The sequence below is a fragment of the Macrosteles quadrilineatus genome, unplaced genomic scaffold, assembly GCF_028750875.1.
Source record: "Macrosteles quadrilineatus isolate MER2022 unplaced genomic scaffold, UCM_ALF_1.0 Scaffold_8__2_contigs__length_117827958, whole genome shotgun sequence".
Lineage (NCBI taxonomy): Eukaryota > Metazoa > Arthropoda > Insecta > Hemiptera > Cicadellidae > Macrosteles > Macrosteles quadrilineatus.
Window position 1 is genome coordinate 4094629 of NW_026542601.1, and position 72089 is coordinate 4166717.

The window sequence follows — 72089 nt, forward strand, 5'->3', positions numbered from 1 at the left end:
TACGAAAAAAATACTGTAAGAAGAATTGAAAACTGAAAACTCAAGAAGTGTTACTATCTATAATATAGTTAACGCAAACATAAAGTCAAAACTAACATTACAAATTGAGGAATTTCGTCACAAAGAAACCTTATTTAACCTCGTAGCTAAAACATATAAGTTTTTATCTATGTTAGTAAGTGTCACTTCGTATTTCTAAAATAATTTTTAACTGATTTTTGTGGACAACGTTATTAATTTCTTAATTTCATAACGCAATATATTGGCCTAATTTGTTATTCATTACGGACAAATTGAATACAAAAGTTAATGTTTTCTTAAAATATGAATAATTAATTTAAAATATTTTGCTAAAAGAAGTCCTACAAATATTTTTGGTTATAAATAGAAATGAAAACTAATTCAAATGGTGCTTAATGACTTACGTAAAAAAATTCTTGAGTTTATTACCTATTGTTTAAAAATCATATTTGACAATAGTATGAATGACTGCAACTTGATAACAGTAGTTTTTGACGTACATAGTATACATAAAATGTTATGACACAAATCTTTTTTCAAAAGAAAATATACATTATTTTTACCCTTTATGAACTGCCAAATGGTAAAATGTAGTTTGTAAACAAACTTTAAAAGTTTTCCTTCGTTCAAATCAGATTTTGTATTTATTATAAATTTATCTTTTTAATGCATTGAATATAAATTTTAGGAGTTTAGCACGATTCTTTTATCTAAATTAGTAAAAGGGTTTTCCTGACAATTCAGGTTTTGGAATCTGATTTTGTCTTTAGATGGAAAAGTACAGGGTGATTCAAAATGAATACCACAACTTTAGGAATTTAAAGCTGAGCATAGGAAAAAGAAGAGCTACACACTATCTGTTGGTGAATTAAGGAAGCTATAAAGTTTCATTTAGTTGCTAATTTGTCCGCTTGAGGCGCTGTTGACAAGGAGTCAGCCAGTTGGTGCTAAGATGGCGACAGCTCAACAAAAACTTTTTCGTCGTTGTGCACTTCATCACTGGTCTTCAAGAAGCTCTGGCCTTACACCTTGCGGTTTTTCTACTATGTTTTATGTTGTACTATAAACAAAACAAGATTCACTTGTAAAATGAGGACGCACCACACAAAGGACATGTCCTCAGATGATGGTGGGCCAAATCAAAATTGACTCACACTGTGATCTGAGATAGTGATTTTTTTCTTTGTCAGGTACAACATCATTTAACTTTACATTGAGATCTTACAAGATCTGTGAAATTCTACTAATATTCAAGAAAATACCTAGGAGTAACTGTGGAGCTCATTTGGACTAAATAGTTGTATTTACTACACGAAAAATAGAGTAAAAACGCTAGAAAAATCTTTTTTTAAACATAAGCACAGCCTGACTGAAGTGGATATTTTGAAATTGTAATCATTCGTTTCGCCCGTAACAAAATTTAATCTTATAAAGCCATACCCTCAATAAATTCACTCCCCTTCTAAAACATTACAATACAACCCCAACGTCTTAACGACTCTCTTAAGAAAAATGACCAAATCTCGTGTGATAAAAAAAACTTCAAACTGGGAATACACGGAAGTAGACGTTCAACAGAATCTAAAGAAGGCTGCTTTAAATGAAGAAGATGTCTACAAGGAGTTCTTTTTACAATGTTTTGAATAGCTTTTCAAGGAAATTCCTTTGTCCCGAGAGATGATAAAGGCCTTTAGAGGTATTGTAAGAGGAGATGTATCACTAAGTGTTGAATGTTGATACCACTACAAAGATGATCACTCAAAAGATAATTAGCTTGATGAAATGTTTTTTATTTATTAATGCATGTTTAACTCACATTTGTTTACAGGGTATTTCGAAACTCTCTCCCGAAACTCCTTCATTTAGAACCTTCCTTTATTTGTTTGTTCCTTAGGTCAAAAACAAACAAAAATATCATATAAAAATTTGCCCTATCTCGCTTCGGTTTCCTGTCGTTTATTCTGTATGTATTTTTTTTAAACAAAACTTCCTATAACTTTGGAATACTAGAGGTACCAACTTCAAACTTAGTACGTGTATGATGTCAAAGAGGACCTATTCCTTTGCAAAGCATTACATTTCTACTTTGTAGAATAAAAAAATGGCGGCTACTTATAAAAAGGTTGCAAATGACAACAAGAATGAAATTTTTATTATCTTTGCAGAAATCTAAAACTTTTATAGGGTCATAACACAAATTATGAAAAAATATTTTTTTCTGAATTTAGAGCTACAAATTTGGGCAAATTCTATAAGTTAGCAGGTATTACTTTTATAAAAATTAAAATTTCTCCATTATTTGTGTGATGGCCCTATTTGTTGTACTGTTGTTGACTGTTGTACATTTCTGTAAAGTGAATTAAATGTACATCCTACATTCCTTTTGTCATAATTTCCTTCTTTTTTGTCCTTTGTAACTTTTTTTATAAACTTATGATTTTTTAGTCACGAAGCTTTAAAAATAAAAAAATGACCACCATTTTGAAACTATACGAAATACAAACTTGAGGCTTTGCAAGAAGATAGTTCCTATGAATCATCATATATGTACCAATTTTGAAGTTGGTACCTATAATGGTTCCAAGGTAGGTTATGTAAAAAATACACACACAATGACAGACGAAAACTGAAGTGAGATAGGGCACAATGTTTATATGTTATTTTTTGTTTGTTTTGAGGTAAGGAAAATGCCCACGGAGTTTCGGGGGAGAGTTTCGAAACATCCTGTACAGTTTCAGTTTGTGCGCTAGTGTTTGTTACTAAGTTAAACAGTCAAAACCTCGTTAGATTCCATTACCAGCAAAAACATCCTACAGCAATGAAGACTGTATCCATTTAAACTTTATAACATTTTTTGATTCATAACAAATGAGCTAGAAGAATAGTATTGCCAATTTAATTATGATGGTATTAATAAAGTATTTAAAACAGAAATTATTATGCTATTCGCATCCATTAATATATGCTTGAGTATTTTTGAAGTATGCGTTAAATAATTTGTTGAATTGTGGATCATTGGTAAATAAAAAAAATATATTTTAAAATATAAGGTTTTATAAAGTCTTTCAAAATGTTGGGGTAAAACTTAAATGTAATATAGGATAATGGTTTTCATACATGATAAATATATTGTATCAAATTATGTTATTGCAGTTAAATAAATCTTCTAAATTTGAGTTTCAAAGATTGTGTCAAAGGCAGGAAATTATAAATTGATTAAACTTTATATATATTAGCTGATTAATGTCCTGCTCAACGAGAAATATACTTTCCATTTAACAAGAAATTGTTTTAAAAATACGCATTTCATCTCAAAGAAATTAAAATATATAATGTCTTTTGAGCTAGTATGTCAACCTAATTATTTTTCAATTTGAATCTACAATCTTTTAAATTGATAAGAGTGCAATTTACGCTCAGGCATTTGAAAAGATTCTTTTAAAAAGTACTTGTGTTTCGACAAGGACCTTTTCAGAAGGATTCTTGTAACTGAAAGAGTCAATTGAAGTTTTTTATTTCTTTGTGAGTAATTTCCTTCAAAAGAGTTTCCTTGTCTTTGTTATTTTATTAGGTTAATCGCATAAAAATACGAGGAAATAAATTATATATAATTGTATAAAGGATTGCAGCAAAAATGATCAATTTAAATCGCCAAAAAATGTTTCCATTTTTAATAATAATTAACATTTAAATCGGTAAATAATTCTCATTTACAGTTGAATTAGTTGCATTTCGGTTGATCTTCGTGCGTATTTATTGTACGGTTAATAACTTCAGAAGTATTCACTCTATTTTAAATCCTTTGTGACCTTAAGGATAATAAAACTGGCTCACTAAAGTTCTCTATCAAAATTAAAAGCTCAACAGTGTAGCACTAGGTATATTTTACAGTTTGTAGTAAGCATGAGTGCACAATTTTATACATAGTTCCCTTCTTCCTGTCTTTCTTTACCGATGAAGAGAATAGGCATAATATTCTAATTTTAAATGTCAAACTCTTGTTATATTATATCCACTATAACTTGGGTGAATAATCAGTAACACATACAAAATTTGTAACAATGATTTTATTAAGTTGACAACATAAATATACAACACCTTATCTAGAAAATTAATAACTGTATTTTTATAATACTGAACAAACATTTATGGAGTCCTTTTAAATGTACAACATTCTTGAAACGTTCAATGTCATTTATTAAATTTAGATTTGTTTTAGAATAAATTCTTATCATTTTCGAAGTATTTAATTTTCAATTAATTTTTAACATATTAAAAACAAACAAATACTGTTTTACTAAACTAGTATTGAAATATTTTAACATATTTTACAATAACATATAACCATTTAAAAATATCGTAAATATCTTTGCTTTACTGACCTTATGGACTTAATAAGTAATTTGGCATTAAAACGAGAAAAAGTGTTGGGACAAATTTTACTATAATTACAAATGTAACCCACGGACAGTTAAACCTAAAATTCGATTTCAGTTTCAAGTTAAATGAGTTTTAACGAAATAAAAACATCGCTAGTTAACTAAAAGATCGGTGTAAATTAAACAGTTTTATAAACGTTAAGTAAATAGAATTGAATTTTTTTAATTTGTTTCAATCAATTATATTTATCACGAATGTCTTTCTTTAAAGTCAAAATTCACAACCACACAACAAGACCGGAAATTAATGTTTGGAAGAAAAATACTCATATGAATTAAACTTACTACTCTCATACTATTTGAGTATTAAAAATGTATCTTGAACTACAATAAGGTGTCTTGACAACTCCAAAGACAAACATTCTAATAGGAACTTCTAAATTGGACCTTTCAATATGTCCACTCTTCTTGGAGGGCGGTTGTTCCTCTATTCTAGGAACTTGTACTCTCTTATCAGTAAATTCAACATCCACTCCAGCTTTGACTACTTCCTTAGTCCTCTCCCTGACCAGTCTTCGTCAGACAACCAGGTTGCTTGGTTTGTCAGTCTTCGCTGCCGCCGCCTCTCTCAGCATGACTAGGTCCATGGTGTGTTGGATCTCCGCGAAGGTCTGTCCCTTGGTCTCTGGAAGGTAGTGGTAGAGGAACACAGCTCCCAGGAGGCCGAAGCCGGCGTAGATCCAGAAGTTTAGGAAGACGCCTACACCATCTTGAACGTCCTGGAAAAGGATGACAATGCTCAGTGTATTTAGTCCGAAAGACTAATGAGAAATTTGGAAGCCGTGTCTTTGAGGAATGTTTTAGTAGAGCCCTTAGCTATAACGTTAGAGGTAAAACCATAACAAGTTTGCAATGTTTTTCAAGTAAATCTTCACTTGTGCAACTCGTGCACATGTGTTTTGTGTATATGTAGTCTTTGTAGAAAGATAACTAGGAATATTATTTTTAAAGTTTTTTCAATTCCAAATTACTTGATACATTACTATAGTGTAGATATTATTAGGCACACATTTTAGTAATGATTACTATCAGGAAATAAATATGATTTTAGAAATAAATTCGGTAGTTTCTAGAGAGAACGCAAAGTTAGAAAACATCTTTTTTACAAGAAATAAAATTTTGAAGATTATCTATAAACAATTATCATTTTAGAGAATATACTATATGGGTTACGTTATTATCCAAATTGATTTGATTTATGGATTTTTAGTCAGAAGTTAGTTAAAAAATAAAACTTACAATGTTGTTGTATGGAAAAATATAAAAAAAAACGTTGGTAATAATCACGTCAATTATTACTGTTATGAATGGAGACTAAGAAATTAAAGCAAATTTTCATTTCAATTAAGAGTTGAAAACTGTTGCCTGAGTTTAAAACCTCAATTATTGAAGTGAAGTGATTTTTTAACCCAAAGCTTTACCTCTCTAGTTCACAACCCCCACTCAAATTTAAAATAAGTTCACAGAAGAATTGCAATGTTGATTTTTAGCGAAACAGTCCATTAGGTTTTATAAGAATAGGTTACAAACCCGAGGACGGTAATATTTTATATTGGAAGGCAACGTGAGTAAGAATGTTAACATCTTACAAACGATAAGGGTACGCAGTAATCTGAGAAACCAAATAATTACTACAAAAATTAAAACAAATAAACTACAGTAGGTTAAAATAAAGATCATTGACTGGATACATCCTAAAACTATTCCAGTAGTTTACCCACCTGGTAAAGTTTTAGACTCATGAAGCATACCACGTTGTTGGTCATTGTAATGACTCCGTTGGCCAAACCTCGATTGTGGGTTGGAAACAGTTCACTCTCAATCGTGGTAGAGAGAGCCCCAACCCCTGTGGGCACATTCAAATTTGTCAACCTTTTGAGTAGTTAGATGGGGATGAAAGGTTAAACAATGTTAATACGCCCTTAAAGTTATCAAACAGATTAATACATTATTTAAAACATAACATTTGTATTTGACAGTTGCTTAGTATGATAGGGAGAAATAAAATTAACTTACACTGTTTTGCTAAAATCCTCAGTACGATAAAATAAAACTATGTGAAACTCAAGGCTTTAAGTACAGGATCAAACATTTGAATTTCAAGTAGGTTTAGGAATAGAAAAATCCCAAATGTTAACTCAAATTTGTGATTCTTTACTTAATATGTAAAAATAAAAATTACTAAGAGAATTAAACGAATAAGAAAACGCTTACCTTATAAACATGCATTTACAAATCAGAGCTCTCCTTAGTGAGAATCTCGTTTAACACTTGGAAGCATTTGTTACTCGTACATAATATGCAAGTCTCTCAAATAATTAAGGTCAACTTCGATAACTACTTACCACTGCTGAGGATGACTCCGTAACAACTGATGGCGAGAAGGACGGCCCACTGGTATCCAGCGACGTCGACAATGTGACGTTCGTGGAGATAGAAGTAGCCTCCGGAGATGAACAGACACACAGAGGCCCCTAGGCAAGAGGAGAGGATGATGGGACGACGCCCAAGGTGGTCTACGGTGGCTGCAGAGATCAGGGAAGATACTAGGATGGCAACGCCGAGGACCACCGTGTACTGGTCTGGCTGAAACATGGAGGATAAACGTTAGCTGAGATGGGTAGACGAAAGAGAAAGACAGGGACGAAAAGTAGGATAAAGGGGGACGAAAGGTTTCTATTATTTATCTTGTTGTTATTGAGATCGATGGTGTGGCCCAATAGTGCAAGGTGTCGAGACTGCTACAAAAAAGATCTAAACCCTAAACGAGATACAAAGGATATACGTTTTAATATTTATTAGGAGTTACTGGTGGTTTCACTAAAGGGGTTATTATACTTGGAATACTTAGGAGTCTTTGGAGACTAGACGTTCTAACCCATAAAACAATTAAAAAACTACAAAGCCAAATTCTAACCTCACAGTATACTGGTCATTTAAATTACAATCACTTTGGCATTTGAAATCATATTTTAATGTGGTAAATAACTCTTCAGCGGGTGCTTGAAAATAACAAAATTAACATCGCTCTTATGGCGGGCAAATCCAAGATGGCCGTTGGCTTACATGGACTCCCTTGGAAATACATTCAAATTAACAAACAACACTTGTAATCTCACAGTATACTAGATATTTATTTAGTCAACTCTCCAGCAGCTGTTTGAAATTATCCAAAATGGCCGCTAGCCTTCAAGGACTCTTAAGAAGGAACTAAAACTTTACGTGAGGACCTACTTGGAGATAAACTGAATATTTCAGGGAGGGGAAATGGAGAGGGTGAAGTAGAAAAGAGGGAAAAATGGAGTGATTGTTGGGAATTAAGAATATAGTAGTTTTAGTACAATGATTGTTAAATAATTACACGACTATATAAGTAAATTTAGGAAAATATGCTCTTTGATGAATATTGTATGTTGTTTGTATTAATATATTTTTTTTAATTGAAAGAAACCAATAAAAAAATTGGAAAATGAAGACTTCTTTGATAACAGTAGTTGAGAGAAGTAACGGTTTAACCGTCCTAGAGTAAAAGTAAGTTTTCCTTTAATAAACCTAATATTTAATTGTATTGATACATAAATTTAAATACGTTAGTTTAAATACGTATATTTTTAAATGCTATAAGGAGAAATGAAGTAAATGACGAACCTTAAGGAATGAGTCATCCTCCGTAGTTATCAGGGATTCTGTGACGTAGGACAGTATAGCAGGGATCCCCATGAGGACTTCTAGCAGGGCAACAACCTATAAAATCAAACATTTATAAGGGTTATATATATATATATTATGTAACCCTTTTTACAATTTAACTTAAATGAAATAGCTGAAATATGTTGGATAGAATAACTAAATATTATTTTACGGATGTTTTTAATCCTTTAGGCTTAAATTTATTTTGAGGGTTAAATGGGAAACCACATTTTTTAACAAATTTGACCAACATCAGTTAATTTTTACTATGGTTATCACGCTAACTGATACACACATACATGTAGATTAGAATTCAAACAGACAATGTCACTGATTGTTTTGGCTTTCACCGCTAAACAAAAAGTAAATCAGTCCCGGAGCTATGTCAAACTACGAGACCTATGTTTATAGATTCGTTCAAAGGAATATTTATTTTCGGTTTTATTTAAGCTAATACAACCTAAAACTTATTTTGGAAATTGATACTCCTTTGTTTTACTGTGTCCTTGGGCATGAATCCGCTAATCTCAATCATTGTCTAGTTTTCAAAATTTGTTTAACCAAAATAGACAATTTCACGAAACTTTACAGCCTTGAGGCAAATAGGCTCGCGTAATCGTATCAAATTATTAACCGCAGTTCATCCTTTCCTCTTGGCCTTGACGACGGCAGAGGATCGTCTTTAGATTGATATTTAGAATTTCCAGTGTTGTATAATGTTGACACGTGTGGCAGTGTAAACACAATCAAGGTCTTTTTTCTCTTTTTTCCAAATTTGTTCACATTATGTTTCAATTAAACTGCTTTAATAACTTTTTGTAAGAGTTCGAGTACCTCCTTTGAACAACAATGAAAACATGTTAAGAATATGTATCTGAAATAAATCGATAAAAGTCTCATTAGATTATTAGGATTTTGAATAGTAATAAAAAAAAAACTAAAGTAAAAATTTTTAGACAATTGATGTAAGTTTAAATAGTATATTGTGTTTTACACCCTGGGTTCATCATTGAAATTTGTATTTAATAATTCATTGTTTATTTAGTTAGTTAATAATTATTACATAGTTGAAAACTTTGGTTAATAAACACCTATCTACGCCCCTGTCTCAACGCAACTGAAGTGTTCATCTACATAATTATTACTTGAATAATTGTCATCACTTAACCTATAACGATGTTAATTCTACTTTTTAATTGCGTATAATCTCATTCTGTGTAAAAATGCATGCAACTCCTATGACGCCAGGATTTATCTGTGCTAAAGTGGTGTTTCAATAAAAAAGTTATTCTTTGTTTATTTGGACCACAAATCTGAGCAAATATTTAGAAAAAAATATACTAGTTCCCTTTATGCTCAGTTAAGCGTTAGTTTAAAGTTTTGGACCCAAATGTGACAACATGTAAACCACCTTGTTAGGCATTTTAACACACATACCTATATTCACTGGCAATCATATTTTAACTACTTCTAAACTTAACTAGACTTAAATATAGTACTTTAAATCTATTATATAAATTATAACTTTTATAATTTTAGGTAGGTGAAACACCAATTTTGAATGTTTCGACAGCTTAAACACTTAATTTTATGTAAACCTTGTCAGTATTATACCTAGTTCTTTCTAGAATATCGTTTTGCTGAGTGTTTTTATTGGGGACAAAATCGTAAATTACCTGAACTACAAGAAGGCATCTTCGGTTGGTTGCAGTAGCCACAAGGTCGAACCAAGAGCTGGATGACTTTTGAGCAAGATCCTCATCTACTGAAGCCTTCATTGCCTTCAGTTCTGCCTCTACCTCTCGACGGGACGTCTCCCCACCTAGAGAGAGCAAAGGGAAACCATTAATCTTACAAAAATTTAGATATAATAGTAAGGCATTTGATTTTCAAAAAATTATATTATATTTTATATTTTATTTATTTATTTACCAACGGCAATACACCAATTTACAAAGATAATCAGTAAATTGACAGCTTCAACAGTGAATGTTTGTGCTTATGACTAGATTAACAATAATAAAAACGAAATTGATAACAATAATAGACAATGAAATGCGTAACAATAATAAATAAAGAAATGAACAACAATAATAAATAATTAAATTAACAACAATACTAATGATTTGAGATAACATGCAATAATACAGTAACAATCTAGTAACAATAACAATCATATAGTAACAATCTACAAACAAACAAATGACAGGAGAGCATGAAGTGGTAAGTATAGAAAATTCAGGAGCCTTTTCATGGGGTGGAAGTAGACACAATAGCCCCTAGCAATTGGGGCTTTCATGAAATGGCTATGGCCAAAGATCCAGCTGGTCTTAATCAGGGACAAAGCTATAAAGATCATGGCTTCAATTCTGCTCTTCCCTACATCATCCTTTTGTAGCTAAAAACACACCAGTTAGTGGTGTGGATGTCTCAAACGTATGGATAATTTTATTAATGACTATGCATGTACTGCAGCGGCAAACTGAAGAGCCTCTACAGAAAGCAGGCTAAATATTTTAAATGGCTGTTTCATGAACATAATAAGATAAGGTTAATAAGCATTCACAAACAGCTTTTATACGAGCATTTTGTTGATTTTCAAAGCAAATTGTAAACTGAGCCTTAGCTAGAACTGTTACACATCTTTACAACGTTATTTTTACTTTGAAATGATCACCACCAAGCTTCCAACTGTCCCTAATTCAAATTCTATTTATGTCTTACTGATGGAAGTAAATCGAAACTTTTACCTCTGAGCCACAACAACACTTCTGCAGCTTTGGCTTCGTCTCCAGATAGCAGCAAGAAGTACGGAGTTTCCGGCATACCTAAGATGGCCAGGAAGTACACCACGGGGACGGTCAGGGAGATGATGGCCAACGTGTGGTAACTGACCATGGGGGCCACACAGTACTGCAGAAGGGAGCCTAGGTACCACATCACCTAGAACAATCAATTAGTGATGAGAAAGTGTTCAGTTACTTCAGTGGCAAGTAAGGATGAGGTGTGCATGATTTTTGTATCGAAAGAGAAAAATTGCTTGGAAGCAGAAGATGTTAGGCCATGGATTAAGAGAAATTCCTTTTCATTGTGAAGCTATGACCTTTTAATGATCATAAGACGCTAATCATCAAACTTCTTTTGGCTTACAATGAATAATGGAAATAACTCAGTTTTTCTGAAATACGCTGCCAAAAGTCTTCTCAAGAGAAATAACTGTTAATGGTGGTAATCAACCTAAAACATAACTAAAACTACGTGGTTTGTACTGTAAACAACAGTGAGTTTACTACTCTAGGAAACTCCTCCGGAATCACAAGAAGAATAGAGAATTTGGATTATTCTGAAATATCAAGTGACATTTCAAGTTGGGTTTCAAACAATCAGTTTTCTTTTTTGAGAATCCGTGTTTTCCCAAATACCTTCTGATTGAAAGAAGCCTAAATAACTCTTAATACAGAAATCTTAAATTTATATAATAAATGTCTTTAAACATTTTATTTACTTTAAAAATACAGTACATAATTCATACTGTAATTATCTCACCATTATAATTTTTCGTTAGCTATAATGCATACTTTATGCTACTTTATAAACACTTTAGAATGGTTTTGAAAATATCCATATTCTTGCCTACTTAAGTTTTGAATTGTTGAGTCATAGCCTCCTCTAATACAAGGCAGTGGCGAGAGAAAAGTGGCGACACTGCAGTCGCAGCCTACTGAAACAGCTGTTGCACTAAAGTCAGGACCACGAGAGTCTGCAGTTGAGGGAGGAGCCTATTTACCACGTGACTTTGAAGGAGCCAACGAGGACAGTGCGGTGTTGCTAAATCTAATAATATCAACTGATTTAAAAATATTGCTTAGTATTTTAATTAGAGTCGTCAACGGGCGATATGACAACGTCGCACTAGCCTTGTCTCGTGATTGGCTGCCGCCAACTGCAGACTCTTGTGGTCCCGACTGTAATTCATAATGAAGCGTATTTGCACTTTTTATCGTTACACGTTTGTCATTATTGTTATTACCATGGCAATATGCTAAACGGTGCGACTTTGCCACACACCGCCACGGCCTTGTATGGTGGAGCACTACCAATATAATACGTTTTTCTATAATAAAAAAATCTATTTACATAATTATATACATGATTATAAATCACCTGAGACAATATATTGAAAGTAAGTTGATATTTAACTATATAATCAAAACTCTCTGACTTTACCTCAAACATGGTACTTAAAGTTCCTCTATGACGAGGTTCTGCTATTTCTCCAAGGTAGAGAGGCAATACCACGTATACCACTCCCATCCCGATACCCTGGAAACGCAAACACGTTTAGTATTAACATTGACTTTGGATAGAGAAGTGAACACTCTATTATCAGATAAGTGTTTCTGTTGAGTAAGTTTCTCATCGTGCTTTATACCATCGATACTTTGTTTGATCTTAGACTGCCATACTGTTATTGTTCGCCTCAATATTTATGTTATTGTTTAGGATATGTTGCATTTTCAGTTTGTAAAGATCAAAACAATAGTGCATGAATAATAGTACTAGTTTCAGAAGCACATTTCATATTTGGCACCCTTGGAATTACTTCTGTTTAGTTATAAAACTAGCTACAACCATTGACCATATGACTGAAATGGGTATGATCAAAAAAGAGTAATAGAGAATTGGTTATGACTTGATTAACATTTCGTCAGTTAAATTACCTTTGTTTAATACCTAAGATGAATTGTTGGTGTAGGAATTAGGAGCTTAGGGGTAACATGTAGAAAAAAAAATGTTTACTACGTCAAAACATCAGAGCGGGATATAATCGACACAATTTAGATTAATTGTACACTCAAATTATAATTGATGGAAAATTCTACAAAACCAAAGTTTCAAAATGGCAATTCAATTAAAGATACTAATAATTAGTTATTAATCGTGTCCTTAGGTATGTCTGCATTAAGCTGGTATTTTCCTCCACGCCACTCTTGGTTCAAGTCATGATGGTCAGGTCACCTGCCTTATATTAGGTCACCACAAGCTTGCCTATGAGTCTTAACCGAAACGGTACTTTACAGCATTTAGAAATTCACATAAACCAGTGAAAATAATCTAAAAAAACCATTAAAAAGATATCTTTCATACTTTTTTTTAGCATTCGTTGCCTCGACGTTTAAAAACTCACCTGTATAAATCTGCTGATGTACAGGGTGTGAACATTCCTGGTGAAAATTACCAAGACCCAGCTGAGGATGTAGAGAGGAGCTGTCAACATCAGACAACGCCATCTGTTGGTGCAAATCTACAATAAATACATATTAAATACCAAAAATGGTAATGATTCCTAGCTGAAGGAAGAGATTAAGAAGTGTAAAATCAAAAATGTACACCTTCATTATTAATCCTGACGAAGATTATGCAAATACTTATTTAAGGAGCTTGTTATTCACTCGGATCAAATCTTACAACATCATACTGAAATTTACCATAGTTTAGGTTGTAGTAAGTAAATTTGTGATCGAATGTGAATGTTGATTTCGGTTTATGAGTAAATCAGCTGTGTAAGGGACTAAATAAGTTAATCATTCAAGGTGATTGGATTGACTTTCGTTTCAGACGAATTGGAAGAAACTGCTCTTGAAGATACGAGCAGGAATTTCCAAAGAAAATTCAAGATATTTGTTTATTAATCGAGTAACCAGTCGGGGTATGATGTCGGGGTATTATACCGGTATGAGTAGTATTTCGAAAAATGTGGAGCATCAGCTAAATCAGCTACGTTTGTAGAAACTCTCGTGAACGCATTCCTTGAGACTGCAAATTAAATAAATCATATCACGGTAAAAATTAAATATAATGTGTCGATTGTATTTACTTAACTTACCTTCCCCAGATATCCACTAAGAAGCCAGTAGGTAAGGGGGTTAAAAGGTTTCCAACTTCTATCATGGCAACCATCCATGAGCTCTGGTCCCTGGTCATCGGAACCTGATGGTGAAAAAGGAGCCCTTAGTCTTACTCAACTAGAGAATTTCAATTGTAAACGTATGTAAGTAATTTAGAAAACAGAAAGTTCTTAGACTTGAGTCTAGTGTAATGTAGTAAAATGTATCCGAAAAGCGGTAGGTTAAAGCATGTTTTTATTGCAATAAATTTAGGATAAAATCTACGACCTACCTCACTCTCAGGGCTTGTCAACGTCACGAGGATCTGAGTTACCCAGGCGAACGCTGAACCTGCCACCATCGCTGACAGCGCCGCTGTGAACAAAATAGTTAAATGTAGTTGTTTTTGTTTGATTATATCACTACACTATCAAATCATCCTTTCTTTCAGCCACTTATACCTTGAGGCATAGACAAATCAAATTAAATATAGACCGTCAGCCGTGCTGCGGTTAACATAAGTTCTGGCGTCCACCGCTGCGAGCACCGTGTAGTTACGTATCTAGTGCGCCGCAACTACACGGCGATCCCAGCGATGGACTCCAGAACTTATGCTAACCGCAGCACCGCTGACGGTCTATATTAATTCTATTTGTCTATGCTTGAGGTCATCCATTTATCTATACGTCCAACTACCTTACTTCGATAATCTATCCATTTTTGTAACTATACATTAAAGCGGAATTAAACAAAATTGAATAGATTGTGGTTCTGTCATCACAATGATATCTCGTTCAATTTTTTATTTGACTGCCCAACACTGAACTGCCCACAATTTTGAATTACAGCTTGGTTGAAAAATAAATGATGTTGCAAGTGGAACGAAACACTTCGAAAGTAGCTCCAAGGTCCAGAGGTTTCCAGTGGCGAGAAACGTGGCACCCTTTAAGATCATAATTAGACACTCCCTCTTAGAATCACTTGTGTCAAGTTTAGAACATACCGGTGCGGAAGAAAGGAAACTGAGTTGGATTCTGCGCTGCACAAAACAACTTTAGTAACCATGGAGAACTTATCTGAACTAATGCTTCTTCGGGAGCAGTATAACATTAGAAGGAACCCAACCTCCTAACCGAAGTAGTGAGCTGCACCAAGAACTTGTAGGGAAGGCCTAGCTCAATGTCAATCGTTCATTAAAAGACGCCCTCCCGAAGGTATATGACGGGGGTTTGGAAGAGACGGACTCGGACTATATTTATTGAGATTGTGAACCGGAACTAAGCCTGGAAGCTGATGGAAAGGGAGGCAACCGAAGAAGGTGGGTAAGGAACTCACCATCAAGTACCCCTGAGACGCCTAAGTCGTCCAATGTTGAAGACAACCCCACCCAGACGACGCCTCGTAGGCACAATAGTAGCCAAAAATATGATCGACATGCTAACTTGGCTACTACTCTCATACTTTTGGCTACTAGACGTCGGTTAGGTTAACATCTAGCCAACGTCTAGTAAAAACCCTGTATGCGAACTCAACAAACCGGCTAAAAGCTGTACTTTACATGTGCTGCAACCTAGTAATCACGTTTGTAACTCCCACGGTTGAACTTGACCATTGTGGTTAGGTCTAATGGCAGGTCAGAGACATTTTGAAATAGCTTGTATCCGTCTCTTTATGATAAAGAGTAATCGGTGCAGAAATATTCCAATTTAAATCAACCGTTGAGGTGAAAGAGTAAAATTATCCATTAAAACATAAATACGCAGGATTGTTAACTGAAAAGAATAAACAAAAAACTTAAAGGGTATCTATGTTATTGTGGTTGATAAGAGTAAGGAAGATCACTGACGCGAAATTCCTTCAAAGCATACAATGGCTTCATACATTATATAAAAGCCAGGAGTCTTATAATCGCAGTTTATTTTAGAGACCTTCTTTTGTAAAAGTTGTCTTTGAAGACCAAAGAGCTCGATAAAATGTAACAAATCTTAACTTTACCTTGTATCTGTTGCCACTAGGGATGTAAGCATCTTATGTTATGAATTTCTAACGATACTGGTAAACTGGGAAATTTAGAAGCCTTAGAACGTATGCTCACAAATGCTACACATATATCAACAACAACACCATTAAAATCTCTGAGGGACCTCTCAATATGGTTTACATAAGACCTAAATAAACTATAAACGATATGCTACTTACATTTAAACTTTTGATATTAATAGATATTGGAGTACGGAAAAGTATTTTAAGAGACCTTTGACCAAAACCATCTCATAATAAATTAAATTGTATTGTTATTAATTTCGCTGCTGTAAATGGAAGAAGCGTTGGAAATAAAAAAAGGTATTTGAAGATGCCATACAAGGTGAAATGACAAGGTGCCATGAAGGTGAAATGCAAGGGTTGCACAAAAATCTTACCTACAAAAACTCAGAGAACAACAACAATGATAAATCTAATATGATTCAAGTTCTTAAAACTTAAGAAAGCAAAGAACTTTATTTATTCCTCAAATCAATTACACAATCTTAGTATAGCTATTAAAATATCGTGAACCCTACCACATGGCTATACAAAACATAATATTTAATTGATTAGTTTTGATCAGTTGTGTGGATTAGGAAATAAAATAGCAGTTCTAGCTGTTTACATTAAAATGTCAACACAAACTTAAACATTGTTAGTTTTCTCTTGGTCACCTTGGAGATGAATCAGTATTTATTTTGGGATCTCTCGCCTCAGAACTTTGAAAGCCCACAGGGCAGAGTCCTAGGTGAATATCTTACCAACAATTGTCTCAAATTAATCCACAATACTGTATAATTTTTTGTGTGAAATTCAAACACTGCCTGAAAAATATTGCAGTGCTTCAACATCTGAATAAATATCTCTAAACCGCTTCACAGAATAGAGGCTGGATGAGTTTAACCACAAAATTGAAGTTCCCCGCCAAAACCGGTTACGGAAATGATTGAGCGAGAAGCTCAAAGAGAAGCCGCTGAGAAGATCAGGCATTAAAATATTCACTGACCTGCATTCTAAGTGGAATGTTGAGCTAGACCTTCTACAATTTATTTTTTAAACTCTTCGATTTCAATATGTTCATATCAATTTATGACCAACTAATTTTTAGTTATTGAAACTGTTTATTTCTTAGTCTGCACGTTTCTTTCATAAATTTCAGTTATAATATTTTTGTCAATCCTCAACTAATTTGTTCATGTTGTGATTGCATTCCACTTAATAATTAGCACACATATCTTTTGGTCATTCGACCCGGATTATTTACTTGAACATTTGAAATCGATTATTTGTATTGATCGATGCAAAATGATTAATTATGTTGATACCACACATTAAGATTAAAGAAACTTAATTTACTCCAAAATTTTTTTACCATTACCTGGTGGAAAGATTGTGTGATTTGAGATAATGTCGAAATGTCCAATACCTTAAGTGAAAAATTATCAAACTTTGCAATTAAAATCTGCAACAATTCATTGGATGTGAAATGGCGTAATCTGATGAATACAACAAACAGAAGTTGCAACCAAACAAACATAGTGGTGTAAGTGGGTTATTAGAAAGTGTCTTAGGGAGGAAATGATGAGTGACACACCAGTGTAGTGTCTCGAGTCAAAACTGTCACCGCCTAAGGGTGACAAGAGGTTGGAAAGTTTTCTCTTTAGTTGCGAATCGAATCAAACGTAGAATTCTGACTAAATCAGGTCACTTTGCAATTCTTCAGCATATATGATTCGACTCACCTTTAGGTTGGAGCTCGTTCGCTGCGCTCACTTGCCTTCAGGTTAGCTCGTTCGCTACGCTAACTCGCCTCCAGGTTGAAGTTCGTTCGCTACGCTCACTCACCTTTTGGTTGCAAATTAGCTGTTGTCATAAATGTAAAAGAAATAATAGTGTTGCACCCTGTTGGTAATCCTTGTAACTTTAATGCTATTGAACATCATAGAACAGAACCAACTTGTTTAATTGAAACAGCTGTTAAGATTCTATAATTCCATTTCTCATAAGGTTGACATGGGAAACTCCAGAGCCACTGGGGCGGAGCCCGAAAGGATTTTTGAAATAAGAATATGCCTATATGTTAATCGGGAATGTGAGCTATCATCATGCCAAATTTCAGCCCAATCCGACCAGTATTTTTCGCGTTCACTTGTCACAAACATACATCCATACATCCATACATCCATCCATACATCCATACATCCAAACTTTCTCATTTATAATATTAGTAGGATAATACTGTAGCATTTGCATTTATAATGGGAACTATACTTCTCTCCCACTACTAAGTACTAATTTACAAACTACGAATAAGGTACGTACTTGTTAAATGTATTCCTCAGATGACGTTGGGGTAATTTTTTGGTAGCTATGATGAACTGTGTCTCGAGTCAAAACTGTCACCGCCTAAGGGTGACAAGAGGTTGGAAAGTTTTCTCTTTAGTTGCGAATCGAATCAAACGTAGAATTCTGACTAAATCAGGTCACTTTGCAATTCTTCAGCATATATGATTCGACTCACCTTTAGGTTGGAGCTCGTTCGCTGCGCTCACTTGCCTTCAGGTTAGCTCGTTCGCTACGCTAACTCGCCTCCAGGTTGAAGTTCGTTCGCTACGCTCACTCACCTTTTGGTTGCAAATTAGCTGTTGTCATAAATGTAAAAGAAATAATAGTGTTGCACCCTGTTGGTAATCCTTGTAACTTTAATGCTATTGAACATCATAGAACAGAACCAACTTGTTTAATTGAAACAGCTGTTAAGATTCTATAATTCCATTTCTCATAAGGTTGACATGGGAAACTCCAGAGCCACTGGGGCGGAGCCCGAAAGGATTTTTGAAATAAGAATATGCCTATATGTTAATCGGGAATGTGAGCTATCATCATGCCAAATTTCAGCCCAATCCGACCAGTATTTTTCGCGTTCACTTGTCACAAACATACATCCATACATCCATACATCCATCCATACATCCATACATCCAAACTTTCTCATTTATAATATTAGTAGGATAATACTGTAGCATTTGCATTTATAATGGGAACTATACTTCTCTCCCACTACTAAGTACTAATTTACAAACTACGAATAAGGTACGTACTTGTTAAATGTATTCCTCAGATGACGTTGGGGTAATTTTTTGGTAGCTATGATGAACTGTGTTCAGTTCATTACACTACTGACCCATTATGTTACATTTATGTTATAAAAATACATGAGTACTGTACATCATAGGTGAAAAACTAAAATATAAAATGAACATCACAGTTGTTGTGTAGTTGAAAAAAACATTTAATGTGCAAAAAGATCGTATACAATTTTGTTATTCCTCTAAATTCAAACACAGGTTAAAGAGTTTACTAATACCATAGACAAAAAGAATTAAACATACACTGTCAGCCATGATGTGGTTACCATGGTTACCATACGTTCTGGCAAACACAACTGGGAGCGCCGAGTAGTTACTTAGCATGTAGGCCGTAACTACATGGCGCTCCCAGCGGTGTGTGCCAGAACCTATATAGTAACCGCAGCACAGCTGACGGTCTATATTTAATTATTTTTGTCTATGCTAATACAAGTGCAAAACCATAAAGAATAAAAACAATAAATTAACCTAAGTCTAGTAACCATAAAGAATTTTAAAACAATTTTTGTATTTTGTCTATGCCATTGGCACATTTAAACGTTTTGGAAGGGGACGGTCCTAATCCTGGTATTGTTACTATCTTACGTTGACTTTATTTTAGTCAGTTGAATTAGTTCAAAGTTCAATGACAAATGACATCTGGGTCTGGGAACAATCTGGAATCGAACCAGTGACCTTCAGACTTGAAGGCGAGCACTATAGCCACTCGACTTCACAGACATGTAACCAGACTTTTCAATACTGTAACTATCTCGTCTTCAATATTCCGATACGTAATTTAATAAATTGTGATAGGCCTACCACGGACGAGTTATTTAAAATACAATTTTGAAATTAACAATTGCAAGATTTAATACGTAAAGAAAATGAGCTTGTGTTCTTAACAAAATTTAAACAACGAACAACACTTAATTCATTCTTAAAACCATTTAGGTTATGCAAACATTGCGGTCTTTTAGCAATAAATAAAAACCAGCTTCTCGGCTAATGTTTTTATAAAAAGATATTGAAGTTTTAATCAAAGACTGACTAGGCATATATAAATATTTAAGTAACAAACGATAGTACTAGAATACTATTGCTTCTAGTTTGATGATATTCAGCTAATACTGAAGATAAAATCGGTGGAGTTTACGCTCAGGCTTCTGACGTAGGTTAAAAAAAACTCCTTGCTTTACAGGCATTACCTAAGTTGTTTATACATGCAGAAATTACTGTCAATTACTTAGAAGCGGTTGTTTTGAAGGTCATATGCAGTTTCTTATACCCAATATTCCTGGAAGCTTGGCCTTTTCTTAAACAAGTCTTCAAGCCGGAATCTGCAGATAATTTTAATACCTCCACCGCAAAAAACGAATTGGTAATAAGTACTTATCATTTGTTTCATTTAATTTGAATTCACGTCAAACGAAGACAAAAAAATGACAGTTAAAAGTAATACATTAATTATAGTTACTGTCAAATTATAAGAAAAAATTGTACATGTGGTAAAACTTAAGCGAGATACAATTATACTTGCTTAACTTTAATAATGGATATTTTCGATGAGTCAATTTTTATCTAAGAATTCGTCTGATTTGTAATTTAAATATTTATATAACTTAACTTTACACTGGATTAAACTTGAAGCTCAGGTTTATGATATTTATGACTTTCAAGATGCCTTTTATTTTTATAATAATTATAAAAATAAAAGGCATCTTGAAAGTCATAAACAGTCATTGACAGTCAATTATTGACTGTATCTACTTAGATAATTTATAAAGAATGTGTCCCATTGTAGACTCGTCCTATTGTAAGTAATAGAAACATCTCCTAGCCAAAATGTTTTAATTGTATTTTTAGTTTAACTGGAGGTAACATGTTCAACACATACAGAGATACAGTTATTAATTATTTAGAAAACAGTATATTTTAAAATATTGGTAAACGTTTTTCAAAGGCCTATCCCTATATATTTTCATACAACGGAGCACCACAGGCCTACTACGGACCTACAGTTTATTGAACAGTAAAAATACCAAGTTTCTTGGGGTTTGTAATTCAATTTGCCAGGTCTGAATAGGAAACCCAAGGGAGGAAAAGGCGAAGGAAGATTCACCCTTATGCAATTTAAAACGGATGTTCCTAAAGCCCGTATGGTTTATTCAATGTATCAGCTTAGGGACCTTCTTATTCTAATAGCAAATGAAGAAAGGGGTTCCACATTTAAATATTAATGGGAAATAAAACCTGGACAAACTATTTATACAAATATATGAAATTTTAGCTAGTGATAGTGATGTAGATTTTCGCTCAGTTTTCTTCATTTGATTGTTTTTTTAAGATACGTTATTAAATCCATCATTTGTGTTTAGTAATGAGAATTATAAATATTGATATAGCTCACAATAACAAATGCAGTAGTTTGTGCAAACAAAAGCAACCTGACACATAGTTTATCTAGGAGTTTTTATAAATTCTCTATATAAGTTCATAATATACATCACAACTAAATTTAAATAACACTTACATGAGGATAAGATTGACATCACTGTACAAAGCGAAATATTTTTAAAATATCGGGAAACCAAAAAAACAAGAATAACAGTATTATTTGTTTATTTGCAGTAGTTTTTAGCTTTTAAAATACAGTAAAAGTAAATTTTACTACGCAAACAAGGAACTTTAAACACTCAAATAAACATTTAAAAGGTTTCACTAAGCTGATTTGCAACAACGTACAAATGGTCTTAGCTCTACGAATTTAATCCAAATTAGTTCCTGCATCCAAACGCAATACTAAATACGCCCGCCGCCGCAGCAAATCTGCAGACTGAGCAAATTTTCATTTGCCTGACTTGATTTTAAAATATATCTATTTAAATAACATTAGGTTTAACGGAATATCCACGTTTGCTGATATAGGGAGGCTAATAAAGTGTGTTTTAGTCAAATATTAGTAGCTTAGTATAAAATAAATTAATTTGCCAAGTTTGATCAAAATATTTCCATCAACAAGCAAACTACAACATTTGATAATATTCTCCATAAGAATAACATGGGAATTTTAAATTTGCTATTTTTTCAATTTTCTCCGTAACCAATAAACGTAGGAAATACTTTGGTATGCTAAATTATTTGTTTTTTAAGCTCTTAAAAAATAATCTAGAGAGAAATGGGGAAATTTTGTGTTTTGAGGGTCAAAAATGAAAAAACCAATTTGTATCCTATAAGCCCCGCGTAAAACCCTGTTCATATGGACCGATCATGATGGTTCGCGAACTCATTCAAGTATATCCCACCTTACACCTTTGAACCAAATTTTACCAAAATCGGTCTAAAATTACTAGTGTTTTGGCCCTCTAGGGACATCAAAATGAAAAAGTATATCGGTCCCGGCTCCAGGTCTTACCGTGCAACCTACGGTAATAGCATCTTCCATATAAGGAAATTCGTTAAAACACTATATTTTGCACAGTGCTCTTGTAAATTAACAAACTCTAGCACCGCTACAGCCAACGGTAAGCAAGAGAATATGCTTTAGCATTTTTTCAAGCAATAACTGTAAAGGCATGTTTCAACATTTTCTCTAAAGAACATAAATCCAATTTTACAAACTTTTAATGAAAATTATACAAAAAAATACCTGCAATGGCTGCAACATACTGTCTAGCTGTGCTGCTATAACACAAAGCAAGGCACCTCCTCACGAACGAAGAACTTAATAACACACTATACATCCTAGCAGCTTGTAGGTACTACTTTAAAATCCGAGAATGAGAATCTCTCCCCCTTCTACTACACTATTTTCTCTTGTCCGTCTCTCCCCTCTACCGTTCATTCATACTATACTTCCAGCGTAATTCTCTCTCCCTCTCCCACTTATCATCTCTCTCTAGATTCCCTGTAATCGTATCGTGAAACAGGTTTTTTTCAACTCAATGATTGTCAACAATTACACTAGTTGGATTACAGGTATTAAATGGTTGCGGTTTTTTGAAATTTGTAGACTCTTGACGTACAAATTGCTCTTGGAAAATACACATTTGAAGGTTGAAGAATCTACAGGTTTATATCAGCATTCAATTGAATTTCACCAATGACTAAATTGGCTTAAGTTAATTGTTAAAAATGTATTTTGAACACTCCTTGGTCAAAGGTTTTATACGTTCTGTTTAAAAGACGATCTCTTACATTACAATATCTGGGTTCTTATACATCTTTCTAGATTCGTACAATTTAAAAGGTCCAATAGATTGACATTTACTCTTGTTCAAAATAAAATGAATAACAAAATTACATTGTGTATATGTGTAATGAGTGGAAAATATGCTATGACCAGTTTGGGACAAAGGTATATAATTTAGTTCACAATTTAAAGCTTTAACCTATTATGTTTAGAATGTCCCATAGGGTGCTCCTAATCTCTGTACCCAAATTTAAAGTATAATTTCTTAGTAAAAAATAAACACGTTCAAATTTTTAAACTCAAAAGTTACAGTACAGCCAGCATTTTGTTTTATTAAACTGGTTTTGTTTAATTACAGCGTTTTGTAGTTGATTAACAATTAGTACACAGATTATTACGCAAATGCATATTTTAAGAAAAAAATATTATTTCTGCATGGTGTTTAGTTGCATAAAACCGTCGAAAATGACATAAAAACTGCCTATGTATACATATAACATAAGGTAATGTTTTATTTACAGGATTTTATAAAAATTTTGACGATATCAAATTCAAGAAAATTTTTTCTTAATCAAAGAAGAAAACTCATTATGAAATTAATTTTAAGAACCAAAATCTGAGGTTATTTGGAAACAGCAAGTCTTGTAGTTAAACAATCAGCTGTTTTAACTGTCTGTTACTTATCGCAAATAGTGTTGTATATTTATTCTGCTTGCCTTCTAGCAAAGAATGGTGCTATAGCAGAATACAGTAAAGAATAAACAAACATGTTAAAAGGGATAATTCTAGACAAATTGAGGATTGTTTTAGTATTGTTTAATATTCACTAAAAATAAGTCGAAATGAGAAAGGTTAACGAATTATTGTATTTTCTTAATATCCATGAAGAATCCACTGACAATGATTAAAGCTATTAAAACTATAGAATGATATTGAACGTTATAATGGGTGGAACTAAACGGTTGACGAGACATCTTATCATTTGAAAACTTTGTCAAACGGCATAGTCAACAACATTACATTTATCTCAATGTAATGCCTTGACTAATTAGGGTACATTATCCAAGTGATGGGAAATGACGATGACCAGGATCTAATATTTGTATAATAGGTGTATTTATATTGCTACGCATTTTTAAAAGCTAGAATACGTTTTTTTATTTAATGTGAGAGAAATGGCGTAATTTATGTGTAAAATTTGCAATAAACACAGAACACCTCTGTCACTTTCCTGCTATAAATAAATTATATATTTGAAATGTTTTAACGATCACAAATACATTAAAATGTGACACGGTTGTTTTTAATCAATGATTCTGAACCAACCACGGATTTTCATATTTCTCTGTTAAAGAAAGATAAGTTTGAAAGGGAGGAAATTTGAAAGTAATAGTTTAAATTTCGGTTTCAGTTTTTAGAAGTCAACCTATAGCTGTAAGTCTAGTTTCCGACTCTATTATTTGAAGGGTTTTAATTTTTCAGTAATTTAATTGAACTAAAAGCTGGTTTCAAATTTTCACCGACATGTTCACGTAGTGTTGTAAAACTAACCTAAGCATTTATGAAGGCTTTCACACCAAGAATCTAAGTAGTTTTTTAAGTTTAAGTTTAAGTTTTTTTTAAGTAGCCGTTTGAGTTCAGTTCTTGGAGTTGAAAAGCTTCACATAACAGCATTTTTTACTTACTTAACGTTTTTACCTAACCAGTTTTACCTAACACGGGTATCGGACCAATGAGGTTCAAGGATTGAGAGAGAAGGAGTAAAATTGTCATGCTTCGAATCTCAACTAATCAGCAGTTTGCCAATTTAATTGTTAACAAATGGTGCAATTAGAGCTTGATACAATGAATCGTTGCACCAATGTCGTTGGCAATGAGAGGATATAAACAAAAACATAACCTTTCTTTCCGAAACTCTCTCTTTCCAAAACTCGCCAAGGCTTGTAACTGAAATTTACTTCTCGTGTCGTTAACACTATCTTTACGCCATCATTGTGTTCATATTAATTATATTATTAATTATATTACTAGACTCTATTTTATACAATCATGGACATCGTACATTTGTAGGCCTATATTGTATTTGTTTACCTCTTGAACAAATGAAACATATCGAGCCATGCTCAGTACCTTGATACTGAATGTAATAAAATAGTCTTTGACTCCCCTATAGTAAGTATAAAAACAATAAATAGCACCTGTGACTACTTATCTAAATCCAACTGTATTCGTTTTGAGTGTGAAGTTCAAGTGTATGCTAAATTCAATTAAAATAAAATTGGTCTTATATCATACTATTCGCAATCAAAATAAAAATGTACTAACCCGCAAATCCACTGCTCCACTCTCTAAGGCTTCTTTTCATTGCAATGACACTGTTACTTTGGGACCTTTTGTAAAAGAATTAAAATGATCAACATAAAAACCTATAAAAGAACGTTTGTCATTCCCCAGCATTTGTGTGGAATAATTAAATATGCTATGCACTTAACAATTCAAGTGTAGGCCACCTGTTTGACTATACCCACAAAGCCTGTTATGTAATATAATTGACTATGCACCATGGCAAATGGTACCATAAAATCACAGTCTATAGCCTATCGAACTTACTACTTAACACAGAATCACATAGAACTACTCGGTTATAAAACCTAAGCAAATATGAAATACATATTTTGGGGTAAAGTATAACGTCACTAGTGGGACGTTAATTCCACATCCACAGTGCATGCCTATAAATATACACAATTCTTGACTCCTAGTCGCTGGATTACAGGACAACGTCACCGCCGTTTGAATGCCTGAAGTTGGAGTTGTAAGCCTAAAGTGTGTTATTACCAGCGAGCAAGGGATACCATTGTAATATTGCTCGCTGGTTATTACTGTAAGAATAGAGTGTTACGATTAAAATATTGTGATTTTAAAATCAAATGAGGTAAACCCTGATTGCCTTATAGCAAACATTATAATTACGACAATTATATAAAAAACCTATAAGAAATAATATAATATAAAAAAATAACATAACAAAGATTGTGATGAGATATATATTAGTTGATGTACGGTTTTTTCATAAAATGTTAATGCCAAATAAAATTGATTTTAAATTTATTTTATTAATCAGCGATTCATTAGTAATTTATGATATAACACACAAAATTCCTGCCATTTTGTAACAAAAAAATTATTTTAATGGTTATTATTCCTGAAAGAGTTGATGTTTAAAAAAATGTATACTAATGTCTATAAATATTTAAATTTATCTACATTAGTTTCAAATTATAAGTTTAAAACACACAAAAATAAAATAAAAGATATCTAAAGAGACATTTTTTGGAAAAATTACGCATGATTTGTTTTGCTTTGCGTAATTTAATCTGTTTCTTACTGCTCCTTCCAACCTCTTTTTATCCACTGATGGAACACCCTGTATATTATCGTCTGATGAGCCACTCCTAACAAACCTCAACAATAAAACAGATTGAACCATTTCTCGCAACTGGATGGAAGTGTTATGATGCCCAAGTTCAATACAGAATTATAGGTATTGCTATTCTATCTATATATAGTACCAAACAATTCCGTGTTAGATCATCTCCCTCCATAACACAACAACATATCATCGTGCTTGTTGTAAAATTTGTAAAATTTTACAAACGGGATTTATTGAGATATTGTCACGTCGGGGCCCATATTCCCGCCGTCTGGTTCAAGAGAGGGGGAAGATGGCCGGACAATGGACAACGCATGAGGAGAACACGAGCACTCACACAGTAGCGGTCGGGGCAGTCGGAGTCGACGGTCAACGGCGGGCGAGTAGAGAGTACGGGCTGCTAGTGGCAGGGCCAGTAGGTTATATTGTATTGTCTGAAAGGATAGGGACTTAGGACGGTGTGACGCCGGTATTTGTAGTTTTGAAAAATATATATATTTGTTTGGAGTTCAACGGTTTTGTTCTTTGAGTGCTGAGCTACCACGGAGAGACGTGACATTATATTGGCCATTATTAAACCTTTAAGTTCATCGTTTCATACAAAATGATCGTAAAACGCACACACCTTTATCCGTTATACAAAGTTCAAATACAATTCTTAGTATTTCCGGTCCACTGGACATTACAAATTTCGTTAAAGTGACTCTATTTAAATTTGTCCTTTGTCTTTGTTACTGATAAGAATTACCAGATTCCCATTACAAATGTACGTACAATTCATATACTTTTCTGGTATCCAAAATTTGATTACAATTCTCAGTACTCCCGGTGACTGGACACCCTTACCACTTTAAGCCAAACACATTTTTTATAAATACATAATTTTATTTTCTAGTAAAATTTCTAGACCCACCTATCTATGAAAAATAGGTGTCACATGTTAGGCCAGGAGAACTTTCTTTGTACCGATACTGACTCTGTTAAGTCTTAACTATATGTGTAGGCCTATATTCTATTAAATTAAATACTGGGTAAATACAAACCATTAAGGCATAAATGATAGTGAAAGTCACACCTCAAGTGTCTACTGTTTATTTAGTATTTCAGAACATTATCGTTATCTTCTATTGTACTTGTGATTCCTGGTTTACATTGTTAGATAAGTCACTTTAAAGTTAGAGGGAATAGCTGTAACAAATATCCCCACTGGAAAAATATTTTAATTTTATTTACGACCATTTTCTTGTAAAAAGTGTATTTTTCAAAAAGGAAAAACTTATAAACATGATTATAAAGTAATCTTCTTGATGTAAAAATAGTCAGATGTTTTGAGGGAAAAAGAAAATCCACCTCCTTATCTATCAAAGTAGTAACGGAATTTTGTTGTTGAAATGGGTTACCTAAGCGATGATTGGCGTTTTGTTCAGGTGTAAAAACTATTCTTGACGCCAACTGAATGATATTTCAAATAATTTAAACATTTTTTATTCATCCGGTGGACCAATATGTAGTGGAAAGGTTCAGTGGTTTTCGGATGGTTTGAAATTAGAACCATTTGTTCTATGACCATTTCAAATTCAACATTCTGTCTATAAACTAGTAGATTTTAGTCAATAACAATGCAAACAGGACATTGGAATTATCTTTTTTGATATGTAGGAGATGCTTTAGATGCGTATTACGTATACAACTTATAAACTGCAAACTCCTTATGACATTTTAAAATAATTGGGTTTTTTAATACGCGAAATACTAATTCAGTTATTTCTCTACAGTGCCTAGCATGAAACCTGGATTCCAAATTTCGAAATGTTAACATGCCTTTTTACTACAGTAGCTATATTTTCAGACTAAATAAATATTCCAGTAGTTCTAATGGTAAAAATACTTACACCTCCCTTTCACTAGAGTTAGTATAGTGTGTATATCATATCCTTAAAATCATTTAAATTCACTTCATCTAATTATCTTTCCATGTTATTTAGATTTTATAAATAACATCACTTGAATAACAGGTTGGTCTTAACACCGGGATTGTATAGGCTAGTTGATAATGTAAATAAAAGAAGACTTTTTTCCTTGACTAATGTGAAGTACTTTAAGGATATTAGGTGTTTAACTGCTATTTATGTGACTTACAACAAATTGGCAAATATTTTTGGAAATACCGCTACTTGTAGGCTTATACTTTGAGTAGTCTTTGGTGAAGTATTTGAAAAGTTAAACTGAAGATGCTTCTCGCATTAGCCCTACAAAGCAGCTGTTGTAAATGAAACTATGATGCTATAACACACTGATGCAAAAGGAAAACAAGTAACCACCACCTCAATTTGTTTCCACCAACTTAAATAACACATATTCTTACTTTAAACTTGAATGTTGTTGTATAAATAGTCAAAGCTTGAATCTAAAACAGGAAAAGCTAAGATTAGTTAACATATTTTTATGTTTTGTAACCATTACTATAGACAAAAAAATAAAATATAGACCGTCAGCTGTGCTGCGGTTACCATAGGTTCTGGCGCACACCGCTGGGAGCGCCATTACTCACCCCATACCGCCGCATAGTACTGCCTGGCCAAACCACACTGTGAAATCCTTCTCACACTGTCAACTACATCTTTGGTTAGTCTACAACACCCTCGCACACGACATAACTTCATCTTATGACCTTTGAAGGAATGACAATCACACACACTTTGTACTTTAAAAACCACCAACCGACTAGACCATCTTATCGCTGAGCAAAGTTAAATTTAGTTTAAGGTTTCACGATTCACAAACTAGAAGAAAACTGTTAATTGAGATTGCAGTGGTACTAATGTTGATACTGAGTCCACTTCAAGATATAGTCGTATGACGTGTTATCTTTGGTTGAATAATGATTGATTTGGCTGGGAATTAAACTCTTTTGCTTCGGGATAACCTTTAGATTGCTGAACTTGGTCTTAATTGTTGGTTATCGGACGGTTGTTGAAGTGATGTCATTCATTGCTTAGATTTGAAATCTGTGTTGTATGTGAGTTTTTAAAGAAGTGATTTTAGAGTTTTTAATAATCGGTTAATACCTGTACTATGCAAAAATGACTACGTTTGCAACAGTTTGACCATGGAACTGTAAGGGGAATTCGAGTTTTTCATTCAACGTGTAATATGATGCCAGTTTTAATGTGAGTTTTTCGTCCGCAAACGTTTTAACATTTTAAGCGTCGTCCTATAATCCAAACTACTAGAAAGTTACGAATTGTGGATATTTATAGGCATGCACTGTGGATGCCTGGTGTGGATTAACGTCCGCACGAAAGAGTACTACGACTATCCGCAGTACTAATATTCGCTTAATGCGACTTTGTTTATTCATATAAGAATAAAACCTTCCATCCAACTTTAATTATTTTATTTATTTATAAAAAAACATACACATTTTTAGTAGACTACATCAATTACTCTTCTTTTATTATAATTCGTTAATCATTTTTAATTTATTTTTACTATTAATATTCAATGGAAACAAAATAAAATATAAAATAGTAATGCGATACATGATGCACTAAAATAAACATTTTTATGTTCAGACAAATTAATCAGCATCTAAATCTAAGATATATCATAGAACTTTGCAATTTATTAAAAACTAATTAATAAAATCTAAACTTTGTAACATATATTATTATATCGATGCATATGAGTAGGTTGGTATAATATTCAGTTATATTTACTCATTAAATTGCCAAACGTTATTAATTCAGTAGGCCCATACCACTTGTTATGCCCGTTGTCGGATCTTTAAATACAAGTAAATAGATGAGCAGCTTGCCTCAACAAAGCAGAATTCTTTAATACGCCTAGGTTTTTATTTAGGTATATGCATTTTCTAGCATGTGTCCAAATTAGTATTATGATATCTTGTTCAATTATTTTTTGTTTAATGATTTAATAAAACCCACTTTCTATTACAAAATATTAGACTTTATTCGTGAAATTAGTGAAACCCAAAACTACCATAACATTTTATATCATCAGGCGAACAATGACATTTTTGTTAATAAAAATTATGTAAAAGGTAATACTTTTGGTAAGCTTATAATATCCAACTATATCCAGTTTCTGCATTTTTACAAATACAATTGTTATAATGTAGATACATATATTATATTGTATTGTATAAATGTTATTCCAAATGCATTTCTGGAACTAAAATAAATGAAAATATAATATTGCTAAACTGGAGTACGCTCCTGCTAAAATCACGCATATTATCTAAAGCGTTCATAACTGTTGTGTGAGTTGCGTTCTCTTTACTGTAGGTGTAATGCCTTACAAAACTATCAAAATTGTTATTGATTTTTTATGGTTGCTTATCAAAATTTACATTTTGCTTAACCATTTGATTAAGCTATACGAATATAATTTTGGTAATAAAAAAGTAGACTGTATTTGTTTTGAAAGTATGTTTACTGGGCTGATCATTTCTTCATTCGGTACTTACGTATTAAACGGAGGCCACATTTTGTCAGCGCGCTGCGGCGGTTATGTTAGGTTGGGTTATCATAATAGAAAGTATAACTCGTCTGGTATCGTTCGATTCATAACGAAGCGAGGAAAGTCCTACACACATAATATTTACGATAACCCAACCTAGCATAACCGCTGCAGCGCGCTGACAAAATGTGGCCTCCGTTTAATACGTAAGTACCCTTCATTCTTTTATAATTACTCATTCGTAGATTGATTAATTGGTCATTATAAATATATTGAGTGATTCAAACAAATAAAAATAGAGTTTATTTCAGTGCAATCGTCTAAGAGGATTAATTGGTAATTGGTATTTGGACTAATAGTTTAAACTGTTTTTGTAATCAGGTAAAAAAAATATTTTTGTTGCCTAATACACTACCTTCAGACTTAAACCAGCATAATGATTTTCTTGCTTGAAAATGTCTACTTTAAGTTCGTATTCATTTGTGCATTGAAGCACAGACAATGGACAGCCCTTATCCGATCAAAGGAAAAAAAATAATAAAGGGGTATTGCCTTTTATAATAAGCTATGGATGACGTTCCCAAACCTAACGTTTTCTTCCCACTTACAAACATTTCCATTGGGAAAACGTGGATGAAAAACATGTACAAACATTTATCATAAGCAGATTAATTTGTGAAAAGGAGTCAAAACTATACCAAACCGTACGCTAAACTTCACCAATTCTCATTAGGGGCAATCTATTTTAAACCCTTCTTTGTGCAAAAGCATGACCTGCATTATATTATGATGCTGGTTTGACTGTAGTATTAAGAAATTGAGATTAATTTAACTTCTAATAGCAAAGCTCCTTATGAGCAGGGAATTAATGTAATCAAACATTCAGACGTGCCCTAATTGTGTTGAGAGATGTTTGTTATTGGAGTATTTGACACAGTAAATTTACCTAAAGTTTTGATACAAGGTGATAAAATGATTGACCAATAGCTTGGTAATTCTTACACTAAATAAGCTTACTGTAGCATGTTTTATACTTGTTAGCATTATATCCCAAAATATTTAAAACCAGATTTTAAAACAATTCTAACTATATTCCTTTCATAAAATGAAATATAGGCCTATCTTCAGTGTTTGATATAATCAATCCAATCCAGTCCTATTGTTTTGTTGCAGTCTGCTGCCTAGACTTGAATTAGTTTCCTGTGGCTTGGAGTGTTAAGATTGTATTTTGACGGATTTTCAAAATTATTGTGATCCTTGTAATAAAATTTTGACATTTAACGATAAATTGTGTGTTTAGTTGAAATAATTTAACATTATTTACTCACCTAATCCAAGCTAAGATTTGATTGGCCTAAATTTCCTAAAATGCGATGTTAAACAGCATCATAAAGTCCTCATAAAGTACCACAGAAAATTATTCTTCCCCTGGCCTCTCTAGTTCAACCAATTAAAACTTAAACCCGATTGCTCCCTTTAGAAAGTTTAATACCTTCATAATATTAAATATTATGTAACTTTATTCTAAATTATTACAAAAGTATCCTTATTCCTTTACAAATCCGTAAACAGAATGGTAGTGATACGAAAGTGTTTTATTTCCATAACAAATAGTCAACGTTCTACCAACTTATTGAAATATCTTTAGTCAATTTGTAAAATTACAATTTAAAGGCAGATATTTCAAGCTCAGTCTGAAGTAGGTCAACTTCATCATAGGTGATTTACTAATCAGGCAGACCATGTGTCTAAGAACAGTAGGGCAATACGCTATGAAAAGTCATGTAAAAAATTGGGAGAAGTAGGAAATGAATTTAACATTTGTAAGGAATTAAACAAATCTTATTAGCCTATGGAGTTTTGATTAGCTGTCAAGTTTTCTGTGGCGGTGTTACTTCCATACCTGTCAATTGTACTTAGCAAATCTTGAACACAATCATGGCATGTAATCGTTAGGTAATTGTACATCTTTACGTATAACCGTTTTCATATAATTCGGCCATGACTCTCTATCCGCCAGAAACTTTATAATTCATTGTTTTCGAATTCCGTGATTTATTTTATTGTTTATATTATGTTTGTGTGCGGAAAAGATTATGACGACTATTCGTAACTCGAAAATGAGCTCAAACCCTTAAATTAGACAAGAATATGAACTTAAGGTCCAAAACCAGCGATCGTGTATATAGGAAAAAACAGAATTGCTTGTAATTTTAAATTTTAAATTTAAAATTTACTATCATTTTATACATTGCACATTTTGTTTATAAATACTACAATACTATTTCAATATTTTCACTGTAGACCATACAGCAGTACTCTTATTAATTGAAACTAACAAGCTGTTTGCCATTATTAATTAATGCTACATCACACATTTAGGTAAATTGAATATTAAATAATCCACTGAAAAAAATCCCTTGACACAATCAGAAGTTAAAATACCGGCATCAAACAGACGATGGAATGTTTAATTACATTAATTTCCTGCTCAGATGAAACTTTGCTAATAGAAGTTTAATGAAGCTCTAGTTTTAATACTACTGTCATTTACTGTCAAGTCAACCACATAATAGCATGGACAAAAATAATTAAATATTTGTGGAACTATCATAGGTTCTAACGCACACCGCTGAGAGCGCCATACAGTTACGGCGTACATGCTACGTAACTACACGGCGCTCCTAGTGGTCTGCGCCAGAACCTATGGTAACCATGGAAACCGCAGCACGGTTGGCAGTCCATATCATAGACAAAAATAATTAAATATAGAATGTCAGCCGTGCTGTAGTTACCTTAGGTTCTGGTGCACACCACTGGGAGTGCCGTGTAGTTACGTAGGGCGTATGTCGTAACTACATGGCGCTCCCAGCGGTGTGCGCCGGAACCTATGGTAACCACAGCATGGCTGGCAGTCTATATTTAATTCTTTTTGTCTATAGCGCTACGTAACTATTATTATTATTCTATTTAAGAAACATATCTTAATATTTTTATAATGACCAACTAATAAATCTAAGAAACAATGTAATTAATAAAGTAATAAAAAAACTTACGCTCCAGTCAACGTACTTTCTAACCAATAATATTAGGTTTTTTAACATTTTGAATACAAAAATGCCAGTTGTATTTTCATCTAACCAAAATGTTAAACTAACAGTTAATTTGATGATGAAATCAAATATCAGAAGTACATTATAATTGCGGTAGCTTAGCACAACATTGCGCCTACATAACAGGAGAATGCAAACCACACAATAGTAATGAACGCAATAGTTACTCAATATGACATATATTAGTAGGCGTGTACTCAAATATAGCACTTATAATCACGTATTATGTATTTATATAATAGTGCCGGAGCCATATATAAGAACAGCATAAACAAATTTAATATATGTATAACGCATGGATTTTATAAGCTTACTAAAAGGAATTCGTTTAAAATTATTTTTAAATGACACTGAAAAATGCTTTGTCTGAATAATCGAAATTGGATTATTCCCATGACCACGATGACCATGATGATTGATTGATGATATACAGTTTTATGGTACGCAGGAGTTCCACGTTGTTGAGGCAAGCTACTCAATTATTTACTAGCATTGAAAAAAGGCCAGCAGGCATAAAGAATTGTATTAGTACCGTATTAATAATTTCAGACATTAATTTAAGAAGTAAATATCATAATATAACTGTGTGAAAATTGGCTTCCACCAATCATTTTTGGGTTTACCACGCACCATTTTTATAGATTATGATACCAAATTCTCTATGGGTAACCGACTCGGAAGACCCCAGTTTTCATCAATATGGAAATGCTTCATTAACATTATGTATCTGTGTTTTTATAAAATAATAATTATTATGAAGAAAAAAAAGTTTCCACAGAAACGGTATTCAGGATTCCAAAACGCCATGTTTACTAAAATAGTATCGTTCAATTTTGTTTGTAAGCCCAGCTGTTAACTCATTGTTGTCATATTTATCATCGGGTAGCTAAAATAAATTGTAAAGTTCTCACTGCCCCAACCTATACTTACGTATACAAAATTCTATCAAAGAACACCAAGTTAAAAAAGTAAATAGTTGAAAAATCGCGATTCTAAGTTTTGCAGGCCCGGCAAAATAAGGCTAAGTCTGGGTTCGTATAATTTTGCGAAAGATTATGATCTTTTAATATGACTAAACTGTTTCATTACAGCAAAATCACATTTTGAATTTAAAAAATCTAGCAAACTCTAAGCTTCGGATATCGATCGCACTGTAAGCGTAAATCTTTCTCAAAACCTATCCGGAACCATTATTAGTTATTAAATATTATAGTAATTGTACTGTTTGATAGATTCCTTTTAAAATTATAATGTAGAACTTATAATTTAGTTACAAAAATGAGTTCAATCACCAGTGTATAATACTATAACAATGTGAAAATGTTTAGGTATAGTGGGATGCGATGTCCTCATAGATTCAATTTTGTTGCATATCATGCTTAATAACCTTAATTATACAGGTGGCATACACTTGAACAGTGTAGGTAGTGTCATAATTGTTCCACATATGGATTATGTCTAGTCTTTTTTAGTTTGTAAAAGGTTCCAAAGTAACAGTGTCGTTGTAATTACATTGTAGGCATGCATAACTGTGTAACGGATAACTGTGTAACGGACAACTGTGTAACGGATAACTGTGTAACGGACAACTGTGTAACGGACAACTGTGTAACGGATAACTGTGTAACGGACGACTGTGTAACGGACAACTGTGTAACGGACAACTGTGTAACGGATAACTGTGTAACGGATAACTTCGTAAGGGATAACTGTGTAACGGACAACTGTGTAACGGAAAACTGTGTAACGGATAACAAACTTTGCGTTATGAAAGGACAAACGTGTTTTATAGTGAGTAGATATTACAGAACGTGGCTGAAAAGAAGACTTAGAGAGTGGAGCAGTGGATTTGCGGGTTAGTACATTTTTATTGTAACTATAAGTATAACTATAAGTTGGATGATGTAAGACAAATTGTATTTCAATGTAATATAGCACACAAGTGAACTTCAAAATCAAAATAATCATACTAATATTATAAATTGTGAAAGTTTGTATGTTTGTTCGAAGTTCAATCCCGCATTAACTACATATTGGATTGAGCTGTAATTTGGTAGGATGATAGCTATGCTCCCGACTAACATATAGACATATTCTTATGAAATCAAATCAAAAATACCTTTATTCCCAGTTAACATATATACATGCATGGCTTGCGTCACAATTTTTGAATAAAATACACAATAGACAATAACATAGAGATAATATAATGAATAAAATGTAAATGTACCATTTTATTTACAGCGGCGCTGTCAGTGATGGTGGCAGGCTCGGCCTTCGCCTGGGTAACTCAGATCCTTGTGACTTTAACTAGCCCTGAGAGTGAGGTAGGTTGTAGTATAGACAAATAGAATAAATATGGACTGCCAAAGGAAGGTTCCGCGATGTGCCGCTAGGAGTGTCGTGTAGTACGGCGCACACCGCTGAAGTTGAAGAGCCGTATGCTACCAGCAGACACTGCAGCGGTGGGCGCCATAACTACATGGCACTCCTAGCGTTGGACGCCGGAACATATGCTAACCGTAGCACTGCTGTCGGTCTAAAATTATTATATTTGTTTATGGTTGTAGTGTTTATCATTTATTGTAGTGCTATTCACCCATGTTAAAGCTCTCTATATTGCAACCACTCTAATATCCATTGCTCCCGGTTTTCAATTAAGTTGGCCACTTAACACAGGTCATCAGTATATATTATTTGGTGTTATTTGAGGTTTAATATTAATGTATTACCTTAGTTTATGAAAGTTTTACTCTAGTCTAATTCCTATAACTTTTTAGCGAATTTCCCATATAGGGAATAAGCTATTACCGTAGTACTCATGGTAAGACCTGGACCCGGGACCAATTTTTTTTTCGTTTTGAGGTCCCTAGAGGCCAAAAATACCATCCGTTCAAATTCATATATATATATATATATTTATATATATATATATTTATATATATATGTGTCCGTTAGCGCGATAACTCGAGCAAAAAAGATACGATTTCGATGAAATTTGGTACAAACGTGTAAACCTACGTTTATTCGAACGAGTTCGCGAACCAGCATGATCGGACCATGGGAACGGGGGTTTATGGGTGCTTTTATGGGGTAAAAATGGGTTTTCCCCATTTTTGACCTAAAAAACATAAAATTTTGCAATTTCTTTCCAAACTATTTTATAGAGCTTAAAAAAACAAATAATTTAGTATATTGAAGCGTTATAATACGCCAAATGGTTACGGAGAAAATTCCAAAAAAAAATTAAATTTAAAATTCCCATGTTATTCTTATGGAGAATAAGTAAACTGTTGTAGTTTGCTTGTTTATTAACATATTTTGCCCAAATTTGGAAAATGTTTTTATTTCTTACTAACTATTAACATTTTACATAAAAAACACTTTTACCCCACCCCCCCCCCCCCCCCGTTTGCAGCAAACCTAAGTAAAATGTGTTAAACTGGTTCTATTTAAATAGGGAATAAATGCGATATTTTTAAGGAGACATTTTAGTGTAAATCCAATCAGGCAAATGGAAATTCGCTTAGTCTGCAGGTTTGCTGCGGCGGGGGTATATTTTGATATAGCTTTAAACCATTTCCTTGTTTTTAGTTTTTGAAAACAAATAATGTTCTGTTTCACAAACGACGTGCTAAAAGGGTGGTCCATAAATAACGGATCACTTTTTATCAAATGTCAATCAGTTCTGTTTCACTTAGAATTATTATTGTTGTATTAAACAACAACAAATGTCAAGCCATTTTAGTAATCATGGATCATGGATCATTGGACAGTACAAAACCGTGCCTTTTGCATTGAAGCATATAAAAAAACCAATCTTTGATTGTTAATCAGCGGTTATTTCAAAATAATTACAGCATCCGTCATCATGGTGTGGTTACCTATAGGAATACAATTTATAGGTGGGTGTTTAATTTAAGAACTAAGGGATCAATTTCCAAGAATAAACCTCCGGGTAGTCAAAGTCTGTACGTACATAAGAGAACATCTCCAGAGTTTGGGAATCTTTTCTCCAAAGTCCAACAAGATCGGCAAGAACGCATTCTGTTGCTTGAGGTTGCTAGGACCAGTTTCCATCATTTTTTACATGTTGATTTGAATTTACATCTCTACAAACTAGTTATTGCACAGAAAATCAATCAAGACGATCCTAGATTACGCCTGATGCTTTTTCAGGGACTCTTACAGATGATTGGTGAAAACCTTCTGGGGTGGCTTATAATTTTACTTATAATTAAAATAGGCTTCAACGCATAGAAAATGTTCTAAACAATTAATCGGCCTTGTATCGACAAGTAATCAACTTTCAGGTGCCGATGACCAGGAACCAAAGCTCATGGATGGTTGCCATGATAGAAGTTGGAAACCTTTTAACTCCCTTGCCTACTGGCTTCTTAGTGGATATCTGGGGAAGGTAAGTTGAGCAAATTAAACATACACATTAGAATTAATTTTTAACCGTGATATAATTTATTTGGTTTCCAGTGACGAGGAATGCGTTCACTAGAGCACACCTAAACGGAGCTGGTTTAGGAAAAATAACTCTCACCATAACCTTACTTAACCAGATTATATCTACCAACTCTTCTTTCAGTTTATGATTGTCCCTTGCAAAATAAGAGTTGATCTGACTAGTGTATATTATGAGTGCCGACTCATAGTGACATTTTCCAGTTTTCAAAATTACCTAATTATCGCTCCAAGAAACTATCCAATGTCAAGTGCTCCACTTCTTTCCAAATATTATTCTTACCGATATAAATCGGGCCCGGACGGTTACCTGGAATTCTAATGAAGATAATCGTCAATTATCTTTGAAAATTCCTTACTTTGTAAGATTCTACTAATGCATGCATCAAGTGTTAGTTCCAATTCGTCTTAATAAAGAACTATTTGAGTTTCAACCAAACTCACCTTGAATTGATTAATTAATTCATTTGGCACCTATCACCATTTGGTTTATTTATAAACCAACATTGACATTAAAATACAATTACAACACGAATTTGGTTTAATACAGGATAATGTCATAAGAATGATGATAAGATCAGAGTAAATCATAAGCACCGGAAGGAAGTTTTAGCCACTTTTAATCGTTTTTAATAGGTGGTTTTAACCTCGGGGTTACAGAAACGTATAGGTAATTAGTGAGAATAACCGATATTATTAAGAAAAACCTTTAATTGAAGCTAAAGGTTAACTGAGTAGTTATTTTTTTAATAAAAAAAAAACAGAAAACAGTTGAACTTTAATGATTGCTATCATCTATGTACACGTTTTATTTTATTAGGTCTAGTCCAGTTTATACTTTTTATTGATTTTATAAATAGTACAATCCGTGGTATTGGAATACAGTATAACAGTAATAGCATATTTTTAAATGCAGGCTTACTTGTCAGTTACTTTATATGTCTTGTGTTGTACCCACTTAAAAACTTTTCAAACGCTTTTAAGTGGTCCTAAACACCAAACAAAAGTTGAAATGAGTTTCTGATTTTACATGAGGATAATATTTCTATGCTAGGATGAGCACCAATGTTCATAAAATGGAGTAGTCTTCCATATCTGTTGGCACAAACAACCGAATGAAAATATTGATCGATATATCGAATTAAATAATCGAAAAATCTACTTTTTCATTCTTGTTGTTTTTTCATCTAATTTTTCATGTTTGTGTCAACAGATATGAAAGTCGTACCCATCTTCTTTTAAATGCTAGGAATAATTTCCATTTTAGTATTTAATATGTATTTATTGTAGATTTTCACCAACAGATGGCGTTGCCTGATGTTGACAGCTCCTCTCTACATTCTCAGCTGGGTCTTGGTAATTTTCACCAGGAATGTTCACACCCTGTACATCAGCAGATTTATACAGGTGAACTTTAAAACGTCGTGGCAACGAATGCTTAATACAAATGTAGAGGAACATGTTTGGAACTCATTTGTTTACTTCGTAACTTTGTTTGGAATATTTATTATTGAAACAACTAAAATGGCCCCACCTTAACCAATGGGGACCTCTTACCTCGTACTGGTTTATGTTACTATTTAAAGACTGTGAATACAGTTTCGGTTTAAAGTCTCTTGTGCAGACCTATGGTGACTACAGTGTAAATACTAGACAGGTAAAACTGGAACCAACAATACCATGCTAATAAAATATCAGCTCTAAGTGGTCTATTGAATAGCCATTTTTGGAACTTTGATTCTGTTAAATTTCCCATTAAACATATTTTAATGGTATATTTCATCTACATTGTATCAATTATATCCCGGCCCTGGTGAGTTGGTGCCTTAGATATAACTCTATAAGAATCTACTTCTAGTGTTTTTTTTCGTCTGAACGGCTTAGCACTCAAACCCCCAACCCTAAAACCCAAACTTTGTTTTAAAAAAGTTTGTATTAAAAAAGTTACTTTTATTAGCTGTAAAATGTTTATGAATTTATGAAAAATTATAATCTGGTTTGAAAGTAGGTTTATAAGCCACCTCTCTTTATCGGATTTATTTCTGTCAAGTTGAATTATAGTTTTACACTTTTACTTAGTACAATGAGCAGCTCTTCAATCAATGAATTTTTCTGTCAAGAGAACATTCGATTTCCATGTTTCACTTGCTGTTTTATCATGAAACAGAAGGTATACAAACTAGGCAAAAATAGTGTGCTGCTGAAAGTAGTACTATTTTTCATGAATCAACGTTTTGATTGCGCCAAACTGAAACTGAAACGTGTTCTAAACCCTGTTGTGCCCACCAAACAGTAACAGTATAAAAAACTAGGATAACATTAAATATCAGGGGGATATTGCATGATGAGTAACTTACTCAACAGAATCCCTTATCTGATAATAGAGTGTCCACTTCTCTATCCAAAGTCAATGTTGATACTAAACATTTTCGCGTTTTCAGGGTATAGGGATGGGAGTGGTGTACGTGGTATCGCCTCTCTATCTGGGAGAAATAGCAGAACCCCGTCATAGAGGAACGTTGAGTACCATGTTTGAGGTAAAGACAGAAAATATTAATTCTAAAGTTAAATATGAATTTACTTTTGATCAGGGTGTTCAAAAAAGACGGGCCATATTTTACCTAGTGATTCCTTGGGTCAAAATAAAGAGAAAACCAAGAATGTATTTTTTACATAAACATTTTCATCGTTAAATTTTTTCAACCGATCTTTATGAGTCTTGGTATGTATGTTAAGGTAGAAAAGACCCATCTTATAAAAAAAATTTTCTTGATTCAACACAAAATTTCAAATTTTAAAAACTTAAATTACTCAAAAATGGCTGATTTTATGAAAAGGTATCAAGAACACTTTTATTTAGACTTTCCAATTTCCTATAAAATGATACAATGTTCAAAAAGGTCGAATAAGAAGTACCTGAAATATTACGATTTTTAGTTCCTAAATGGGGCAAACCTGACTAACTTCTGCCTGATTCTACCTCATTTCCAAAAACAATCGTAATATTTCAGCTATTTCTAATTATTTGTAAAATGGGTCTCTTCTACCCTAACATAAATACCAAGTTCCATAAAGATCGGTTGAAAAGTCTAAAGATAAAAATGTTTAGGTAAAAAATACAAAATGTTGAATACCTAAATAAATGTAAATATAAATGGGTAACGAAGCGATTTTTGTCAAAAAATGTTATTCTTGATTTTATCTTTATTTTGACCCAAGGAATCACTAGGTAAAATATGTCCCCACCTTTTTGAACCCTGTATATAGGCTAATATCAGACGGGGTTCATAATCAAGTTTAATATAGTTCAACAGCTGTTCCAGTAGGACGGGACTGTGTTTGGCATAGACAATAGGTTTTGGCCACTTATGTTTCGCCACTGCCTTTATAAGAAGAGATTATGACTAACTACTTAAAACTCAAGTACGCTACATTATGAGTATTTTCGAAAGTGTTCATAAGAAGAACCATACAAAGTATCCTTTGATATGAAGTATGTATAATCGTAAATGGAAAAATTATAATGGTGAGATGAGTATAGTAGTTATGTACCGTATTTAATATGATAATACTGATAGAACGGATCACTTTTTTATTATAAATGTATTGTCTTCCCCAGGTGATGTGGTACCTAGGTTCGCTTCTGCAGTACTGTCTGGCCCCCATAGTCAGTTACCACACGTTAGCCGTCATCTCCTTGTCCGTCCCCGTGGTATACTTCCTGGCCATCTTGGGAATACCGGAGACTCCATACTTCTTGTTGCTATCTGGAGACGAAGTCAAGGCTGCAGAAGTGTTGCTGTGGCTTAGGGGTAAATAATTTCTTCAAATGTACGATTTAAAAGTAACACATATAAGAGATAAATACGATATGAATTATGGACAGTTGGTAGCTTTGTGGGAATCGTTTCAACGTAGAGGTGGATGTTTGACACAGTTAAAGTTTGTTAAGTAAGTGCTATATCGGGAGGATGCAAGGGTAAAAGCCATATTTTTAATAAATGGAAAAAGAAAATTGACTACAGTTGAAATTGTATGCAGTTGAAATTATCGTTTAAAACGAAAACAGCAATCTTTTTGTAATTAGTTTTAACCGGAATAATTACTGTGTATTAGGGGTTTTTGTATTGTACTATGTACGCTATTTCAAGAGAAGCAACACCAATTTAGAATCCACAGCTCTGTCTATTAATTATTTTAACAATTTACTTTAACAACTTTTTTTGAAATTAAGCAAAACACTTAAATGAGAATTGCATATGAAAGTGGATAAACTTTATTCTGTTATTTTCACAAAACAGGCATTCACATATATCCAATCACTACAAAATTTCCCTGGTCTCTGTAGAAGCACTTCAGTTTGACCCTACAGTACATACATTGTCATAAAAATTATAAATAATTTTTATACATTAACACCACTAACATGTGTATCTTTAGCTCCAAAATGATGATAGGGCCTGGATTTAAAGAGATGGTCTGTAATACTGACTAAGATTTGTTGTTTTTTTGGTCAGGGCCATTTCGTAAAAGCCCACCTTTAATGGACAATTACGCATACTTCCGAACCATAAAAAGGCTCCTGACCTTTCCATACTTGCCTTTTCAATCTCGCCAACCATTTTTTGTCTTACTATAAACTGTCAAAAATCAAATGCCTTACAATATTCTAAATAACTAAAGTGTTGAATGATTAATTGTTTTCTTTTGCTCTCTCCAGGAGGGGAGACGTCCCGTCGAGAGGTGGAGGCAGAACTGAAGGCAATGAAGGCTTCAGTAGATGAGGATCTCGCTCAAAAGACATCCAGCTCTTGGTTCGACCTTGTGGCTACCTCAACCAACCGAAGATGCCTTCTTGTAGTTCAGGTAATTTACGATTTTGACCCAAAAAAATACTCAGCAAAACGGTATTGTAGAGTAAACTTAGTTTAATATTGACGTTATAACTGTAAAAATTTGCCCATCATAAAATATTAGGTTTATAATAACTCTTAAATATTTAATTTCTAGATTGTTGCTCTGCTAGAAGTCCTCATGGGGATCCCTGCTATACTGTCCTACGTCACAGAATCTCTGATTACTACAGAAGATGACTCATTTCTTAAGGTAAGTAAGTATGTCAAACAATAAATAGCAGTTACAAATATAATAACAATATTTGAACGTATTCATCAATCCCTATACGTCTTTTCTCCCAGCAAGTGTGTTGCCAAAGATTTCTTCACTTTCAAAAAATGGTTTATTTATTTTAATAAGATGAAATATATTTAAAGGCAACATACAATACGTTTCTTATACCAAGTTATCATAAATCTTTTTATGTAGTTCAGTAATTGAATTAAAACTCTTCTTAATACTCAACGACCTTGCTCCATTTTTACCTCTTGTCTGCATCACCAACAATATTTCCCCTTCCTGAATGTTCAGTTATTATCTAAGTAGGTCCATACAGATTTTTTATTCATTCTTCGGTTTCCAGAGTGTAATGACCCCTTAAATGACCCCCAAGTAACTTTCAATAAATATCCAAAAGTATATCGTTCCTTGTATCTCGTTGAGGGTTTAGATTTTTTCGAAGCAGTCTCGACAACTTGCACTATTGGGCCACACCATCGATCTCAATAACGACAAGATATAGAAACCTATCGTCCCCCTTTATCCTACTTTTGTTACCTGTCTTTCTCTATCGTCCACGCTTCTCTACTAACATTTATCCTACATGTTTCAGCCAGACCAATACACGGTGGTCCTCGGTGTCGCCATCCTAGTATCCTCCCTGATCTCTGCCGCCACCGTAGATCATCTTGGTCGTCGTCCCATCATCCTCTCCTCTTGCCTAGGGGCCTCTGTGTGTCTGTTCATCTCCGGAGGCTACTTCTATCTCCACGAACGTCACATTGTCGACGTCGCTGGATACCAGTGGGCCGTCCTTCTCGCCATCAGTTGCTACGGAGTCATCCTCAGCAGTGGTAAGTAGTTATCGAAGTTAACATTAACTATTTGAGATACAAGTGTCAACCGAGATAAAGAGGAAATTCCTTAAGATCGTGGGAAGTTATATACCAATACTAGAAAGAGTACGAAAATTTCATGAAATGTTTAATATTTTAATACAATTTTGCTATACTTTTGTCAATTTAAAACCAATTTTCAGCCTTTTAAATTTGTCTAAAAAACGCATAAACAAGTCAAATTATTCAAATTTTATTTTTTTCCAAAGTTTCGTTTTATTCAAACGGTATTTTTTGTATATATATTTTTTTCTATTAATAATAATATTTATTTTTTTTAAATGTGCAAAAAAATTAATAATCTTGAGATTAAAAGATATTGATGTTGATTGTTGAATATTGAATATTGTTGAATATGTTGAATATTGGTTTGAATAGAAAATAAATATCACCAAATTAAAGGATTGTTCAAAGTTAATGCTATTTTATATGTCTTTGTGTGAGAAAAAGTTGATTAAAATATTTATTAAATAAGTGCCACCAGTAAGTCCCACCAAATTTGAATACATTTTTAAGTAATTTGTTGAATAAAAAGATTTACAATTATTGAAAGTACCTATGTAAAAATGCTTCTTGATTATTATTTTGACATTTCTTTGTAAAATATACAAAAACAATCGATCTTAAATTTATATTACTTTCAATATTATTTTTTCATTTTCTGTTATATTATAACCTTAAGTTATACAAAATCTTTCTCAATTTTCTGTACGGTAATTTTATGTTGTTTAACTGCTCATCTAACCCATTCAACTACTCAAAAGGTTGACAAATATGGATGTGCCCGCAGGGGTTGGGGCTCTCTCAACCACGATTAAGAGTGAACTGTTTCCAACCCACAACCGAGGTTTGGCCAACGGAGTCATTACAATGACCAACAACGTGGTATGCTTCTTCAGTCTTAAACTTTACCAGGTGGGTAAAGTACTGGAATAGTTTTATAATGTATTACATTAATATCTCGAAAACATACATTATTTTCCAATATATTTTTTTCCCTTTCGAACAAAAACACTAACAATTTTTATCCTTTTCCAGGATGTCCAAGACAGCGTGGGCGTCTTCCTAAACTTCTGGATCTACGCCGGCTTCGGCCTCCTAGGAGCTGTGTTCCTCTACCACTACCTTCCAGAGACCAAGGGACAGACCTTTGCGGAGATCCAACACACCATGGACCTAGTCATGCTGAGAGAGGCGGCGGCAGCGAAGACTGATAAACCAAGTAATCTGGTTGTCTGACGAAGACTGGTCTGGGAGAGGACTAAGGAAGTAGCCAAAGCTGGAGTGGATGTTGAATTTACTGATAAGAGAGTACAAAGTTCCTAGAATAGAGGAATAACTGCGTCCCTCCAAAGAAGAGTGGAAATATTGAAAGGTCAAATTTAGCAGTTCTTATTAGGATGTTTATATTTGGAGTTGACAGGACACCTTGGATTTGTAGTTTAAGTTAAACTTTTATTACTCAAATAGTATTGGAATAATGTTTCATCAATCATTAGAGTAATTTTCGTCCAAACTGTATATGAACATTTATTTCCATTGTAATGGTGATTAGTTATGATATTATTAGATAAAAAGGAAATAAGCTTAAAAGATCAATTATTAAAATAGTTAAAGGTTTTTTAAATTAGTAAAATTTCAGTTCAATATTTTGAATTACTAATGCCAGTAGTAAAATAGTAAATGCAGATTTTTACTTGATGTCAATAATTAAATTAAAAATTAAATACGATGGAAGTTAAATCAGAGATGAATGTCACAAAATGCAAGTGATTAAATTGGTACTGTATTGATAATTGCAATAATGTTCTACATGTAACACAACTCTTTCTAATTTTGGCCAGTATTGTAACACAGTTGTTATACAGTGGTTATTTCTCTAGATAAGATGTTATATAATATTGTCAACTTATTAAAAGTGTTGTTAACAAAAAAAAGTTTTGACTATTGCTGTTTATTCACAAAAGTTATAGTATAACCAGTGTTTGACATTCAAAAATAAGAATATCAAGATTATTTTCTCCAACGAAAGAACAATGACTATGGCAGTGAATGCATAGCAGACGCTTAAGGAAGACTACGATAATTCTGTGTAAAAAAATCTTGCGCTGTTGCATACTGAATAAGTATACATTATACTTGGGCATAGTTTAACTCGATTGAATTTATTATTTTTATAGTGAACTTTAGGTGACACTTTATTATTCTAAAGGTCATGAAGAATTTAAGAAAATATTGAAATACCTTAGAGTAACTAACCGTATAACTTATCCGCACACAGTTCAACCGAAATTCAACTAATTCATCAGCAATTATAAAAGAAGCAACAGATAATTATTTACTGATTGAAATTTCACTTGTTGAAAACCTAAAATTTTTTTGTAGATTCTAAATCTTTATAATAACTATTTTTGCAGTAATCGTTAATATATAATTTATTTCCAAGAATATTTGTGCGACTTACCCAATAAACTAGCAAAGACAAGGAAACTCTTTTGAAGGAAATTAATCAGAAGTCATAAAAAACTCCAATTGACTCTCTCAGTTACACGAATCATTCAGAAAAGGTCTTTTTTGTAACAAAGTTAACATTTAAATAAACTTTTCAAATTCCTGAGCATAAATGGCACTCTAAACCATGTAAATTCAAATTCGAAAAACAATCAGGTTGACATACTAGCGCAAAAAGCATTAAATATATTAATTTTTGTCAGATAAAAGTGTACTTTTTAAAATGTTTTTAGTTATATAGAAAGTATAAACTTTTGCTGAGTATGCCATTAATCAGCTAATACGGACAAAGTTTTAGTAATGTATTTTTTCAGAATTAGACACGATCTTTGAAACTTAATTTTAAGAGATTGATTTACTACGGTAACATTGATCTACTGTCCAACAAATGGGGAGCGAGCTGGTGTAGTGGTTAGAGCGCAGGATTTCAGACCCTGAGGTCCCGGGTTCAAATCCCGCCAAATCACCAATTGATTTTATTTAAGTGATAATGCCGCAACCCCTAGGTCTAGCCTAAAGTAATGTGCAAAACAATCCCAGGCTCATGCCCAGCGTCATAGAAAAAAAACCAAACAAAAACTATCCATCAAATTGATCATTACATACTAAAAAAATACTCATGCATACATTAATAGATGTGTATAGCATGTTTATTCATGTTTCAAATACTTTATTTATGATATCATAATTAATAAATTAACAATAAACTAAACAATTTTATTAACAAAAATGGATGCAGTTATTTATTATTGTTGTTGAACAAGAAATAAACACTGTAACAGCTGATCAATTTAGTAGTGTTGCCAACTTGGCATAATACATGTTAGAAGGTGTAGTTGGTGTGTATTTTAGGGGTGGTTTTTGGGGTCTTATGAGCCAAGGATCCAAGAGACCAAGTGGAAGCAGGCTATGAGTGAAGGTAAGATGACTGACTATTATATATATATGTATAGTACAAGGCACACACGCTTTTTCTACTACTAGATTGCGCGCTGTCCATAAGAGCCATGTAGATATTCATTCGCGTACAGCTGTGTGGCGGGACGTATCACAGTGTTGCAGGCAACAGCAGCAAGTGCCGCGCCCCGCCAAATCTACAATAGTTTATTTTTAGAACAATCCCAGGCATTTTACTATGGGTTTATTAGCTTATTTTTTTATCAGATTCAGAAGTTTTATCCAAACTAATAAAAAATGTAAATGGTCAAGCTCTATAAATCAGTGGTATGTGCGCTTAACGTGACGTTGATGACACACACAAACATTACTGTTAATAAACTTAACGAAATAGTATACTCGTTGGGTTGGACACGTAGCCTGAGGCAAGTATCACTACAAGAGAAGTCCCTTCTGTGAAATATATCAGCAATAGAATAACATGTTACTTAAGACCTTGCCATTACTTTTAACTTCGGCAATTTTTACTGTATCACATATCCAACCAGTTTATAAGTTTAGTTTTAAGATTAATGATAATAACTGCAAAGAAAGGACTAACAAATTATATTAATAAAACTAAACAAAAATATTCAACGTATATTGGAATGAATTCGCCCTGTAATATTTTACTTGTACGAATTAGGTCTTTCATGTGTATTAGGATGAAATAATATACAATATTCGTTATACTCTATTGTGTCGTTACTAAATGTCATTGTAAACGAGTTAAGATGATATTATTACTTTTATATTTTGCAAATATAATGCAGTAATATATAAAAATTATGGTCCGTTTAAAGCCAGACATTTTAATGTAAATTGTGAGTATTATCATAATGATATTCATTCCACATTTCAAATAATAAGTTAAATAGAATTATTTTATTGAGTAGACTTGAAATGTGAAACAATCATTAATTTTATTTAATGTGATCTAGTTAATTTTATCATAGTCACTAAAATATGTTGGTTTTATTATTTGTTTTTTAATTATTAATTAAAGTACATGTCAGAAAATGTATGTGCATTACTATTTTTTTGAATATTAATGTTTACAATTTAAAATATTAAATGATAAATGGTGCTGTATAAAATAAGCACTGACGTTTAAATTACCTAAGACAAGTGAAATAAAAAAAATGTTAATTTAACAAAGACACTATGCAAGTGTGCATTGTCTTGCGTTTATTTGTTTTACTAATGCCTGTTAATTTAACTAAAATATAGTTGAAAGCATTTAAATAATATTTCATGATTGACAATTCAGAAATTAAGTTGAGGATTCAAAAAAGATCGAGTAAATGCTTTAGTTCAAACCACATTTGACAGAATTTCATGCGACGATATTATACACTACAATCTGATGTAAATAGGAATCCTATTTCAAATGCAAATTAGATTAGCTCACCTCGAGTGGTAAAAAGCTTAAAACCGAATTCTACCAAAATCCAATAAGACGAGAAACAGATTTTGTGGGAAAGTACTGTCCATTTAAATTTACATTTGCTTGTAATTTGATCCAAATATGTTACTTTTGACAATTTATCAACTAGGTCATGTAAAAAAGAGTATTTAGATTATTATTTAACTTTAAACAATAAATCAGACTCGTTATTATTTAGTAAAAAACAGTTTACCACCTGGGACCAATTTTATAATAAACTACAAGTTACAAATTAAAACTTGTAACTTGTAATTTCCATTAGATTTGCATTGGGCGATCAGCTGATTTACTAATAATATTAGTTTGTACTTTATTATGAAATGGGCCCCTGATCTTAGAGTTTAACAACAGATTGGAACCAACAAAATTTGGCTAGACTTTGTGGACACCTTGGTGCACGAGTGTCTTTGTACTTCTTGGTATTTGCTAGATTAAGTGCTACAGAGAGTACACGAGAGCCGCTATGACCACTTGATTGATTAAAGAATATTTATTATATTTTTTGTTTTGTTTGTTAGGTTCTGCTTATTTTTCTGTAGGATCATTGGTTTAATAAGATGTGTGTCATCTTATGAGTATGAGTATTGTATTTTAAGCATATTATCCATCTGCAGTTGCACACAATTTATTATTTTATTTGATGAATTAATCTGTAGTTCAATATTTATGGTCTCTCTATTGGTAAACATAATCTGGTTAGTTTAAGAAATAAAAAAAATATTACTAACTATTTTGTGGCTGGAGATTCTAGAGTTTTCTGGCTGCTATGTAAAGTTGAAATGATGTATTTTGCATAACATGGAAGAATAATGCAGAATACGTCTGCTAACTTTTAATTCCTATTTGCCTGTTGTCTAGACACAAAATGGAATTGCAAAACAATATGTTTAAGCTCAATTTCTTAGTTATAAGACTAAAGTATGGACCTTTGATTTGTTGCATGGTTTTAAGATTGCATAACAGGCCAAACTTTATTATTTGAATAACTACAATGTTGTATTTTTTTTAGTTATCTTGTAATCTGATGATTCGATCCAAAATGATGGATTCGCTATTGCCTTCACATGAACTTGGGTGCGATTAATTATGTGATATGTCTTTTACAAACTAAATAGATAATGACAATGTATTGGTAGCTTTCATTTTTCTCAAAATTACCTCTGCGAACTAACACTAGGACCTCTTCCTACTCCACCGAATTGAAAAGCAAAATAAAATACAGTTACTGATACTAGGTAATACCAGTTCCATGTCAAATTTTAACCTGAAGAAAAATAATGAAAATATGTTTTTACTTCTCATAATAATCAATAATATTCCTCCATTAAGTTTCAACTGAAGTTTTGAGGATATAAATGAATTAGTTTGATTTCCTGAAAGAGGTTCTATATGGAATATATTTTAATTAACCTTGTAATGTTCAAACTGTGCACTTTAAACTCTTCTAACTTATTTTTTTTACTTTTTTTAACTTTTAATCACAAACAATTTGCAGATTTTTAATCTAAAATTAATCAAGACACCGGACTTTGTAAGGACATTTTAAATATTTGTTTTATAATAAAAATTTTCAATCAAGGTCTAGTAAACGTTGAGAATATTATATTGTTTATAAGTAATGTTTCTTTAAAATTATGAGTTTCGGTTTTTATTTATCATACCTTTACTTGGAGTATATTTGTATAATGTATGTAATTATTGTAAAATTGTAAAACAAGTAAAAGAGAAATTGTCTATAATCAAATATTACGTTATTATTACTAAATATTACATTAAATGTTATACTTGAATGAGATTGCATAATTATTGAAAATAAGCGTACAACAGACAATATACCAAGATATTTCATCTCTAGGTTAGCTATGTCACCAATATTAATTCATATCCAAGGAAGATGAATTCAAACGAAAGAGATATTCTTGTAAAGGAGAAAAACACAATTGCACGTTTTGTTGGCGGAAATGGCCTGAACAACTAATACATCATCTGTTGACTTGTTTCCGGAAGTCCTAACGATCTGGTGAACTTTGAATATTTCTACCTCCTTATTTTGCTTTATTTTCAGAAAAAAAAGGATTTAGGATTCTAGTCTGTGGTCTCCTATGAAATCATAAGGGCAGAAAATACATGATGCCAAAATACGTTAAAACTCCTCAAAAATAGGACAATAATCAACCAAAGTCCATTTCCCAACTACTGGAAATTGAAGGTTTATATTATTAAATAAACTGTTTTTCGTCAATATTTGGTGTCGTGAAGACGATCACATCATCAGGTCAATCCTCGTAGAACGATTCGACCACGACCTTAGTTAAGTTTTTTTTTTCAAACGAGCTGTTATGGTCGAACAGGTTTTCCTGTATCTCTATGATTGTTAATGTGCTGAGAAAGCTATGTATTATATCATTTTATTAATTAACTATGTTTACACCGATAAAAAAAAATAAGAGAAAAATACCCTAGTGATTATATTTAAATGTAGTCCTATACCTCCCTTATTAAAACAAATCAACAAATGGATTTTTGGAAGAATTTACCAACATTAATTTTTATTTTAGGTTGCTTATTACACTATTAACTATATACTATATAATAAACGACTTCACATACGGTCTTCTTTCATTTGTTATATCTTAACAACTAAATAACAACCTTTCTATATTTCCCTTTTTTTTCGCTATTGTTTTAGACCTTAAATTACATGGTAGGAATATTACACTTCTAAGAAATAACTTTGGTTCGTATACCATTTCCTTTATACACCGCTATATAAAATGATAAAAAAATGTATTGTTTACATACAGTTGCTTAATCTTCACATTGTATAAACATATTTATATAAAATCGTTAAGATCTCGAAATCATCAGCAAAAAATAGTTATTTTATTAAATATCTTACCATTAGTTATAATTTACCAGGTTCAATTAAATAACATTGATACATTTAAACATTCGTATGGTATTGTTAAATGTCGTATGTTTTTTACGCTAATTGCTTGGATAAACGTTTGATACAATTTGGATAACATATTGTTTAAGTTCATCTCCATATGCAAAGCCTTATATTTCATTACGCATTGATCTTTTTTATACTTATTTCAGGTATCGTGAAATATTGGAAAGTTCTAAGTAATTTGGCATCAGTGAGTATTTAGAGTCTACTCATAATTCTTTTGATTTAGGGCCAACGGAAAATTAATATTTAAAAAACCAATATTTTCCAGGAGTCAAGTTTTTAGATTATGTTTCACATTAACTAGGCATATCAAACGGATAATTGTTGTAAAACAAATTCCTATTGTTGCCTGACACAAAACATAATGCATTTCTAATTAAAGAACTTTATAGGACTAAATAAAAACAAATGATGCTGGACGAATACAAGGTTTTTAAATTGATATACTATAATTATTCCTAAATATACATTAATATGTGTTTACCACGGAATAATTTGGAAGAAGATAGCTCACTTATAATTATTTTTGCATATGTTTTCTTAAGTCACCATGAACAATTAGTTAATGTACAATTAATTAGAAAGTGACGTAAGCGCTTTCATTCAATACAAAGATCTGTACGGTACATGCACGATATATCAATACAATTACGTGAAACGAAACAGTTCACAAAACAAATAACTTATCGGATCCACTCAATATTATCAAGAGATATATATGAATAGGTATATTTGTTCAAGCTATAATTAGTGTAGGCAAGGAAATGTAAACAAAAAGTTTTGCTATTTAACATCCTAGGAGAAGATGGTGAATATTCTAACGCATATACAATACAAAAATAATAAATATTCAACAATTCGTGTTTTGCTCAAAAACTATACTGAAATAGTTTTACTTGATTACAATTAAATGCAAATAAATCACACCCAACAGCTCACTGGAATTAAAAGGTAATAAAAATTACTAACTAATGCGTATATAAAAATATTGCCATATTGGTACTGAATAAACATTAAGGAAACTGTATATTAAGCAACATTGGTACAAATACAAATAAACCTATTATATTTTATGGCTTAAAACAGCTAAAAATATCATATTTACAAACCATATAAAAAAGATCCAGGGAACACTGTAGTTCAAACCAGATTTGACAGCATTTCGTGCTAAACTAAGTTATAAGTAACAATGATTTGATGTAAATAAGAATCCCATTTTAAATGCGAACGCGATCAGCTCAGCTTAGGGGTAAAAAGCGTTAAACTGAATTCTTCCAAAATACGATAAAGGGGAAATCTGATTTTGTGAGAAAGTATTTTATCCATTTAAATTCACTTTTGCTTGTAAAACGTATATGAATGCGTTACCTACTATTAACTAGATCATTTAATAACTAGTACGGTATGTTGGTTATTATTTTACTTAACATTTTAAAAAATAATTTGGAAAAATACCAACTTAATAGAATATTAATTTTGTTACCTAAAAAACGTTTTTAGTATACGACTGCTACGTTTAATGAATATAAATACTGTGGAAATTCAGAATACAAATATATAATTGGTAATAGTATGACTAAAAAGTATTTAACTGCCTTATGCTTGTTGAATTGCTTTTCAGCTTTCTTTTCTTAAACCAGAGATGCAATAGGAAGATAGTTTTCCACGTGATATAATCTTAGAACTTTGTTTAAGATTGTATTTTAGGCTAATTGAGCTATAAACATTTTTACTTGGATTGATTTCATGAATAAACGTAACTATTTAAATTATTTAAAATAAACACACAGTTTGCCAATAAATGTAAAATGTCCTATAATAACCACAATATTTTAAAACTTCATCCATGTTGATTCTTATCAATCTAAACCACAGTAAACTAATTTAAGTCAAGCTAGCAGACAACACAACAATTAGGTCTGGATTTGATTTTTCATTTCAAAGGCTGCAGGCATATTTCCTTTTAATGTATTTAGGCTAGAATGGTTATTTTCAAATCATCTTTTTAATATTTTAGAAGATATTACTAACAGCTATATATATATATATATATATATATATATATATATGTCTAGGTAAACTACTGGATATAGTGCTCGCCTTCTAATCTGAAGGACGCTGGTTCGATTCCAAACGAGATTGAAAACCAGAACTCGAGGCCATTTATCATTGCGCCATCAATTAGTGAAGCTGTAACACACCACACGATAACAAGACAAGGATTTGGAAGGATCCAAAAACACAATGTCAATAAACTCCAGTGACAAAGATAGACACAAATATTTTCTAAAAATGTTTAATTTGATTGTATAAGTTCATATATCGTAGTTGAGATTTGAAGAACAGCTAATTCATCAAAATATTGTAAGACAGTTATTTTTTTATTTTTATCAAACAGCTGATTGAAAAAGAAAATGTGCAAAACAGCTGATATTCAAAATTTATGCAAAACAGCTGATTCTTTTAAAATTTTGCAGCTGATCTCTCAAAATTGTACAAAACAGCTGATTTATCAAAAAGTGTCAAAACAGCTGATTTTTTAGAATTGTGCAAGACAGCTTTTTTTACCAAGTTTGCAAAACAGCTGATTTTTCAACAGTTATAGAAACATATGATTTTTCAATAGTTGGTAAAACAGCAGATTTTTAAAACTGTACAAAACACCTTATTTTACAAACATTTTCAAAGCAGCTGATTTTTCAAAATGTTGTAAAACAGCAGATTTTTCAAAAGTTTGCAAAACTGCAGATTTTTCTTGAGTTTGCAAAACAGCAGATTTTATAAAATTTAACAAAACAGCAGATTTTGAAAAATTTTACAAAACAGCACATTTAAAAAAAATTGCAAAACAGCTGATTTTTATTTATCATATATAAAATAGTATTCGCTATAAATCAATGCTAATCTCTCACAGTGTGTTTACGCCACCGTGTCAGGACATTAACATATCGGATATTGGATACATGCATTGTAATGTTCTGTTTGACACTTAGAGATTAGAGATTATCGTTACAAATTAATACAAAATCGAACACGATTGAAATTTACCTTAATATAAGGTATTTATTTTAAACTGATGTTTAACTTCTTTGTTTGAGCTGTTTATTCAATTTTTCTTGACTACTTGTGGGTAAGGCTATACAGATTTGGAATATTTTCTAAATTTTCTTCAGATGCGTGATACAATTCGAATAATATTTATTACTTACACAGTATATTGAGTACACACTGACTAGGTTGTACATACATTGAATTTTTTTCATGTCTGCAACAATACATAATAATACCCTAATTTAACCCTTAAACTACTAATTGACTTTTTCATCATGTTTAAGCCCTTAAGCTTTACATAACTTTTTTAAAACGTATTACAGATTGGAACGAGGAAATTCATTTAAATGCTCTCTAAATTCCTTTTGTGGTTGAATTTGAAATACATTTTTAGATGAAGAGTGATTGGATTATATAAAAATTGTATCAAAACATCTTGAGAATTGTTGTTTTACGTACCACGTCAGTATATGTTAATATGATTTTTTTTTCTTTTACTTTAAACTGTCAAAAAGTTAAGTGTAAGGTTCTATCAGGATTTCTATCAGGTAATGTAATTCTTTACATGAAAAATGTAGCCACACAATATCTTCAATCTTTCTCGTATTTATATTTAATTTAAATGGCATTTATAATTGTAAGCGTACGCATGTGTTTCTTGTAATATGACATTCCAATCATTGAGTTTTTGAAATAACTCTGCTATAACAACAATTATTTAAAGAAAACTAACTTCAACTTTTAGGATAAATATATAAATAAATAATATATAAATAATAATAAATGATGTTGAATAAGCTGTGACAAAAGAAAATTTAAAATTTTGCTAAAATATTGTCCTGTTTACTCCTTTTATAGATATTCTGCTGACAATATTAACTGATATTCCAACTGCTAAGACTATTTTTTTTTCGTTTATAGTAAACATGTCTTCAAGTGGATCCATTCTTGCATATCTGTAAAAAGCCCTGAATTACTTTATAATAACTACTTTGTATTAATTACTGACCTTTCGTAATGTCTATTAAAAACTAAACAGCAATTAGCTCGAGACAATATAATGTGAAAAAACTCGTCAATAAGGAAGGAATTATGATTTTAAACTGTAAATCGTTGAACACATAATTTATTCCATACTGACTAGATTAACATACAACATTTACTATAACATCTATAATATTACTCTATTTAAATAAAGCGTTATATTTTTCATGTACCAATTCGCATATAGCTTTATAATATGAATAGTTTTAGTACAATATACAGCGTTGAGTTAAGATTTCTCCAAGATGAATGGCAAAAGTTAATTTCATTTTAGATGAAAGATATTTCTCATGAACTAAGAACGAATCGTGACTAGGGTTCTCAATTGGGGTTAACTTGGGGCTGAGATTTAATACTGATACGGTGTGTTACTGATATCACCTTAGAAAAAAGGGCTGATAGCCTTTAAGTCCTTAGAGAGTTTATACCTGAAACATTTATATTTACGAGACCATTTTGTCTCGAACTTAAAAACCCGTATTTAATTATAATTTTGTGTCAGCACCCAAAGGAAATTCAACTACTTAAAAAGGGATCTGCTATAGAAGACTCGAGTGTTTAAATGTTTTAAAGTATTTTATTCTTGTACAGGTAAGATAATTATATCATTACACATGTACATATAATATTATTTTTCGAAAACTATTTTCATTCCATTTTAGAAGGTTAAGAAAAGAATATTGTGTTATTTTCTCCTTCAATACAAACAACATCTGCTTGTCTTCTCTCTTACTTTTCAAAGAAAATTCAGACCATTCTTCAAGTAACCTCCGTATGTAAGTGATTCGTATTGTCTAGGGAGACTTTAGGCGATCTGTGTGACTCTTGGGACTGATTTATCGAGATATTTATTTCCACATCCAAGAAGTTCTGTATTAGTTTTCTTGAAGTAATTGAGAAAAAGTAAAATATCATTTTTTTCTGCCTGATTTTTCCAGGTTGGGGTTTACTTTACTTCTGAGTTTAGCCTTTACAAGTCCCATGGCGATGGGTATAACCAATTATACAAACAATTTAACGGTTGTTAAAACTTGTTAGTAATCTCAACAAAAATAAAGCTTTCAAAATAATTGTTTGGCATTGGATCCCAAATGTGTGCCAAAGAAAGTCATTTGAAGACTAATTTCTTGTATTATAGCTATTAAATATCATAATACAAAACCAAAATGCTAAATAAATAGATAGTAAAAACATTTTAACCGAATAGGTAAATTGTGATTTATTTGTACTAGTTCCTGTGTAATTTAGAGACCAAAGGTAATAGTTTATTCTCTTTTACGGGAAATACTCTAAAATAAAGTCATTTAAGTTTATAGCAGACTGAAACAAAACAAATAGTTCGGGTTTTCATTGCTTATATCAAACTGTGGAGGCATTCCAGATTGTTATTGAAGCATTTTAAGTAGGATGGATATTTTAAAATCTAATTTAAAATATTTTGGAAGTGATCAATTGCAGATGTTCTCACTGCTTACTTAAAGAAAATTAAGTAAACAATTTTTGTTTATAACGAAGTAAACCTCTTTAGAGTAGTTTGACAACAAACACACTTTTTAGTCTAGAGTCAATTTATAAATGTCTAGATAACATTGAAAGGAAACGCAATCAAGGCTTATAAAGACCTCTTGGAAACATAATCGCATTCACTGGTTAGATTGATATGTCAAGTGCACTGTTTATTTGTCATTGGAGTAATGGGACATTCAATAGCAGGTTTGCTCTCTTTGTCGTTCTCTGATACTCTTTCCATACACACACATCACATATTTCTTTTTTCTTCTGTATAAGAATAAGAATATGTTTATTGTCTTTCAGGCTACATAAGCATTTTCAAAGTCAAATGTACAGCAGAAATGCCAAGTCTCTATACTAATTAGGTCTAAGGGTAATATCACATATCATAGGAATATACAAGTTATAAGAACTATACAAGAATCAAAAATTATATATAACAGATTTCAAACATTAAAATTCTATCTGTTTTAATAAGAAAAACTCACTAAGTGAATAGAAAGGATTTTTAGATAACCACTCATAATTTTTTTTCTTAAAAGCTTTAACAGTATATTTCTTACTAAGACTGTTTACTTTATTATATACCTTAAGGCATAGTACTACATGACTAGACAGTGATTTGCTGAGCCTATTGTACTCAATTGCTGCTGTATCCCTATTGCGAGTGTTGTAACTGTGCATATCCCCAGTGAGTGTAACAAGGTCCTGATTTTTTAGTATATAAGATACAAGATCAAACATGTAAAGGTTGATAATGGTTTCTGAATAAATAAAGGCCTGCAATGAGCACTTACATCTGACTTGGTCGTAACTCTAATTGCCTTCTTCTGAAGAAAAAGAATGCCATCAATTTTAGCACAGTTGCCAAACAAAATCAGACCATATCTAAGAATAGATTGAAAATAGGCAATTTATATCGATTGTATATCATGTATATCACTGTATATCTTGCATATCATGTATATTGTATAGCAATGTATATTGATTTAACAATCGACAGAATCTCTTAACATTCAATAACACTTATCATACGCTTTGTATTTTCTTTTACATTTGTATATAAATTGTTTTTTAACACGAATAAGATTTTGTTGTCTTTATTTTTCAGGGGGGTTGTCTAGGACACTAGGTTATGTTTTTACATTACTTCAGGGTAGGTATAAAGTTTGCGACATAATCACTTAAATAAATAAAAAAAAGACATGAGCCCTTCTCCTATTTATCCCCTTGGAGAAAGTATACTCTTTTTTAAATAAAATATTCTTCTTTATTCAGGCAAACTTAGAACCTAACTCTCCTTTCTTATTGTTAACCTCCTTTACCGGTAATCAGAATACTTTCTGGGTTGTTTTTTATCACAAGCAACTTTTTTTTTATTGTTGGTTGCCTTTTCGTTTATTTTCAAGTCATCATATGTTTCATCTGTATACTTTAGTAAATGGAATCCTATTTTCTTCTTTCTTATTCATTAAATGTTCATTATGTTTTGATGTGCATAATATTTTTAATTTCTTGTCAGTACACAAGCTTTTGTTTTATTTCTCTGTAAATTACAGAAGAACAATCTGAAGTGTAATAAAGTAAAAAAAATCTGCCGTTTGCTAAAAGTTCAAGTGCGTCCCGAAAGATTTTAAGATATTTAGAAGACTTTGATTCTTAAGGCAATTATCCGTCCCAAACTTTTAAGCCTTCAAGTTATAACTTGAATATTTAATACTGGTGCAAAAGTTCTTCCTGTATATTAGATAGACCAGGGAGTAACTATAAGATATTCCTTTATCCTACTAATCTGTTATGAATGTTTTACTAGTTAAGCTTACATCTTTGTCTATTAACACCGATTGTTGTTATTGTTCTTGTACATGTAAAAGTTACAATATACTGAGCCAAGTAGTTGTGTCTGTTAACAATGTCTTAAAGACTAAATGCGTCTAGAAAACATTTTTGCAAATTTCCCATATTAAGCTATTACCGTAGGTCTCATGGTAATACCTGGACTCGGGACCGATTTACTGTTTTATTTTTGAGGTCCCCAAATTAATGACATTCAAAATCATCCGATTTATATAAAACATTTATCACAAACATATAAACCTACGTTTATTCGAACAATTTCACAAATCAGTATGTCCGTACGAAGGACGGGTACTCTGCTAGTATTTGTATATTTTAAATGATTTTGGCAATTTTGTTTATTTAATTCTAAGCTATCAACGTTTCAATAAAAAAATACTCATTTGTTTATAGCAGGTAACCTAAATAAAAAAATGAAGTTTTAAATAGGAAATAAATCTGACAGTTTTAAGGGACTATTTTATTGGAAAACTAGCCAGGTAAATGGAAATTCACTCAGTCTGCGGGATTGCTACGGTGGGGTATTATAGGTTTGCTCCATAGGGCTGATAGTTTTATACCGAGTTTGAACAAATGTATGTTCACCTTTGTACATTAAATGGCTAACGTGTAAGTAAATGCCAATGATACCTGTAACAATGTGAATCCAACCGAATTAAAAATAGTTTTAAAAATAATATTTAACTCATTTTTCTTACTTATTGAATAGTTATCTTATTTTAAAATTTACCATACTTAATATATTGTGTAATATAATTTAGTTAGTTCAGATCATAGTGTAGAATATAAATAAGTTAATAATAATCCTTACGAAACAATATTAATCAAAGCAACTTTACCATTGAGAGAAATTTGATTATCACAACACTGTTGTGAAGTTGATTTAATATTCATATTGTATTCCCCTTCCGGTTAAAGTAATCAAAATTATTTTGATTGCGTATTGTTTTCGAAATTTAATTAAAAGAAAAGTTCAATAAATTAGTTTCGAAATGTCCATGTGTAAGTTTTAGCTGGTAACACAATTATTGAGACTAAAAGCGTCCAGAAAACCTTTTAAAAGTTTCTCCCTGAACCTGACAGATTTATATCAACTTTGAACAAACGGCTTTTTCATTATTAACATTACTATACAAATTCATAAATATAAATGATAGCTATATCATTTTATAAACTTTCCAGGTTTGCACAACAAAATCGTCATGCATTTACTTTATTAAATAGTTCAAAAACATATTGTTACACAATTTCACGAAAAATCCTTTTTAGCAAATTTGTTTAGAGTTTATATAGTATGTAGTGATATTACTACAGTATGTTTATTATCGTATATTATGTACATGTATTATTTATGTATTTATTATTGGTTATTGATTGATGTATTGATGTAAATGTATTTTGTATCAGAGTATGGTGCTAAACCAACCGCCAGACTTCAAATGGCCTTTAGTTTTATACTTATACTTTAGACTGTGTAGGTTTGAAATGTTTATACTTATATCAACTATCACATCGCTGTCACATTATAGTATCATAAAATATAAAATACAAATTATATAGTATCATATTATCATTTAAATTTTGCTTTTTACAAACCATTGAACTAAACTGACACATGTAATATTTTTATATTAAATAAACAATTGTTCACAAAATTTACGAAACAACTCAATAATAAAGACGTAAATTTTAGGTAAATTTTACGAATATACACTGGAATTGCGTATTCCCAAGTCTTACAAATCATTTGCAAGCCATTAGCAAGATATATAGCCCAGTTTATCTCTATAAAGGTCAAGAACATTTGGAGTTTCATAATATATTTGCAACACATTTTAATAATAATGATTTAAGATTTCCTAAATAATTTACAATTAGACTGTGTCTCTTTTGTAATTATTTTTATCAACATGAAGGCTTACATAAGCTAGGCATGATAAATTTTTTGTACATAAACTGTTTTCTTACGTGACACTACGATATATTATAAGTGGTAAATATAATTCCCTAATATTACACTAGCATCTCAGGGTCCTGGACAGAAACCAATGAGAACCTCTTTAGCAGGGTGGGGGATTGTGGGAGAGCGCCTCACGTTGATTTAAGAAAAATTATAAAATTAAACTGTCATAACCTATTCTAACCCACCAAACGGAAATTGCTTAAATAAAAAAAAATATATAAGATAAAAATCTAATGATGATTTACTAATCGAAAAAAATAGTTCTAGGCAGGTTCTTAATTACAGCCCATACTTAAGAACCTGTTTGTTTGATTAAATTCATATTTTAAAACTTTATTCACCTTCTTATTATGCATATAAGTAAAAACCTATTATCAATTATAGATATGCATTTAAAGACATTTTGAATAGTTTACAAAGTAGATTTTGCGAACTCTGCAAGTATTAAATCTGTTATTTTGGAATTAAGCTCATTAGGCAGCTTTGGCTCAGAATAACTTTGAAGTGGTTCCACAGAAGCCGCAAGGCAAGTAGTGATAGAGATAATTATCCTATACTCTAATACGAGATATGACTGTTTGTCTGTCTGTAATATATATCTCTAAACCTAGCGGAAGGATCTTGACTCGATTTTGGAATTAGAGACTTTAGCCCAAAAACGTGATTGGTGACAGCCACTACCTCAAGAAAATTCGTATTTCGCTACACAACTTATTTGAAAATTTACAAATCTAACATTGGTCTTATGGGTTACCAAGTAACTATGTTGGATGAAAAAAATGAAAAGTAAAAAGTAAACAATTGATTTTGTGCTTATAACGAGCCATACACAGTTCCAGTGTTGTGTACAAAACATAAAATAAAATTAAGAAGAATAACATTTTAAAAGTGTAATGAATTCTGAATAGCTATGGTAATATATATATAACATCTAGAATTTCCTCTAGTTCAAAAAAATACTTTACAGAGTGTATGTAGGAAAACGACGTATTGATATAAAACACAGATTTGATTTTTTACAGAAGATAACGATAAGGTAAACATATAACATAAAAACTGTTTCCTTATAACTTTACTCTTTTAAGGTAGGTGTTGCAAAACTCAACCACAACAATTATATAAATTTACGGCTATGCTTTTGCAGCCATTACGAAGGATTTATTACTTAGTTTTATTTTTTTATTTTATTTTATTTTTATGTGATAGGCAATTAGTCTTTATAGCTTACTAACCCAAATTATATAGTATAAGGATATTTTTGCATTTATTTTACGAGTATCATCTTTTAGATTCATTTTTAACAATACATTATATTTGTGGAGCTTCAATTTAAGTTCTAAACATTTTAAAAGTAGCATTATTTTATGAAATATTCTTAGTCGGTTCTTAGCCCTTGTAAAAACTCACGTTAATGAATCAAATTAATATATTTTCAAGATATATGATGTATTAAACTATAATTTTTTTGGAAACATTAGGTGTTAAACGACCTTACATATCGTAATTGTATTAAAATAAAAATATATTTAATACAAACTTTGTAGTGTAGTTTTATTGAAAACCTAAAGTATTAGAGAGCTTACGCCGAGTTTGGAATTACGTTTTCAACGAGTAATGCTTAATGCTGCATATGACAGATGCCTTTCAAGGGTGTTCAGTTTGTTGTTTTAAATGTGTCAATGTAACATGGTGAGTTTTTATTTCCAAACGTATTATATTTGCTAGTGTAGTAAATACTTTTCAGTTTAGTTTATTTCATATATTTTACTATGCTAGAAAATAGCAAAAACTAAATTTCTAGGCTAGAAATTTGCAATAACTTATGTAATTGTGGCCTGATAATTTCACGTTCAATATACAAAGGTTTGTGGTTTTTAGTGATTTTTCTTGATCCTTTTGATATTTTTTTTTCTTTTTCCCTAGCTAACAAGAAACACTAAGTAAATAATTTACTTATTACGTGCATGTAATTTATGTTATTGTTTATTAGTGCCTTATGTAATTGGCTGTTAAGCTGTATAAGAGCACTCAATAAAGAATTTTGAATTTTTTGAATACTGCTGACCTAATGTATCTTTAGGTTTAAATCTTGGAATTTCTCTAATAAGTTAGTCGAACCACTATAAGACTATAACAATAAACTCATTGACAACAAAAAAAAAGGCTCTGGTTAAAGATAAAGCGTCCTATCACTTGATAACAGTCTAAATGTAAACATGTTATTTTGAATCATGTTATATTGTAGAATCCCGTTTGCAGAATTGATGCACACAAAAATCTACTCAACATGTGGTCTATTTTTCACAGTAATGAACAAGCTTTCTCATTCCAGGAGTGTTGTGTTGGTATGGCGCTGATGTTTTAGTCTCTAATTAACATGCCAACAATGTCATACTTCTAGTTGAGCTTGGTTCGTTTATATTTGCAGTCAAGAGTAACTGTGTTTTACATTTATGTCTGTAATATTTTACCGAATATTAGGCAGGGAATTAACTTGTTTTGTCGTAAATGTGATTTAACCCTCAAAAACTACGTGGCACCATTATTCAAAATTTTTATGAAAATTAACTAGTGTCCTGGTAGAAACCCATGAGAATCTCATACGCAAAGGAGTGGGGGATTGTGGGAGAGCGCCTCACGTCAATTTAAGAATAATTATAAAATTAGTTTTATAATTTTAAATTTTAAAATTAAACTGTCATAACCTTATCCAACCAACCAAACTTGATGATAATATAAAAAATATATTAGGTAAACATCGAATTAAGGTTTACTAATTGAAAAAATAGTTGTGTTCATAAAATAAAATTATAAATGCCTCAAACTCTAACAAAAGAAGTGCAGTTAAGAACTAATTGCATTCTAAGCAAAATCTTTGAAAAAATGTTGGTGCCTCCGGTGTGATTCGAGCTGGATACCTCATAAACATCAGTCGAGTACTCAATCACTACGTCACGGACCCCGATGGCTGCTTTCGTATCGTTGCACTAATGGTGTTCCTCAAATAAGAGAGTGACGTCACGCCCCCCCACTCCTTCGCTAAAGAGGTTCTCATCGGTTTATGACTAGGAACACGAGACGCTATACGTACAAACATTATTATTTGCAAGATTTTTTTGCTTACTATACAAGTACCATGTAAATAGTATTATTATTTTTTTAACCGTGATAATTTAAGTGTTGAGTTTGGCTTAGTAATTAAGAATAAGCATGTTGTTCCGAATACACGGATCCAAGGCAGACTTATCGAAAATGTGTTATATTATCATATCGTGTCTCGGGGGTTTGTACTCATTTGTTTTACCAGTATATCAGATACCATCCCTCAGAAACAAGAGCTGAATCTATAATATAATATTGGAGAGTTTACTGTAGGCTCAAATTAGATGAATTTTCATGAATATCAATTTGTACAGATCAACATGAGACAGTTCGTAGTCTGTCTTTGGTAGTTTAAAACCTTGGAATTGCATCGTCCTTAGTTATGATAACACATAAATAAAAAATATATAAATTGGAGTGCCTTTTATAAATGCTGATTAAAATGTATCTGTGTATATTACATAGTCATATAGTTCTTTTGAACTGATGAAGTACATACCACGGTACGAATATAATTTACTGTCATGTTCTTGTGTTTTTATTTCCTTTATTACTTATTTTCATTTTGATTGTGCAGATGTTAGGCTAAGAATTTTCAGATTTGGGACGTGCTACTGTAAAGTTGTGATTTGACTGATACAAAAGAGAAAAGTTGTATAATAGTACATACGATTAAAAATTATAGGTTATTAAATTACAAAAACCAAGATCAAAATATGTTGTCATATTTTTCTTTATTGTAATTTTCTACAACATTGAGCTTCGAACCATCGGATATTATTACACAACAAAAGCTAATAAATACTGGAAGGGATTTAACACACTTCTACGAGCAAAGCCCTTATTCTTTCACTCCCTACAACATTTGTAAATACTAGAGACATAATTCCCCAACGTCTAGTCAATCAAAACTTTAAATGTAGTAGTAAATCTGCTTAACGTGACATGATTAACAGTCAAAGTTTAGTAACTTTACAATACCTTAACTCCCGCAGGATATTGTAGTTAGGCATCGTAGGGTTACTGATAGTAGTTATAGGATAACTATTGTAATGTACATAATGTACACATTCAAGTAACTTTTTGTGATTTGGGTGTCTTTTACCTGTTACACTTGAACATGGTTTAGGGATATACAATAAGTATACAAATCCAGTAGCTGATGCTTTCATAATGTTTTTTTTTTTTTTTAATTTTAACCTCTAATTTTAATTTATATACAAAAAATTAATAACTAAAATGATATAAAATAAAAAAAAATATTGACTTTCTTTCCACCAGGACACACCTAATTAGAAACGTTTAGGTTTATTTCCCGCGAAATACCCATATGTGAAAATTTCCCTTAACAATTAGTTCTTTGATTGGAAAATGGAAATTTTGGTTTGAAACCGATAATGAAGTCCAAAAAAGTAGTACTACCTTTCAGCCTAGTGAGAAATATTTCGATATTTAAATGGAATGAGCTCTACTCGATTCTATATCTTGTATTCATACCAAACATATGAGAATGGAGTGTTTTCATTACAAACTAGTTGTTTAAATAACCAGAAATCTTTACAGCGTAGTTTTTTTTACATACAGTTTCAATAAAACTAAAATATAATGCAAACCAAACGGATATGTTTTAGAAAGCTAAGTGGCAGTTACTTTTTACTCTATTGTAGACGGAGAATATAAATAGAATAACACTCTTTCATTAATTTTTTTATTAATTATTTGTTGCAACAGTTAGTAGGTTGATTATTATTTTATACTAATATTGTTAACGTTTTACTACGGACATTTCTTTTAGCAAGATATTTAAAAGAGACAACATACCTTAGTGCAACAAGATGGGTCAAAGATAGGCTAGTGTTCAGTCAGCATCTGGCAATATTCCAAACTAGATCTTATCTTCAGAGATTACATATGAATAGTAAAGACCTAAAGATAAAAAAATGTTTTCAAATATTGAATTCAAAACTAAATAAAATGTTTATTTTATATTATACTTATATTAAGGAATATTTCTTTCTCAGTTGCAGGATATTTTAAAATAAATATTTAAGGAATAACTTAAATATTTATTAACTAAAACTATGATTGACAACAATCACTATCCTCATACAGTTATGTTGACAAATATCTGACCTAAAATACCCTAATGAAATTGTTGTATAACAAACACTTTAAAAACAAAAGCCTGCTAAACTAAACTAACAATTAATTGGTGCAATTTTGTAAGCTACATTGAATATATTATCTCGAGTTTGTTGTTTGAGGAAATACCTAGCTAAACAAGGAATAAGTCGTCATGTTTGAAAACGTAATCCCTTAGCAGACAGCATTTATTATAGCATTGATATAACATTAAATTTATTTTTATATTGGCAAGGTGCGAATCTTTTTAGTCGTATAACGTGTTAAAAGTGTAAGTACAAAACATAACTTTTAGTTACAAATGTGGGTACAATACATAACGTTGAGTTATGGATGTTAGTACATTACACAACGTTGAGTTACGAATGTGGGTACAATACATGACGTAGAGTTACGAATGTGGGTACAATACATAACGTTGAGTTACATACGTGGGTACAATACTGTTAAATATTTAGTAATTCAACTAAGGACATTTAATAAAATATTTATTTAATAACATATGAACTATATACAGTCAAATATAAACAATTAATCAAGTAGTATTAACATTCAAGTCAAGTTTTTAGTTCAGTTATTGAAAGGATACAACAGCTGATATGATGACATCACTGTCCAAAGTTCACTACAGCACTTCGTACTAGTCAGTTCAGTTTAGACTCACCTCTCTCACAGTACACAGTGCTTACCTTTTGGTTTAGTTCATATTAAATATTTTAATCTCTCTTTCTCTCTTACCGCTCCAAGTGCATTATTTCATCATTTCTCATTTAAATATGGATTCCAAATTTATAGTACCAAGTGTCAAGCTAGGATCCAAGAAGATATTTTTATTTAAAGTAAATGTGTTGTAAATTTTCGTGTACAGTCCAGAATATTCATGAGTAGTGAATTGCTTTCTTTTTATTAATGAAGAAGAGTTTTAATTTAAATCAGTGAAGAATTACATACTACACAACAATAGTCATTTCTCAACATCATCTTTCATCTGTGGTCCTTCGATTCTCGTCACTCTGGCCAGAGCCATCGCTTCTCTGCTCATCTTGTTCCTGTTCTACCAAAACCCTAATGGATCTTCAGTTTTAGGATCTAAAGGTATTTCTCACAATTTTACCTCTTAATACCATATTTAACATGGTCCTTCGAGCCGGAAGTTTCCCAGCCTATGGAAAATAATCTACTGTGACTATTAAGTTTTGTATTTATTTGAACTGAATAAATTAATTGAATAAATCTGTCATCAACATTAAGTATCATTAACAAGAGGATTAAATATTTTTGATCACATTATTATCAATTTATTAAATTGTTGCAGTAATTTGTGAAATAACACATAAAGTTTTGTTGTCCCAGACAGAAAATTTTGTTCTCAGACTGTACTGTCTACAACTCCTGTATTTTCATGCATAGTTTGTCTATTCTCTATTGTGCATTATCGGGCTGCATCCTGTCTGCCCCCCTCTCTCCCCCCTGTAATGTGAAACAAGTTTCTCTCTTGTTGCTGAATATTCAGAAAATCATGGAAGTCATACCAACTTCACAGCTGATCAACACTAGCGCTGCTGATGGATAGAAATGAAAACTTAAATGTCATTATGCAAGACTTTGTTTATGTTTTCATAACCTCAATTGTTTGCTTACACTTTTAAATTAAAGTGACAGAAGAATGTTTATTAATACGGATTGAACATTTAATTACAGTTTGTGTTTGAAATAACATGTTTTATTGAATTTCAAATTTATTATCTGGAAATAATTGCAGGTAGATATTTTCTGGGACTTAAACTTTTTATAGGCCTATACTATGGCTGAATATTTCTCTCTGATTTCAAGTTGACTAATATTAATATTTAATACAATGAATCCTGGCTGTCTTTAAATAAGTTTTGCTCATTATAAACTTATTTTAATCTGCATTTATTTTTATTTTGGAATTTTATTGAATTTAAGACTTATTCAAAATGAGGTTCTCAACTTTTGTGAAGCAATCTGAGCTTGTGCTAGCCAGGCTTAAGTCAATTGAAGCAAAAGTGCTTGCTATCGAAAAGGAACCTATCACTCCTCAACTTATAACAAAGCTCACTCTTTTGGATTCCACCGCTACAGCCAAAAATAATGATTTTGACAAATTAGTGAATAAGTTGTTCGGCACTGTGCCTTTACCTGAGGAATTAGATGAAAGTGAAAATATCACTACAATTTCAACATTACAAGATGAAATAAGTGATCTCTATGTGTCTATTCACTCTTTGTGTGTGAACTTGATACCTTCCCCAAGCTCTAACCAGTCGAGCCAGCCAAACCTGGATGATTCCAATGCAGCTATCAGCCAAGTAGCTACAACTAAGGTTAGTGTACAGCTTCCTAAACTTCAACTTGGTACCTTCTCAGGTCAACATGAAAAGTGGATGGCGTTCAAAAATTTGTTTGAAAATACTATTCATAAAAATGATAGTATTTCTGGTGTTGAAAAAATGAGTTATTTGTTAAGCTGTCTTGAGGGAGAGGCACTTTCAGTTGTTAAAAACATCCCTATGACTAATGCTAATTATTTTATTGCATGGGAATCTCTACTTAAAAGGTATCAGAATACAAGATTACTAATCTCTCTTCATGTCAACAATGTGTTAGACTTACCAGTTCTTCACAATCCCTCAGTGAAGCAACTTAGAAGGTTTTTGTCTGTTTTAAATGAAAACATTGAAGCACTTAAAGCTCTAGATGAAGAAATTTCTCAGGAAAATTTAATTTTGACCTCTCACTTGTTAAGAAAATTTGATTCTGATTTTCGCCATCATTTTGAACAGAGTCGAAGTGATAACTCTGTAACTCCTAAGTTAGATGAGTTAACCAAGTACATTGAGTCTCACTGTGTAAATCTTGAAGCAGCTAATCTTACTAATGTGGGATCATCTCTTAAGGGTACCTTAGGCCACCACACTCAAGTAAAACCCCCTCAGCGCTCAAATAAATCGGCGCTTATTGCAACTCCTCGCACTGTTTGTACATTTTGCGCAGGTGCAGATCACAAAATCTATCAATGCAAAGGTTTTCTTAAATTGACTTCACAAGAAATGTATAATTTTGTTAAAGGCAAAAATTTGTGCACCAACTGTCTTGGCGATAAGCATAAGGTAAAGGAATGCAATTCATGGCGTACATGTTCTACGTGTAAAAGAAAACATCACTCTCTTTTGCATTTTATGGACTCTGAAAATAATCCCTCTCCTAATGTGTCTAAAGGTAACACAGACAAACGAGCTCCCAGTTCTGACTCAAATAAAAATGAATCTGGTTTTGTTGGTTTGACAAATACAGAGAACACAGTTCTTCTTGCCACTGCTTTAATTGTGGTAAAATCAAGCGAAGGTAAGACCCTAGTTTGTAGGGGAGTTTTAGATTCTGCTGCTCAGTCTACCTTCATTACTCAAAGATGTGCTCAGTCTTTAGGGATTAAGCGCTCTCATGCTAATAAAACGCTTATTAATGACATCTCGTCTGCTCAGGTGAAAACAAAAGGGTTAACTCATGTCACTCTCCAGTCCCTTAGTGGATATGTATTGGCAAGCTCTCACCCTGTCTTCATTTTGGATAATAATACTCCAGATTTACCTCGAGCTAAGATCACTCCTGAAGTTCGCTCACAGATGCAACATTTAATGTTAGCCGATCCTACTTTTGATAAACCCGCTCCTATTGATGTTCTAATTGGAGCTGACCTTTTTGCCTCCTCTGTGAAAGGCCAGTTTTTGTCACTTGGTGAGAATATGCCTGTAGCAATTGACACCATTTTTGGATATGCGCTCTTAGGATCGACCCCTGTCGCCTCAACTTGCAAAAATTCATTTCATGGATTAGTCACACTCTTAACCACCAATAGTTTGGATCTTCACACCTCTATCCAACAGTTTTGGGCTGTAGAGGAACCCCCTCTTACAAGCAAGCAATCCTTAGCCGAAGAAAAATGTGAAAAACATTTTGTATCTACGCACTCTCGCACTCCTGAAGGAAGATATATTGTCTCTTTGCCTTTCTCAGACGATCCGTCAACATTAGGCAACTCGAGCAAAATGGCAAAATCCCTATTCTGGTCTCTGGAGAATAAATTTCGTTCTAATCCTGATTTCAAGGAAACTTATGTTGATTTTATGAGAGATTACTTGTCTTCGGGACATATGACACTCTGTCAGTCACCACGTCTTAAAAATAATCCTCATTACTACCTTCCACATCATGGAATTTTTAAAGATGGAAAATTAAGGGTAGTATTCAACGCATCAGCACCTACATCAACATCTCTGTCTCTCAACAGTATTCTTCATCAAGGACCAAAACTCCACAACAACATATGTGACATCATTCTCAACTTTCGCCGACATGCGGTTGTTTTTTCATGCGACATCAAGCAGATGTTTCGACAAGTCCTTGTAAAGGAATCTGATCAGATATTTCAACTTATTTTCTGGAGAGAGAATGATAAGATGCCTCTTCAAATCTATCAGCTAGCGACTGTCACTTATGGGCTCACATCATCGCCCTACTTGGCAAATCGTGTCATTCAACAACTCATTATTGATGAAGGAAAAAATCATCCTCTAGCCGCAACTGCTCTAAAGGATCAGATTTATGTCGATGACGCCCTATTGGGTAGTAATTGCGTAGAAAACGCTCTT

At 32.2% G+C, this 72089-nt stretch overlaps 2 protein-coding genes across 2 annotated transcripts; one reads left to right on the forward strand and one right to left on the reverse strand.

Annotated features, from left to right (window-relative positions):
- Window positions 1-4656: 4656 nt before the first annotated feature.
- LOC128999493 (facilitated trehalose transporter Tret1-like) lies at window positions 4657-29506 on the reverse strand. The gene is made up of 11 exons (XM_054426053.1): window positions 29368-29506; window positions 14331-14413; window positions 14038-14141; window positions 13339-13441; window positions 12378-12473; window positions 10901-11093; window positions 9827-9972; window positions 8109-8204; window positions 6806-7046; window positions 6182-6306; window positions 4657-5179 (listed from the first exon to the last, which is right to left on the reverse strand). Exons 1-11 carry the CDS (start codon window positions 29477-29479, stop codon window positions 4979-4981), a joined length of 1500 nt encoding a protein of 499 aa, XP_054282028.1. The 5' UTR covers window positions 29480-29506; the 3' UTR covers window positions 4657-4978.
- A 6426-nt stretch (window positions 29507-35932) lies between these two features.
- LOC128999503 (facilitated trehalose transporter Tret1-2 homolog) lies at window positions 35933-46399 on the forward strand. Its single transcript, XM_054426068.1, has 11 exons — window positions 35933-36266; window positions 36656-36738; window positions 38725-38828; window positions 40189-40291; window positions 41326-41421; window positions 42504-42696; window positions 43605-43750; window positions 43895-43990; window positions 44613-44853; window positions 45686-45810; window positions 45934-46399. Exons 1-11 carry the CDS (start codon window positions 35933-35935, stop codon window positions 46132-46134), a joined length of 1722 nt encoding a protein of 573 aa, XP_054282043.1. The 3' UTR covers window positions 46135-46399.
- Window positions 46400-72089: the final 25690 nt, after the last annotated feature.

Coding starts and splice junctions, on each gene's coding strand:
- LOC128999493 (XM_054426053.1), bottom strand. CDS start 29,479: ATGAAGTTATGTCGTGTGCGAGGGTGTTGTAGACTAACCAAAGATGTA. Junction 9,973..10,900: donor AGTGTTGTTGTGGCTCAGAG/GTAAAAGTTTCG, acceptor TGCTCTCTCTAG/GTGGGGAGACGTCCCGTCGA. Junction 8,205..9,826: donor GATGCCTTCTTGTAGTTCAG/GTAATTTACGAT, acceptor TTGATTTTATAG/GTTGTTGCCCTGCTAGAAGT.
- LOC128999503 (XM_054426068.1), top strand. CDS start 35,933: ATGCATAACTGTGTAACGGATAACTGTGTAACGGACAACTGTGTAACG. Junction 36,739..38,724: donor TAACTAGCCCTGAGAGTGAG/GTAGGTTGTAGT, acceptor ATCAACTTTCAG/GTGCCGATGACCAGGAACCA. Junction 43,751..43,894: donor GATGCCTTCTTGTAGTTCAG/GTAATTTACGAT, acceptor TTTAATTTCTAG/ATTGTTGCTCTGCTAGAAGT.